We start from the raw sequence: 71842 nt of genomic DNA, 5'->3' as shown, positions 1-71842 counted from the left end.
ATCCAGGTGAACACATCTTTAAAATACTTTAAATCTTTAAGGACTTTAAAATACGAGAGAAAAGGACGCAGCTTTGCACGCTGTGGATAAAACACTTTTTAATAAAGTTATGTAGACATAAAAGCGCTTTGAAAGTTTTCAACTGGCCGGTAAAGCAAACATGAGACGTGGTGGCCATCATACCACGGGGTTCTCAACTAGATGAAAGAGTAGCGAGTGCATGTGGAGCAGTGTCTCAGGTGAATAAAGCACTTCGACACTTAATATATTTTTCGGCTCTAAAAAAAGAAACTGGACTATGACAGCACTCTGTAATTTTGTTAACCCGATGACAGTCAGTAAAGCTGCAAATAAGCCTGGTTGCTTCTTGATGTTTAACTTAATTGTGTGCTACTCGTGCGTACGAACAACACCGGACGCAAAAACCACATATACTGACAGGGCGCAGACTGCCAACTGATTTTAGCAAGCGGCAAATTATATTTCATGTGAATGGTTAAAAAGAGAAAAAGGATAAACGCAACCGAAACTGTGGCGTCAGGGTGCTTGCGGTAGAATCTCCTCGTCTGCTGTTGATGGGCTTCGCGGAGGGTTCAGGTTTTCCACTTCCTTAAGATTTCGATTTCCCGCTTCGTCAACGTGACTGACGGGTTACTTCAGCGCGTGCCTTCGCTCCCTGAAGGCATTCACAGACGCATTATATGCGTTTATAGATTCTGTTTATAGATATATACGCGGTCTCACAGTCCTATGGTTCCGGATACTGTGTTGTTTTCTCTCGTTGTATTTTATCTTCCTCGCGCACTGTACAGCGACACCCTTTGTCATTACTCTCTGAGTCCAACCATAACATTTGGTCTATTGTACCCACTATTACTGTAATACTAAACTTACGTTAAAGCATGTTAGTTATCACTGCTTTTGTACAGTACGTAAATAGAATTGATTTGGATATAAAAAAATTGGCTGCAGTTCACCGACACGCATGTGGATGACAGCCGGCAGAAGTAACCGTCTTGTCACGTACAGCGTTTACACTGCTTTTATCAGTATACCCTGTTACAAATTGACCATCGCCAAACAGCCTAGAAAAAGCCGCTACAAATTCAGTCCACTGCGGAAAGTATGACGTTTAAGAAGCGCTTCGTTGTTTGAATGATTCAATGCAATACGAATCGTTAGCAGAGCAGCTCATGTAAACCTCGTACGACCTCTGCCTTTCTTCATATGGGAGCCAGCTACACTCACAACCTCCGTCCTTCCTTGTCGTGCCGGTCGACTTGGCGTTGGCGCGCTGCCAATTCTTCCGAAATGAGGGCGACGGAGAAAGTGCATGTCCACCCTCTCCTGTTCGATCTATATTACCGGTTTAAATTACGCTCGAGTCGCTTGCGTTGCTCGTCCGGGGGTGTAGCTCAGATGGTAGAGCGCTCGCTTAGCATGCGAGAGGTACTGGGATCGATACCCAGGACCTCCATTTTTTTTTATAGTCATGGTACCTTTCTGGAGGGCCCTGAGATTCATTCTTTTTTAATCACTCAAGTACCGTTTTGCACAAGAGAGTTATATACATATGCAGGCCGGTGTCAGCTGTGGAAGCCAGCAAGGCCCGGTGTTGGGGCCCATGTGTCCAGATTCAGGTGTAATTCCTACGACATGGGGATCTTTAACCTGTGCTGGCTTCACCCAACACTTTGCCGTTTCTTTAGCATTTTGCGATCACTGAAAAGCGAAATTTATGGCTAGCATCCGATCCGGCGACCGTGGGCTCGGCGGCCGAGCTTCAAAACCACCGAGCCATTGTGGCTGTCATGGAAAGAATGTTACATTTAAAAAACGACATTTTACAGAAGATATCAACGAATATCTTATTAACAGTTCCGATTTCACCGTTCCAGCTGTTTTGCCGGGTACTTGGGTGTTGTGGGCTGTGCTCTGAGGCTATTGAGAACCCGCCATGGTCCACTGTTCTTGCTCTCTGTTAAAATCGTAAGGCCTAATGAAATCTGCAAAATCATGGAGCAGAAACGACGCTCTGCTACATTCCTGTTTATGTATTTTTTTTTATAATTTGGTACTGCATTGCTATTAAGCATTAAAGTAGGGAGGTCGCTTTAGCGTACACAAAATAAAAAATCAAGCACTTAACGCGTGAAAGAGAAAAAAAGCTTTGTTTCACACAGAAGTAACAACATGTGGAGGCAAAACTTCCCATTCACTGACTGAGCTGACAAATAACGAATAAATGAGTACATGACCTCTAAAACGGCGTTCGCAAAATTTTCGAAACATTAGACAGGTGTTTAATGTATATTTCTTTATATGTATACTAGTTTTAGGATGATGAATATTGTGCACAATCTTCAATCTGAGATTTCTTATTCGAATTCTAAGATCTGGTCATTGAAGTTCGCGTTCGCTTTCCGAGATTTGCCACGCGTTCCGCATATGTTTCAAGTGTTTCCTTTTTATATTGCTAGGCTGTCCACGAGGACGACCAGTAGTCAGATCACTGACTATCTACACAAGTTCAGTCGTGCGTTCTTTTCGGTCTGTTCTGCTAAGACATAACTAAATAACCTGCTTTAATATGCTACACGCCACATAAGGCAGTGTGCGACGTTTTGTTCATACGGAACAGTTCCTACAAAGTACAGATATTACCTAACGAGATCAAAAAAACCCTCGCCGCAACACCTATGAAACAATCCGCTTCGTGCACATCGACAAAGTAATGTTTTCAGCGCAAACACGAGAACAGTTCCTGATGGATGCTATGCCAACTTCTGTCTGCCCTCTTCACTCTACTACACGCCTAAGCTGGGAACGCACACAACAACCCGCTTTGACTCGCAGCGGCCTGTCGGGCCATAGGGCTCGCTGCCATGTTTTCCGAAACGGTGCCGACGGAGGGAGCGCGCGTTCTTTCACCGTCGCCCATCTGATCTCATTTACCGGTTTAAGTTTGTTCCCATGGCAGAGCGTTCTTCGTCCGGGGGTGTAGCTCAGATGGTAGAGCGCTCGCTTAGCATGCGAGAGGTACTGGGATCGATACCCAGCACCTCCATGGATACCTTTAATATTTTTTTAATGCAGGGTGGTGTGGACAGGCAAAACAGGCATAAAGTTAATTTTTCTTTAGGCGCTCTAATGCGATTCCAAAGAGACGCTGCAAGATACTGGGAATTTTTTTTTTTGTGATACTGCATTGTATCTGCAAAAGGAAAACTGAGAGTATGCGCTTGTCAAAATGGTCAAGCACAAATCGAATACGAATGACGCGCAGAGGGTGTTTATTCGAGAAGGCATCTTTATTTTCACTTGCTGGAGCATTTAACTTTGTTAAAGATTGAACCGGCAATCCTTAACAAGAAAGGCATCGTTCAGATCAGTAAAACTGCTGATTAGAGCACGGTCTTTATTAATGAAAACGACATGATTGTCTCTTTATAGACATAAGAATTCCATGATCGGATGGAGAACAAGAGTTCCTGGGTGTGACCAGACATTTATATTTACAGTAGGAATAAACCCTAATACAGACTAACTACGCTCATTGCAGGACGACGTCCTCTGCCATACCTCTCCAGTCGACCCTGTCATCGAATAATTACAGCCCTGGTATTGAATTGCCATACCTTTCGTACAGCCTGATCTCGGTGACCAGCACCGACAACGCAGCCTATCATCAGAACAGGATTTGGCCACCGCCTCTTGTATGTACGCGCCGATTAATCCTCACATAATGTACTAAAAAAGAAAACAAGAGGGAGGGAGAAGCACGAACACACACACACGAGCGCTCGAGTGTGTGCACAGTATGGTCCACTGTTAAAGGGAACCTCGCGCAGCGTGGCCGCCGCGCTCCGCGAAGCGCCCCTTTTGAGAAGCGGCGAGAATCGGCGACACCAGGCGCAGACGCAGTAACCGCGGAAGGTGGAGCCCGCCCCGCGTCGTCTGCTACGGCGCTCTTTTGGCGCTTGGCTTGCGGAGGCTGAAACTCTGGAACGCGACGGGTGAACTAAGCATAAAAAGAAGATTTTTCTCGCAACTACGCAATGAACGTGTGTTACTGAGATGCCCAGCGGCTGGATTATGTTTATTCGACGGACGCCCAATGTGGCGACGTGTCGAGGCTGTTGGGACTGGATGTCCGAGCCAGGAAACGGTCGAGGCGACGGTGAGTAAAGGACGTTTATGTACAGTATGTACAAGGGCGTTTACATGATACAAGGGCCAAGAGCACCACGGGCTAGCGCAAAGAAGAAGGGCGGCCCCGGCGGCGAGCGTAGCTCCGGCGTGATGGCTCTTCTGCTGCCCGTCTGCTGCTCGGGTTAAGCGCGGCTCCGCTTTTAAAGCCGCTGGTAACGGTTACGGCAGCCAGCCGTTCAAATCCTCCAATCACTGGCCACCGTTCAAATTAGACCAATGGTCGAGAGCCGGCGAGCGTCGGAGGAGTTCGCACCGACGGAGAGGAGGAGAGGAGGAAGGGACCGTGTCGGCGCCGCGAGACGGCATGAGTCACGCTGCATGTTGCGACTTGTCCGAGAAAGTCTGGGCCTGCTTTGAGCGTCGGCGAGCGCGCAGCGCTTGTTTAGAGAGGCCAGCCAGCGAAATGTGGGCTCCGGCACTACAGCACCACCGCCGCCAGACAATGCGCCACGAAGACGAGCTACTTCCGCGTGGCTCGGATGCGGGGCGCGCTCGTACGCCAGGCTCCTCCAAGTTCTCGTCCGGTGTTCAGCCGCAGGTAGCTCCAGGCTCCTTTCCGAGAACGGGTCCCGCTCGTCAGGACAGGATCACTGCTCCGCCGCCTTGTCGCCCAGGTGACTGGATCAGCTTCGCTCGGTCCTTCGGAAGAGCTTGCTTCTCAGCATCGGTCATTGATCGTTCTGCAGGTTGCCAAGAGCCGACCGACAACAGGCAACACCCAACACGAGCAAGTGCCCTCCGTCACCCGTCAAAACGCCAGACTTAAAAGTCATAAAACTCCGCTAGCTATATTTCTGTCAAGAGACACATGTGGGATACAAGAACTCTAAAGCAATAAACTCGAAGTGTCAAACACATGTCACACACAGAATGAAATGAATGCAAAATAAATTCGCTCTCTTGAGATCACTCGGCCAGATGACCACTCAGCTGAGGCCACAAATGAGGACATAAATTTTTCCCCGATCTACGAGCGAACTTAACAGCTGTTCGCGAAAAGACAAAATGTAGGTCACGAGGAGGCGAAGGCAGCCTTGCTTAGAACACACGGCTTAGTGCGTCTACGCCAGCGTTTAACTCGGTTAAACGACACCCGTTACCGCGGAGGCTAACGACTCAGCCTCTTTCGCTGTAGCTGCGCTTTTCTCTCTCTCTCTACTACCGTGGAAGCTAATGTCTCTGCCTCTTTCGCTGTAGCTGCGCTTTTCTTTCTCTCTGTACTTGTCTTTCCAGTTTCTACGGGCGGTACAAAACGAGAAAGATTCGCTTTCACTGACTTGCGACTTGTCCCTTTCTTTGCGCTTCGCGCGCCAGTTGCGGCGTTCGACTGCGATTGCGCAAAGCTTCCGGTTGGACCTTTCTTTCCTTTCCTTTGTTCTTCGTGGCAAGTGAGACATTCCACGAGTCTTTAATTTCTCGCGCACCCGTTTGCCTTTCCGCTCGATGTGCGGTTCGCCTCTACACAGCCTTTTGATTTTGCGCCTACTCAGTGGCGTCATCTCGAACAGCGGCTTTCCATCGCGATACCTATGCTTGGTAGAGCGCTTAGGCGGTTTCTTCTTGCGTCTGCCACTACGGCCTCGTACATTCTTTCGCTCTTTGAGCCGTACTCGCGTTTTCCTTGCGCGCGCGTGCCGCTTTCTGTGGGAGCGCGGTTTCTCCCGTGAATGCAGCGGAAAGCGAGAGTCCGCATGAGAGCACGTGCCTTTGCGCGTTTTGCTCTCTTTGTGCTGGCGGCAAAATTCTCTCTTGTCCCGCTCCTTAATTTTTCGCCTCACGGGCAGCGCCCTCTTGTATCCCGGTTTCCTCCCAAGATACTCTTTCCCGCGCGAATACTTGTACGATTTCTTTTTGCAGTCTATTCTACTGCCCAGATCCATCTGCCTCGGCACACTTATGCGCTTCGCTTTGCGCGATAGCGACGCCTGGGACACTTCTTTAGCTCTGATTCTGACGCTAGTTTCAGGGCTAACCACGTGACTGACTTTACTAGAGTCATTTTGCCGGCGACGTTGGCGCTTCCGATGGTGGCAACCCGTCTCCGCGCGCTTGCCCTTTCTCTCTTTTCGGCAGCGCCCGTCTTTCTTATGCCTGCCTTTCATCTCTCGGCGGCACCACTCTTTCTTTTGCTTGCCTTTCACCGTCTTTCGGTGACAGCTCTCTCTCTCCAGCTTGCCTTTCCTCTCCTTTCGACGGCAGCACTGTTTCTCTTGTTTGACTATCACCTTGTGGCGATAGCTCACATTCCTGAACTGGCGGTTCCTTTTCTTCCGGTCGCAGCTTTCTATCGTGAGCTTTCCTTTCATTTTCGCCTGTGGAAGCACATTCTGCTTCCGTCGCCTAGGTTTCTGCTCTCTGAAAACATCACTTTAATTGTCAGCCAATTCACCTGCGCTACCTGGCTCACGTCGATCTATGGCGCCTTTACTAGCCTCCTCCAAACTGCGTTCTTCCTGCTCAGCGTCTCTGAGTGCACAATCGTGCTCATCTTTCTCGGAAAGAATGGCGTGTATAGCCCCCATGTCGTCTGGAACGTTCTGTTCTCCACTGTCGTCCAGCGCCTTAGCCTTAGTTTCTCCAGGTGCAGACGAACCAGCGTTTTCTACTGACATTAGTGCTGGCGCGCAGTTCTCGTCATGCTCCTGACGGGTTTCAGCAAATTTCGGATGAGGAAGGTCAGTTCTGCACTCAGTCGCGGTGTTCCCGCTAGTGCAGCTGCTTTCTGGAAAGTCGCAAAGCTCAGAGCAGTGCGAAAGCACGGGACTCGTTTCGCATCGCTCGCTGCAAACACTAGCGCACAACTCCGCGTCCGCAAACTCTATAAGCGTCCGCATCCGTTGATCGGAAGTCTCAGGTTTCTGCATTTCTGTTGAATGCGATGCAGAACGCGATGTGTCATCCTCATCTACTTCGCTTGCGTCGGCGCAAGCGTTTTCACTAATGTCCAGACGGACGTCCCCTCTGCCCTGTTCGGCAACTTCTCCTGCTTTGGACACGCTAGGAGATTCGCTTTCCGGTAACTCCGCCACAATCTCAATGGGCGAGACCTCTGTTAGTGCATCGTCCAATGCTGTGACTACCTTATCCGATGGTGTAGAGGTTTTCTCAGTTGGCGAATGCGGGGCAATTCCCACTGTTACAGCAGAAGTTACATCTGCCACGTACTGACTATGTTCCTCTGTGCCGCACTGGCAGCTCTGCTCTACAGCGACGCACTCTACCTCTGTGTCACGATCTTCCGACCCTTCAGCATTTTCGAGCCACTCTAAAATGTCGGCTTTAAACTGGTACTGAAAATCGTTAAACGATGGAGTGCTATTCTCTCGCAGGTACCTTTGGCGAAGGTCCAGCGGTGACACGTTATATCTCTTAAGTAAGAAGCTTCTCAGCTCATCGTAGTCCGCCAAGCCGTCGTCCAACAGGCGACATGTGCACCCTCATTGAAAATGTGCACCCTCATTGCTAAAGCCGAATGAACCGCGAAAGTTTTTCGCATGACATTGCAAGTATTTCTGCATCATTAACCTGTCTCGTTGCCTACAACTGCACCGTTTGTTTGTTTGTTTGTTTGTTTTATCGGGTTTAACGTCCCAAAGCAACTAAGGCTATGAGAGACGCCGTAGTGGAGGGCTCCGGAAATTTCGACCACCTGGGGTTCTTTAACGTGCACTGACATCGCACAGTACACGGGCCTCTAGAATTTCTCCTCCAAAGAAATTCAACCGCCGCGGCCGGGATCGAACCCGCGTCTTTCGGGTCAGCAGCCGAGCACCATAACCGCTGAGCCACCGCGGCGGCTGCACCGTTTGTCGTTCTGGAGTATGAATACCGCACCCATGTCGGCCATTGACGTTGGGCGACGGACCAAATGCACTAATAGCCCGGCCGCAACTACAGGAGGATGCTTTCGTGGGTTCAGAACAGAAAGTAGACGAGAACTAGAGATGTCACTCCTGCGCCACTATTGCATCGCTCAAAAATTGCCTAAGATGAATCGGTAATGAAAAAAATATATTGCAGAAACACACGTTCATTGCGTAGTTGCGAGAAAAATCTTCTTTTTATGCTTAGTTCACCCGTCGCGTTCCAGAGTTTCACCTCCGCAAGCCAAGCACCAAAAGAGCGCCGTAGCAGACGACGCGGGGCGGGCTCCACCTTCCGCGGATACTGCGCCTGCGCCTGGTGTCGCCGATTCTCGCCGCTTCTCAAAAGGGGCGCTTCGCGGAGCGCGGCGGCCACGCTGCGCGAGGTTCCCTTTAACAGTGGACCATACTGTACGTGTTTCTCCCTCGGTCTAGTGTTATTCTGCGCAAAGTATTCTTGAATATTGTCACGTTGTAGTGACGGCAGTCCAGCGGTCAGGAAGACACCAACTAGTCTTGGAAACGAAGCTCTTTATTTGGGCTGACTTGCGCCCGCAAAAGAACTGAATCACTCGGCGGTGGCGTAAGCAACAAACGTGCTCGTCGGTCGTCGAACTACGAGTGCCCACTTCTCGCGGCATCGTTCAATTTAAAGCCGGCAAGGAAACTTCGAGATAACAGGCCGAGATCATCTAGAGTAATCTGGAAACACGTAGATGCAGCTGTTCATGGCTGTGAACAATCGAGATTAGACCGGTCGCTTCTCGCGTCACGAACAAAAATGATAGCACCCCTTTTCTGCGGCCTTGTGCAAACGAACGGATGCTACAAGGATACGTGGCAGTATGTCGGTACACCAACTGGCCCAACGTTCTGCTCTTCTAGTAAGAAAAATGGACACAAGATATCGCATGCTGTCTTCTGAAATTTATCTTGTCGCGTAAAAAACAGTGCGTAAAAATTTCATGCCTACAGAGTGCTGCACGAAGCAGTCATTTAGCAATATTGCATAGCGCTCGTGTGTGCGTCTCTTCCCTGCGTACATGCATCGTTCTCTCTTTTAATAGTGACCTGCGACCAAATCGCCCAAGCTTCTGCAATGGCATAGCATTTCCCGAGCGAAAGACGGACTCGTGTAATTGCGCGTCTGGATGTTCAGTTTGTTTAGTACATACCTGGCCATTTGGAGCTCGAAGTGCATCAGAGAATAAGTGTTAGAACGAAATTCAAGTATCCACTTCGCAATGTTCGATTCGTGTTCCTAACGCTGGAATGTGCGCGCATGTTTGATGGGATACCCCCGGTATTAATAATAGTAACATTGAGGAAAGAGACAATAAAATATTTAGGTTCGTCATTATTAGAAGTTCTGAGGACACCTTACTCATCTAAATGCGTTTATAATCCAGTCAAAACTTTTTTTCTGTTTCACATTTACGTGTAATTTACACGTGATGCCCAATTTTCAGGGTGCAGATAAGTTACGGAGCTGCCAAGCCTATTTTCTTAAAGCATGAAGCGCATGGCTCAAGCTTATGAGAGAGATACAGAGAGGGGGAAAGGCAGGGATGTTAACTAGAAAGGTTTCTGGTTGGCTACCCTGCACTGGGGAAGGGTTAAAGTGCAAAGATAAAGGAGGATCTGGTTGTCATTGGATAAGTCATGGCACAGTCGATCTTCACTTAAGGCGCGAAATAACCACTTTTCCTTGCGTTATCGACCTACTTGGATATAATAGGGAATTTTAGCATAATGCAGTCCGTTATCCGCTACCGCGCCGCGCTTCCGCCCTTCGACGGCACGTGCGCATGCCATCCGCAATGGAGTGATCTGCGCGTGCGCATTCGGCGTGCGCAGGCGGCGCCGAAGGACCAAGTGCGGCAGTATCACTCCAATGTCCCGAAAATGCGGGGAGCCTACTTGACACTGCGCAGGCGCGGCTGTGTCCTCACGTAAACGGATTGCGCTTTGCTAAAACTCTCTAGACTGTCTTATATAGCTTCGACCATGCCCAGAGCAACCAGTAACGCACAGCGGCATACCCTGTGTATAGCCACGACAGATGAGCCAACGTTGGGACTTTGCGCAAACCAGATTTCAAAAGTGGAAGGGTTTTGACTCATGCACGTTTCATTATGTCGCCATAGATTCTCGGTAGAATGAAGGGCAACCATCGGGCCCCAGAAGCGAAGTCGAAGAGGTCCAGATTCTACACGATTAACTCTCTTAAGTATAGAATTTTATTTTCGGGTTTTCTCTTGTGCTGCAATTGCATTTCAGTCGAAGGCGTCAATGCTATACGCTTTTGGGGGTGTGACGATTGTGATTTAGTATAATATTTATACATGCCAAAAATCATTACCATATGCTGGATATTAAACACAAAAAAAGGAAACAGCCTAACCTGCAAATTTATACTGTAGTAGCAATAGAAGACCTTCATTCGGCCATATTTCACAGGCCGAGCATGTCGACCGCCTGGGCGACCACAAGTCGCTGTTCTTCCTCCCCTTCAGAGCCAAGCCAGTCGAGCCAGATGGTGATGGATAAAGAAGGTGGGGGTAGGAACCCGACTGCTGAGCAGCCCGGCAATAGAAGAGGCAATGGGCCAGGTCCGCATAGATACAGAAGCAGCTGGGACAGGATAGCGATAGAGAAAGTGATAGCGATAGAGAGAGAGAGAAAGAGGCGGGAATGGATGATGACTGCATTCATCAGGTTTGGTTTCGTTTGGTTTATGGGGCTTAACGTCCCAAAGCGACTAAGGCTATGTGAGACACCGTAGGGGGCGGCTCCGGAAATTCCGACCACCTGGGGTTCTTTAACGTGCACTGACATCGCACAGTGCACGGGCGTTAGAATTTCTCCTCCAAAGATATTCAACCATTAGAATGTGCCGAACAGGCGAGCCTGCGGCACCGTGAGTGATGGATGAGAGGGAGGGTAAAGACGTTTGTCGAGGCGGGGCTCGAGCTAGACCTCTTTTATGGTGCGGCGAAGGGTGAGTCTCCCGCCGTCCTCTGAGGGTGTTGGCCAGGGGATCAATGGTGCCCGGAAAAGTGTGTCGCGGGCGAGCTTATGGGCCAGCTCATGGTCATCAATCCCTGAATGCCCATGGACCCAGCGGAGGAAAACGATGGAATGCTGCAGTGCGGAGACCGCTCGTTCGACCTCCTGTAGGAGAGAAGGGGTTAGGGTGCGGTTCTATATGTGGTGTATAGCGGCTTGTGAGTCTGAATAGACTGTGTACTCTTGGAGAGGGGGAAGGAGCGCAAATGACTTGGGGGCCTGCGCAATGGTGAGGACCTCGAGGGACAATGCGTCCGGAGGGCGTAGATATGGCCCGCTGGTGTGGGTTTCAGGAGCGGGGAGGTGGGGATGGTACAGGGCATAGCCGCAGGAACCTCGAGGAGCCACGAAGGAAGAATCCGTGTAGTCTACACCCTGGGTATCAAAGAGAGAGGAATGGTGCTGTGCGGCTGCATGACGACGTCCGGCGTGCAGGACGGGGGACATGTTGTTCGGGAGGGGAAGGATACGAAGATTGGGAGCTGGGGTGGGAATTGAAGAGGTAAACGGGGAGAAGTACTTGATGCAGGGCTTGTTGGTTCATGTTACAATATTTTTAACAGCGCAAAAAAGGGCACAACACAGGAAAAGACAGAAAGAAGCGGACAGTAAGAGCGCCAATGGGGAAATTGGAATGATCGAGATACCCGTTTGAGTCAATAACCACTGACCTGGACGAGTAAGGTAAAGCCGGGCAAGCTGCGAGTCACGATGAATAGTGAGAAGAGAACGGAGAGGATGGAAGAGGCCTGTGGCAAAGAGCTTAGCGGTAGAGGCAGTGAGAGGGAAGTTGAGAGCTGCCTTGTTGAGGCCCACAAGGGCAGTCTCGAGAGCGTTGAGTCTAAGTAGAGGAAGTGTACCTTGTCCAGCCAGATAAGCAAACTTTCACTACAATCCAAAGTAAGTGCTGAATTCTTTTTCCTTTCAGGACGTTGTCACCCATAACCGACTAATCCAGTGTTAGGAGCAAGGCAAGATCGATTTAATATTTAATCGGTTGCCCTCATACTATTCAAGGCGAACTGTCTGTTAAAAATATTTTTTTTTCATTTCGCGATAACACACCAAGTGTCTTCGCAAAAGAAGGAACAAAAATACTTCCATGGAGGTGCTGGGTATCGATCCCAGTACCTCTCGCATGCTAAGCGAGCGCTCTACCATCTGAGCTACACCGCCGGACGAGGAACGCAAGCGACTCAAACGTAATTTAAATCGCTAGAGGAGAACGAACAACCGAGTGAGAGCACTCTTTCCCGGTTGGCGAGACCGGCGCGAACGATGCGCGGTTGTGAGCGTAGCCAACTCTTACGTAAGGGCCACTGACATGTCGCTTCTTTTCTGTGCCCAGCATAGCAGTCTTTGCGCTCGGCGTGTTACTGAATCGCTGTCATTTTTCTTCTCTTCGCCGCATTTATTGAATTGTATTAGACATGACATAGAAGTCCGCGCCTTCGTGAGCGGAATATTTGTTGGCTGCGTGCTACATGGTTCGACCTCGAGTGTTCGATTCAGCGCATGTAGTGGAAATTAGAAGAGAGGGAGGGCCGTGGAAGTTTTGTCGCTTTCAGGATGCCTTGATCAAACGGCGACTGCCTGTGTGTATCCGCTGCAAATACACAGGCGCCACAGCGTAGATTATTCACGATCGAGATCACCAACGTTCACAATGACATAGTCACACAATTTATAAACAAAATGCATAGGCTGTCTTCAAGTGTATTATAAGAATTTCTAACTGCGTATCTTAGCACCGGCTGCTTTGCACACTATCCATTAGGGAAACATATGCCACACACGGGGATGTTTCGAGCTCTGAGGAAGTCTTAAACGGCACTATCACATTCTGGAGCGCTCCACCTTAGTGCTCCTACTAGTCAGTAGGGACAGGGTTCGGAAGACCCTCGTACACGCTTCTCGGCAGTGAGGTGCTCTATACCTTATAAATATGATATAACCAAAGTCCAGGCGTATGCATTGTTTCTTTTTCATTATCCGTGTTTATAAAGAATTCTTGTGACGAATAGGACAAGAAGAAGTATATCGCTGTGAAAATAACTACGCTATGTTTCCATGGCTATTCTTGCAATAATTAATCATTGAAGAACAGACTCAAATGAATGCCCTAGCAAGAAACAACTAAAATTTTGCAGTTGTTAAAAGTTAGCAACAACAGGATTCCCTGTAGAAATGTGTAGTACCCTGTTGTAGAGATAGGAGACTACCGCGACAGCAGTCGACTTCGCAACTGTGAAGAAAAATGTGCCGTGACGACAGGGTGGCAAAGCAATTTTGTAGTATTTTGGAAACGTCTTTGTAGCATTTTATGACTAGGGAACGAGAAGACATCACTGATACCGCTGATTCCATGTGAAGTGTTAAAAAATGAAGAAACAGCAGAAAAGAACACATTTGGATGCTGCAAACAGGTCATGAAGTATCGGGTACGTCTTTGTGGTGAAAGAGGGTTTCTGAAATTAGGCAGAATGATTATTCGATCACATTATTAATGTTATCTTGGCGACCGCAATTGCTTTCGGGAGAAATGTACTTTCCAGGGAGATGTGCCGTGACCCTAGATGGTCTCTTGAACTAATAGCTGCGATGAGGAGCTTCAGATCCTCTCCAAATAGGTGTCGTGTCTGAAATCAAGAGGGGGAAATGGACATGGGTAGGGAATGCGATGCGAAGGGATATGGTAACCAACGGTACCTTAGGGTGACCAAGGGGAATGCAAGAGCGGAAATTGAACATAAGAAAGGACAGAAAATCGCTGGGTATAACAAACCAGAAAGTCTATACTAGATGGCGCTGAACAGGATTATTTGAAGAGCATTAAACGACAGGTTAAAAACGCGGAAGTTAAAAACTGGATGAATTCAATGGGAAAGAAACATAGTGTAGAACTATATCGATACTGGAAAAAGCCGATCAGGAAAGAATTTTTTTATGATAACTCAAGAGGCAGTGCCCTGCTTTTTGAAGCTAGGTCAGGGTGCCTTAGAACGCGCAGCTACAAAAAGAAATTTAACGAAGAAGATGACACATGTGCAGTGTGTGGTACATCTGTGGAAACAATTGAACAACTCATACTCAAATGTGATGGTATCCATCCGGATGTCGATGCAGGCACAGTAACTCTTCCTGAGGCATTAGGGTTTAAAGATAACAATGGTCATGCAAATAAATCTGCAATGGAAGTTAGCAAAAAGCGATTAGAGGATTGCTGGCTGAAAACCAGAGATGTGGCATAAGGTTAGGAATCTAGGAAACCGTAGGTAAAGATGATGGCGAATCTTAATGAGAATTTACAACACAGTTAAAAAGAAGAAAGAAAAGCTGAGCATGGCGGCAATTGCCACCACCATGTTTCAAAGGGGGCGCTCCTATCCATCCATCCATCCATCCATCCATGAAGGCCACTAGGGAAAACATCTGTCCAGCAGTGTACGCTATAAGGCTAATAGTAACCGTGATAATGATACAAGGTTCAACGCGTCGAAGCTGTACATGGACTATGACGGATTCTGCAATGGAGGGTTCACGCAGTGCGAAAGACGATGGCAGTGAGGGCAGGGAAGTTGCGGGGCGAGAAAGGGCACCAAGACGTTTGTTGTTTATAATGGGCTCTCGAGTTTCGCCTGAAAGGGTTAACTACACGGAGCCACTATCTGTTCATTTAACAATTAAACACGAATCCCGCACATGTAGGAATCACTACTTTTCAAACATAAGGTCCACCGCCATCAGGAACGCCAGTCCCTCCTCCACCTTGCGAGGGGGGGGGGGGGGGGGGGTTGAGGGCGGGAAGGGGGAGAGCGGCGACAAGACCTAGCTGTGCGTGAAGCCAATCGCGATAGACTTCGTAGGTAGTCCGAGCACCGGCGTCAGCTTGTCGGTGAATTATTCGTGCCATCTGACAATACCTCTGCTGGACTTGCCTGCTTGCCTGCTGTTCTTTAAAAAACCAGCAGCGCCAGACAGAGGGTTGCTTCTGCCGCCTTTAAATGAAATGGCAATCTCAGAAAATGCTGGATTGTTCCCAGTCTATCAGTCAAAGAGCAAAAGTTACGTACATAAGAGGCTCAATAGCTTCCGGTCTAATTGCCTAAACCCGAGCATATTTAGCGGATTTATCGATGGTGCATATTTACTTAGGAGCGCAAACGTTATGTGAGCTGCACTTGATAGTTCATTAGTTTCGGTTGTTAAAAGTTACCTGTAACCACAGAAAGGCGATCCATGAAGGTGTGGTTACTGGTGCCTTGATATCTGTGGTTCGTGCTTTCATGGCGACGCGTTCGTTCGCACAACGAGAAATGAAGAATTTTTTCAATGAAACTGAAAAATATTTCACATAGTTAACCAAAATGGGCCAAATCTGCACACGTTTCGTCAATTTCAGCGGAAGGTATTGAATTATTATGCATGATTTTTTTTTGTGTTTTTCAGAGCGCCAGTACGAAATAACTAACCTTTGGAGCACGAAACTATCCGGCATTTTTTGAGCCTAGCATCTTTTTTTTTAACCGCTGCAGAATGATCTCTCGTTTTAGCGCTGTGAGGTTTTTAAACAGGACGGAAGCGGGCAGGTTGAACAGAAGTAGTCTTTTATTCACTCCGTTTTTTGTTAACTACACTTGTGCTCAAAACAATTGCCACTAGCAGCAAAGCATCCCATGCAAAATTAAATATGTTTGTTGTCTATAGAGCGAAAACTTGTTATTTGTTATAATCATAAGTGGGAGGGCCTCAGCCATCACGCAAACTTTTTGATAATCGACAGCCTTACGGATCTTCACCACTGTCCAATTACCCGACCCACTGCTCATCCACTTTCTTCGTATTTTTTAAATACTTTCGAACTTCTCCTTCCTCGGGCAGGTCTTCTGCAGAAAAAGAAGTGAGAGACACCGCATGCACAAAGTTAGCCACGACTGAGAGGCAATTCCCCATTTCAGCTTCGCCGGTTTTGACATAGCTCGAAATTCAATCTGTCCCAGGACATTCCCTCAAAATTAGGGCTTGTGCATCATAATGGCTGTACCAACTAGCCCTAATCGTCGGTTTACTTTCAAGCAAATGAGTTCTGCGCGATGGATTGGCCGAATGCGCGCAAAAATAAGAAAAGGTAGCGCAGCACATGTATGTATAGTATGTATAGTATTCCAAGATTATTTACAGTTACAAGAAACAAAACGCAGATCTCTGAACAGAATTTCTTCACTGCCACTTAACATTTTGTTTTTGCGATTATTTTTATCTGCTGGCTTGACTTCCGCTCTTGGCTTCGTGCGTTCGACGTTAACCGCCTTCCGATTCCAACGGAGTAGCCCGGGCTGCTCCACAGATCCATCTTGGCTTGGCGACTGCTCCCAGTCTGCCACTGGTACAAGTCATCCGCGATCCAAGTCAGCCAATGGAATAGTCTCTCCCCGAAAGAAGGCAAACATAGAAAAAAAAAGCACGGAAGTGCTGCGCTTCTCAGATTGTAATTCTTCATAAGAAACGCAGTGATGGCAGGGGTCTCTAGCGTTGCAGGGGTTTAGCAAATATTTGTCGCGCCGGGATCCATCGGTACTGCGTTGTAGCGTTGGTGTTGCCGTTGGTGTTGTCGTAGCGTTGGTGTTACAGGGCGCGTGCGCTCCGCTCGTAAGCGTATTAAAGCGGGCGCGCAATATAGCGCGTGTCAATAATTAAGCGATAAATATTATTAACAGCTATCAAGAACTTCATGCGAACCCGCTCACCCTACCACTGTCTGCTCTGACCTTCTCTCCCTGTCTATATACATATATATTGAAACTGGAGAGGGGGATCTCTTGTCTATCACACCTTTTCATGTGAGTGAAGTATTCTAAGCCTTTCCTTGAGAAATGTGTTCTGATATTCAGGGTAACAAGTCTAATGATTGCGGCTGAAAATATTAATAGATCAGGACGCACATGCGTTATCGCTCCGTAAATATTCCTCTTTGCAAAAGAGCTCGCGTTTCTCACATGTGTTAACGTGTCATATTCAGGCTGACAAAATGGGCTGCTGGCGAAAAACCTTTTGAAACTTAACTTTTTGAAAGTTAGCCCCCGTGTTGTTCGTTCCCGTTTGTGTGTCATTTGTATACTCTGTGCTACTGTTTGTTAACCAAGAAGACCAAGAAGCCACGCTACTCTTCTGGAAGCAGCCAATGAGATAAACGGGGGGCTTGCTGTTGCTTTAATTTTTCCTCTATTTTCTAATAGTCCGAGCTATGACGTCTGGCTCAGGTCCAACGGGGCTAGTCAGCCCGCTCACACACCGTCGTTTTAGTCAGGAAAGAGCTTAATTTGAGCACGGCAAGAAGAAGGCTACCGGCGAGTCGGTTCCTGCTGGCCAGACGGGTCGATTGGAGTCCTATACTTGAAGGAAGATCGCAAAGCTGACTTGGAAGTTATCAGAACAGCAAGCGGCCTGAAGTCAAATTATCGATGTGGAGGTTAACACCATGAAGTTGAGTAAACAGCAGACTTTTTTATGCACTAAAATGCATCAGCGAGAAAGTGTCTTACACCAGCTAATCGACGCAAGAGCGCCTGCAAAACGCCGAAGCCCCATCATGTAAAATACGTATTCGTATTTGTCATGAAGTTTGCCCTCTTCCATCTCGTCCACCGCTTGGGCTGCTAGGGAGAGAAAAGAGCGAAAAATGTTTAGCCTGAAGGAGAATTGTTGACTATCATGTAGATTATCGTTCCACAAACAGTAATTTCTTTTACTTCGCACGTCCAACGACATTTATGTCGCTACGTCTCTGAACATGAAGTAGCCTACATGGGTGTAGAAAGGGAATAATCTCTTCTCTTGCGCGCTCTCCTTAAGGACCAACGTATGCTGCCCAAGTCACCGGGGTAGATTTCCGTCACTAAATACTATACGAAATGCTTAATCTTCGCAACGAAGGCATAACCCCATCGCAAAGCGTATGAACTTGTTGCAGTTAGCAATGGGAGTTGGCTTCTGCGCCACCAGAGGTCATTAGTTTCTCAAATAGCGAAAGTTCAAGCCTTCGGTTAAAAACTTCGTAACTTCGAGAACTTCCGTGTTTATTCAAGAGGGATCTTGTTTCCTTCGCGAACCGTAAATATTAAGCATTTCTGATGACGGAGGTCTGCCGCAGTGCTTCGGCAGCATACTCTTGACTCTAAACGGGAATGCGAAAGAGCATAGCTTCCTCCCTTTTATGCGAAGCATACTAGCCGCACAACCGAGCTCTTCCTTGCTGCTCCGCGCGAGGCCGCGTAGCTACCACTTGACCTACATCGGCGCACCGCGTGATATGACGTCACAACAGCTTTGAAAGCTGGGGCTCAACTCGTGCGCTCGCTTGCGGACGCGCAGCCTCCACCGGCGGCCTAACTCCCGCTCCTTCCCCTAGAAGCGCTGACGTCACAACAGCTGTGAAAGCTGGGGCTCAACTCGTGCGCTCGCTTGCGGACGCGCAGCCTCCGCCGGCGGTATGCTTCGCATCCTAGGCTTAACCATAAGCTAAGCCAGGCCATTTTTTTTTGCTACTATGAAGGCTAATTAGTGTTCAGAGTATATACAGAGTTAACGAAACACTCAGAACAACGCAGGGAAAACAGGTGCCAACATTTATTGCTTCGGTGGTGGCAAAAAAAAAAAACACGTGTCCTGCAGAGTATCACAGCGCTTCGATTAAAGCCGTATTGCCAGCTTCCATGAGAATAGCGCACACTTTTCTACGAATTCACACAGCACGCCATTATCTGGGCTTGGCGTGACGAAAGATGACCCATGGTCCTTCGCTAGGTTCAGACATCATAGCATTTGAGGCCAACGTCATTTCTCCCTGAAATAAATAAAAAAACATCAAATACAAACACGTGTGAAAGTGACTTTAACTACCGACCACACCAGAATGTCCTGAATATCAGTACGCTGTTAGGGAAATTCTGTACAATACTTTATAATTGTTGTGGTCCAAAAGTGCGCACTATATGATATTCATATGGCATTAGGAAAATACTGAACAATATTTTATAATTGCTATGGTCAAAAGGCGACCGTATGCATCCCATTCATGGCTTTCAAGTCAACGCATGCGAGATATTTTACTGCAATATTGGCAGTCGAGTGCAACGCTGCAGACGAGTGAGTGTTTTGAGTTCCTCAATTCACGCGAACTGGACACGGTGCACGTTGAACAATTTGTATGGGCCAGTATGGAAGGATACGGTATAGTATGTTGGATTGAACCACCGGTAGTTGAATTTGGAGGAGTTTTACCTCCAACCATATTGGAGGAGTTTTACCACACCGCACAGCACATGGATTTTGTGTATAAAAGCTACGTATTAGGTTGCATTCTAGGCTTCGTATTTCTGATCGCTAGGTTATCTAAGCAAAGAGGAAACAAGAAAAACAATGAGCAAGCTTGCAAAAACTTCATACACAGTGATAAATAGAACAGCTAGATTAATAAATTTCCAATTTTCTTACTAACCGAATTCCCTTGAGAGCGAGACAGTGAAATGGGAATCCGGATCTACCGGTGGCTGAACATAGAAATCTGGTCCTCACCATTTGCGACGGCCCGAGTTCAAAGCAGTACTTTTGCACCAGTTTCGCCAGAGTGAATTTTAAGTACAGCACGGCGAACTTCAGGCCAATGCAGTTGCGCGGTCCAACGCCGAACGCAACGAAGGCCCTCTTGTTGAGCTTGCCTTCGTTCTCAGGGGAGAATCTAGCGGTGAACAAAACAGAGCAGCAGTTACCAACGCACCAGTCTCCCTTTCCTAGTTTTTCGATAAATCAAATCCATACATTGGAAAGCTTCTACTGATTTCTAACAGCACACAGATGGGAATTAGGTATTTCATTCTTTAGTCTTGCTGGTAGGCGACTTTGAACCTAATGTACCGGAAGGAATCCGCTCGATACGAGATATCAATGTAACCAGTTATGCATAAGGAGGCATTCACAAGCTTCATGACTCGAAATCTCAGCATCTTGGAAGTTTTAATAAAGATGTGCTAGTAGTTTCAAAGAGCCAACAATCGCCGGACAGTCATCGGTATGCAAGGGCTGCCAGGATGATGGCGCGACACGACAGACGCTGTCCACCGTGAGAACATAAAGTGATAAAGGCAGTGTCGCAGTTGAGTGCGTACGTGCAGTTTTGCATCGAAAGCCTGCCCTCTCACCGCTCAGGCTTGAAATCCAGAGGCTCAGGCCAGAAGCGTGCGTCCCTCTGTATTTGGAAGATCGGCACCATGAAGCATGTCCCAGCCTTGAATTTTATGCCCTTGTACTCGAAATCTTCCTGGGCCGCCCTAGTGACATACCTGCAGATAGTTCCAGATAGCATCCATCAGTGGCAAATCAGCATCATCAATAGCAAATCAGTTACGTGATCGGAATATAAGCATGAAGAATACTTTCTTCCAAGTTCTGATTTGCAATGCTAAGCTCTTTTAGCATATATCATTCACATTATGAGCTCAAATTTATCGCACAGTCACCTAACAGGATAAGAGTCGGTTCGCGGTAGTTACAATAAATACAATCAGTTCGGCAACAATTCTTCTCTGAGCGCCTATTTCTACACATAGTGGCTATCATCGGTTGACCTTCACACCAAAAGCCTCCATGTCATGCGCCATTTCTGCCCTCAAATAGGTGACGCCCCTATTCCCATCGCCTAAGACTAAATTATTACTGCCCCCCACCCCGCCACCCATTTCCAACTACCCCAAAGAGGTGCAAAAAAATGGCCTGGCTTAGCTTATGGTTAAGCCTAGGATGCGAAGCATACCGCCGGCGGAGGCTGCGCGTCCGCAAGCGAGCGCACGAGTTGAGCCCCAGCTTTCACAGCTGTTGTGACGTCAGCGCCCCTAGCGGAAGGAGCGGGAGTTAGGCCGCCGGTGGAGGCTGCGCGTCCGCAAGCGAGCGCACGAGTTGAGCCCCAGCTGTCACAGCTGTTGTGACGTCATATCACGTGGTGCGCCGATGTAGGTCAAGTGGTAGCTACGCGGCCGCGCGCGGCGCAGCAACGAAGAGCTCGGTAGTGCGGTTAGTATGCTTCGCATAAAAACGGGCGTCCAATCCGGAGTGTATGCTGAATGTGGTAGTACCCTCTGCACTGTTAAATGCAAAGGAGTGCTGGGAACGCGTTCTGACGGAGCATACGCTTGTCCCACATTTCACTTTGTTCAGAATCGCCGCATGCTTAACCAGAGTGTAATTCATACAGCCATGAATACCGCTGTGCGAATATAATTTCTTAAAATAATTATCTATGACGTGTATTGAGTATAGAGGCTACTTGATGCCTGCATTTGCGATCTCCACTGAACGAACTGGATAATAATTAACAGAGCGCTGCGGTGTTACTGTCTGTGCAGCTCATTAAATGATGAAAGAACCCAGACAGTATCTGTCAACGGCAGAAAAACTTAATTCGGAAGCAATTTATTGGCATTCTGAATGTTTAAGCTTTGCAGTAGGAGAACGGAGATCATCAACGTCCTGTTTACATGATTGATTGTACTAAAAAGCTTCACTGGCACTCACGTCGAGTTTTTCATGGGCATAGCAGTACTGCTATATGAAGATGTTTTGCAGCGAACCGTGAAGGCTACGGAGATTTAGCGGAAATGTTTTTCGTGAGTCGAACGATTGGTCGTTTTTGTGAATCATTTTTCTTCAGAAGGTCGCTGCTTCAAAAAAAAATTGCACGAAAGCGTGAATGACACACCCACAGTGCACATCATTCCATTACTTAGCGAAAGAGTTATCATTGTTTTGTAGAAACTGCTACTCTTAGGACAAAGTATTTTTTTTTCGATACTTGAGTACGGAAGTCCATGCCTTCGCTGGATGCTTTTTATCGAGAGCCTTACTGAAGTGGATCACTTTTTTGCTGCCAATAAGAAGACCTCTTTCTTCACATTCAACGGAATCGGCAAAGAAAGATGTTTTGTAATAGTTCTAGCTTACAGGGGGCCATTATAGTTCACGAACGAAGTAATGCTCCTTGAAATGCTTGTTGCACACACGAGAGTGTGTACTCGCTTTTTTGCAGTTCTGAACCATGATTCCCGCAGCTTCTCATCTTCCGGATCAAAATCGAATTTTGCATCGAGTTCTGTCGCGTACGTTTGGCATTGGGGCACTGCAGGCAATTAGGCAGCACGGACAAAAAAGCATAAGTACAGTGCTCCTGTAACCACGACGTCACATCACCACATTATGCAACGCAGGAACTCGCTAACGAGGAAAAGTAACAAAACAATGGCGCCTGGGTCTTTTGAAGCGCACAAATACTTTTCACCGGCTTCTGCTTCCGCAGCAATATGGGTCGCGTGACCTCCACCTACGCTAGCGCCGTTTTCTCCCCTGGTGGAGCTCGCTCCGAATAGAGAGGCAGATGCAGGAAGCTATATCTCAAGTTTGGTTGGTCCCGTGTGTGCCTCATCAGTCTACTTACGTCGTTTTGGCTTTCCGCGAGCCAATGACAGCCCTGAGATCTGACGTCACACTAGCTGTATCACGCAGTAAGCCTGGAGTCGCGCGGGAAATCGGCAGCACGCGTCGCCGGGAGCCGCGGTGATGAGAATTTTTAAAAATTATGTGGAAATTATCGGTTTGGTTTTGCGAACTTGTGCGGTGTATGAACGCCCAATGGTTTTTAGTCTGCATAATACAGTCATTTCGAAGCCACCTTCTAAGCCCTTTCATGGGCCATTTTAGCTCAGTTCCTGTTTTCAGGTATAGCTAGTAATACTCGTCCTTTCTCTTTCGGTATAAAGGCTCCGAAAACTGCGCCGCTCGGACAGCCCTGGATATTTCTGTCAGGTGGCCACCGCGTGCAGCCACACCCACATCTAATACCAGTCTCGAACGGCAGGTCACTGCCTGCCATCTTGTTCATAAAAGGGGATGACGCGCATAAAAAAAAAAGTAGATTGCAAGCTCCGTCCGTGCTGGATAGTCGCTGGTACACTCACGTTAGACTCGGAGGATACAAACGTAGAGTCTCGTTCATGACTTGTTCCAGGTAATTCAGCCTCTTCATCACAGTCTCGTAATCCAGCGTGCCCTACACGACGAATTCTGTATTATACAGCGTGTCGTGCAGTCAACAGTAACGCCACATAAACGTCAATGTGTGATCACGCTTGTAAAACGATAGGAGATGCTGTAATATACACTCGTTATGCCTACACTCAGCTTCACCAATTAGCGTCGCGGCATGAGTCCAGGCTGTGCATACGCCAAATAAAATCCCTAGATGAAGGCTAACTTGACTATCTACGCTTCTGTGAGCAGTAGGCACTAAAACAGGTTATGCAAAAAGAAATGTCTGGTATTGCAGATAGCGGTACGTGCACATTGTCGCTTTGAAGAATGCTTGCTCCAGGCAGTAGGGAGTTCATTTATGCCTCCCGTAAATTCCGTCTGCTTTTCACTTTTCTGCTTTGAATAATGACAATGTAGGCTTTGGGTGCGAACATAGCCGGCCAGATATCAGCATGGTAGCACAGGCAGCGCGGGACGCTAAACGGGGAATAATAGTGGTAGCTCCTTCCGTTCCTCCTGGCGACATTGAACAGCTTGGAGCATTTCGTTATCATTCTGCCAGGGAACGCACTGGAACACACTGTCTCGCTCGCCATGTTGTTTTCCTAAGTTGAATCTAAGGGCCGTGCTCATCTCTGTTGGTTCTAATTTGCGTCCGCGCGGCACTAATGGCGCTTCAATTTTCCGTTCATTATTCAAGGCCCCCTTTTTCCAAAGCCGGTTTGGTTACGGAGATAACTATCCCTAACCTGTTTTGTCAGAATAGACCAGAGTACACGGCAGTGTCCTTCAATTGTTCGCGTCACTGCCTGCCCTGAGCCTTTACCAAACCGTGTGGCTCGTTGCAGCTGGAGCCATCCAGTCTGAGGCCCCATTTCCCAGAGTCTCTCTGGACTGTGTGGCTCCGTGTGGATGCCGATCGTGATAGCTGGCGATACGCCAGGCAATAAGGACCTGTCTGTCACCAACCTTTTCTTGCACACGCAAATACCTTGGTGAATTCCGTTTCTCAATACTTCTTTTCGGCTTCAGCAGTTGCACGGTGGTTTCCCTAATGCGCGCCGACCGCCCTCACCCTTATGCGTCCGTGAGCGCCAGCCGTAGGCGTAGGTGTTTCGGCAAAGCGCACGCGCGCGTTGTCGGCATCATCGACCCGTCTACATGCCCCACGCCGCAGCAAACAGATAGACAGCTATGTATACATATTTACTCAGATGACGGCTCGGGCGCAAACTCCCGACGGACGCTCTATTATGGGCTCACCCTCCAGCGAAGACCAACTTTACCGAATGCGAATCGCAGGATCCCCTAGAGCAGATCGAAATGCAGAACAGGCTTTCTCGAAGCCACGATCTGGCCTATCATTCCTGGCCTACTGGGGCTTTGTGTGTTTTTTAAGTGGCAGTTTAGAGGCAGTGGCAAACGCCGTCAGAGGCAGGCGCACTCATGTGTGGTTTCTCGTATGTGATAATCAATCGGTGAACCCGCTAGCCCAGATCGGTCGTCGCACCCTAAGGGTAAGAAGCCGTAATTTATACCTTAGAATACAGGTCAACCTTCTGTAAGATACCTATTGGCTGAAACAATCACGATTCTCCTTTGACAATCAGCAGGAGTTCTAGGCTCATAATCCTGATCAAAAAGCGCCCTCCGATCGGGGAGAGGGTCGCAACGGGTGCTTCCAAGCAGTCGACCAAGCCCGTATACCAGGCCTCTTCGGCAGTCGTACCACACTGCAAAAGCTGGTGCGTGGCGTCTTTGCTGTGGCGCTTTGCCACGGAGTGAGCATGCGGGAGAGAGAGCAATGGCGCCGCTTGCGCTGCCGGCCTCGCTACGGAAATCTTTGATGCGGCCATACGGGGCTTTGTACCACTTCAGACCTTTTGGACGTAATGTCAATAAGTTCTCCGTGATTAATGCGCTAGACCGGTAAGCTTAGCTGCGCATTTTTTTTTACCGGCATATGGCTCCTTGCTTACGTAGTCAAGCTAAATTCATGACCAGCCTATGTTTGAATGAGTACGGCCACACACAGTTTTGGGAGAGACAATGTATAGTTCTGAAAGCTCACAGTTATTCTACTTGGTTGTCGCGGTGCTGTGAAAAACAAACATTTCTTTATCCTTTTTTTCTGTGAAGCACCTCGCGCTTTGTTCTTCATAATCATCTATCACCGTTTGCTTTTCTGTTAAAGTCAAGAACACTTTCTGCGACTGGATAGGAGCGGCTCTAGCAAAGCAGCAACACCATCGATGTGACGAAATTACGACATGGTGGTAGAAATATTTAAACAATTCTAATTGAGATTTGTTAATTTTCGCCTTTTGTTATTGACTCTAGAGTTATGTTAGGTTTTTCATCTGCCAGACAGCATAATGTATGCCAGCAAGAATAATATAGAGTGGAACAGATGGAAAAGAATTGCTATATGAAAGATTTATTAGTTCGTACCGCAACATGCAGCCCACAGCACATGAAGGTAGACAGCAGAAACGTTTGCCCATATACCTTTATGTGCTGAGTGCTGCGCTATGAAGTAATCCGTGCGTAATCATGAAGAAGAGCGTCACATTGGGTGAACTGGTAATGACTGATAATTGTTCAACAGTGAGAACAAACAGGACAAAACTGTTTTATTACATTTAAGAGAGCTAAGACGGTCTATAAACTTGTGCTAACTCATCCACAGACAAGAACATAAGCTCGAACACTGAGCTTTAAATCTTACCTCATCGCGGACAGCCTCTTTGACTTCTTGGCGCACCATCTCTTGAACATCCGGGTGCTTGGCGAGCGTAAATGTGAGGTAACAAAGCGCGGATGCCATTGTCCCAAACCTGTGTTAGGAGATGCCTTCGAGTAGAGTTTACTATACATGGATTATTTTATATAACAATTAATAAGCGCTTTTTTCATATACCTCTACAAACTGCGATTCGCAATATACCGTCAATCGCGGCTTTCTACTTAAGTGCGTGGTGGCATCACTATTATCACCTTTCTTCTTACCGTAACGTTTGAAATGGACAAAGAGCTTTCGAGCCCAATAGGCCAAGGCTAATGATATGCCAACAATAACACATTGGAGTGGACACTTATTTCTACGTGCTCAGTTAAATACAGCGGAAGACCACGAGACAGAGGAGAGATACAAGATACAGACACGAGCCCCGACTAACAAATGGAGAAGTTTGGTGGGTGGTGGTGAAAACATTTATTTCGAATGAACTGGAGGTATGTTTGGATCAGCCCGTAAGGGACCGATCCTTACAAACACTAGGTGGAGGTCCCTAGTATGGGACCCCAGTGGCGGTTGCCGCCGCCCGGGCGCGCCCGACTAAGGCTTGTTGGGCCTGTAAGTCGTGGCAGCCGAGCAGGGTCGCCTCCCAGTCCTCCCGGGTTGGGTTGGGGATGGGGGGAATAGCGGGGTTGGAGGGGCAGGCCCACACCATGTGATAGGTGTCAGAAGACACTGCACTACAGTGTGGGCAGCTGCCGCTAAAGGAGGGGTCAAAATGTTTTAACGCTGCCGGGCACAGCAAAGTATTGGTGAGAAGGCGGAGAAGGAGCCGCTCATCCGCCTTCTTTAGGCCTTTACATGGGCTAGGGTAAAGGCGATGACAATTTTGATAATATGTTGTAATATCTTTGAATGTATAGACCGGATTAAAATCGGGTTCCTGATCGGATGGGGAGGAGAAAACAGCCCGGTGAGAGAGCGCGCGGGCGGCTGCGTCTGCTGCCTCGTTTCCTGCCAACCCCTGATGAGCAGGGGCCCATATGAGGTAACGGTGTGCGGGGTCCGTATCCCGTATGCAATTTTGATATATTCGATAGGCTAGGAAGGGAGTGCAGCCTTGTTCGACGTTCCGACAGGCCCCTCGCGAGTCGGTGATTATGTATTTTGAATTGGAATGTGAGGCCGCGAGAGCAATCGCGACCTCTTCTGCTTGTGTTGCACTGCGAGCTCTAAAAGTTAGGCCGTTAACTGTGTTGCTGTTGTGAACTACCGCGGCCGTGTACCATCCCCCATGGTGAGGGCCGGAGGCGTCCACGTAGTATACACCTGTTTTGTTGCCATAATATCGGGCTAGCGCTTCCGCTCGTGCCAGGCGCCGACCATTATGGTCTTCATGTGACATGTAACGGCAGCGCGGTCCGACTCCCGCCTTATTTTTTTTTTTTAAATTCTCCCCGTACGGGGGGCGGAGTCGACCAACGCGTGGAGTGCCTTTCAGCCAGCTCCGTGGAGGCTTGCCGCTCTGCTATCGGCGGAGTAATACGTAATAATCCGTAGAAGCAAATAGTCCGCGCGTATTTTTACTTTTGCGGGCTTATTTTGGGGCTATATTATCTGCGAATGAAACTATTTATTCACGGAAACCTAAAAAACAAAATAAAAGGAAAGCAAAGCCTCCACGGAGCTGGCTGAAAGGCACTCCACGCGTTGGTCGACTCCACCCACCGTACGGGGAGAATTAAAAAAAATAAAGGCGGGAGCCGGACGTTAATTCGATTTAATTAAGAAAATCGGCCACACAGGGCAATAAGTCGCCGTTTCTAGGAATGCTCGGAACGTTTAGATCGAGTTCCCGCGGCAAAAAGACGAGTTCAGATTCCTCTTCAGTGCACCTTTAAGGGCATGAAGTGATAGCGTTAACAGATCCCTTCGGCGGCATGGGGAACTCTGAAAATCACAACAAGCATTAGCTGTAACGAAAATAAGGTACGAAAACAATAAAGCATGAAGACATTCGTGGGTTTGCTGCATCTTTCCTGAGAAGAGCAAATGCTTTCAAGGCGAATACAAAAATTGTTGACTTTTTGCATTTGCGCGTCTTAGTACTGCCCACATTCTGCACTGCAGTGCACTAAAGCGGGAAAAGATTTCATCGTAAATCCTCTGACAACCTTCAACACATGCCCGTACTCGACTACTTAGTCACCGAAATGCATGGTTCGTTTGCTCGTTATTATGCGAAGTTCGCGGCAACATTAGTAACGAAAAAAAAATTAAAGACACCTAATTGAATTACGTATTGACAATGCGGTTGCATTAAAAGCTGTTGATGCCTTTACTTCAATTTGCTCCCATTCTTTGATGGTTTTGGTAGCAGAACCCTAGATATATGTTTGCACACGACCAGACATCTCTTCGAAACATCCAGCAGGCGGCTATATATCTCCGCGAAGGTGTCCAGAAGTGCCGACGCAGCCGCAGTGAACATAGATCGCAGCGTAATTTCTCGCTCCCGGTCCCGTGAAGTCACCTTTTTCAGCCAATCGGAATTATCCGGTCTAGTGACGTCCGTTCCCTCCAGCCAATGGATAAATTTTGTTACCGGCATTCATTCTTTTTTTCCCAATGAGGATTCCAACCATGCCGCATTTGAAACCAAGAGGGAGAAGGAAGAGAGGCGAGATTAATCAGGGGTGGGTTTGGCTGGTTACTCTGCGCTGGGAAAGAAGGGATGGCGGAGGGGAAATCACGATGGCCGGATGGTTAATTCAAATGTGACTCAGGCGGTGTGGGACGCCGTATTGAAGGGGTTGGAATAATTTTTACCAACTGCAGTTATTTAACGCGCACTGACATCGCACAGTACATGTTTCTATAGAATTTCGTTTCCATCAAAATGCGACCTCCGCGGCTAGGATCGGACCCGCGTTTTTCGGGTCAGCAGCCGAGCACCGTAAACACTGAGCCACCGATGCAGCTGGGAGGAGGGGAACGATGTAGGGAAGAAGGACTTTAGTTGAGAGCGTGTGCAAGGATACGAAGTAGTAAATTATCTCAAAAAAAGAAGAGGCACAAAGAGCACGAAAGTGTTGATTCAATTCCGTGTCTTTGTTTTCTTTCTCCTCGACTTTATGATTTCTTCAGATCAATGCAAAAACGGTGTAACTTTCTCCGCTTCTTGAACACAAACGAATAAAGTACCTGGCGAACGCGCTACTCATAGTCTATATCAGTCTATATCACCACATTGTTGCCATATTTACTGGCCCCGCCATGCGATGCTGGAGCACCCCCCCCCCCCCCCCCCCCCCCCGGTGTTCCTCTGTGTCTGTTGTGCTAGTTCTGGTGTGACGTTTCTGCTAACGGTCTACCGGCTCTCGGTCACAATCTTAAGGCATTCCAGAATCACAAGAACATCGCCTTCACCCTAAATATGACTGCGCATCATTCGAACCATCACTCAAAAAAAAAAGTTGCCCAGGCTTAGCTTGGTTATAGCCAAGAATGCGTTGCATATTGCGCGGTCTTTTTGCGCGAGGTATTGCTTGGCGGCACTCGATTTTCTCAGCAGCTTTTCCTCCGTGACGTATGGATGGATGGATGGATGGATGGATGAATAGGAGCGCCCCCTTTGAAACGGGGCGGTGGCACCCGCCACCATGCTCAGCCGTCCTTTTCTTTCTTTTACTTTTTTATTGTCTTTTTCTTTCTTTTCTTTTGTTTTTTTTTTCTCTTTTTGAAGTTTTTGCTTTTTTTCTCCTTTTTTTACGTAGTATCGTGACGCGTGACGTCACGAAACCACGTCACGTCACGTGGTTTGGTGGCTGCCCGGCCGCGCCCAAGGGCTGAACTGAGTGATTGCAATATGCTACGCATAAAAAAAGAAAACGGGATGCTACGCATTAAGTTCGCTTTTGGGGACAGCCACTGGTGGCTATGCCTACATTTTCTTCTTTCTATGTGATATCATTAGAAGCCTCATGTGGAAGAAAATGTGTTGTCGGAAGATAAATTTCCTGATTGGCTGGAAAAAAGTGACGTAACTTCCGGAAAAAGAATACTGCCAATACTTTCGCATTGCCAACACATAATAGAATTAGGTGTCCATTTCAATTGTTTTTTTTTTGTATTCCCTGGCTCATAAGACCTCTGCCTTCCGTGAAAGTAACCTCTTTTCTAAGAGAGGATCGGAATCAATCAATACAGGCGGATTTCCATTCACCCTCAGCCGACTTCTTTTCTCGCGCACCTTACCCAGCGAGGGTGAGCGACGCCGCACTGATCATCACTTCGTCGATGGTCAACGCCCTCGACTTGAGGACACCTGGAGGGGGAAAAACAAGAAGAGATAAAAAACTGGATGAGACACTTCAGCTCCGCTTTGAGGGTATGACGCGATAACGTAAAGGGTTAATTCCCACAAACGCAGAAGGCATTCTCTGCCTTCACAGATCCCCGAGAGTCCTCATACCTCTTCTGGCGCAAGGGTGCAGCGATTAAAAAAGTATAGACACCTAATTCCGGCGGCGTGTTTTCTTCCCTACAATGATGAGGAAGACACTAGTATGAATGGATCAATCACGACGTAGTATTGGCCGACGACCGCTAATTAAGTTTTAATAAAATATATCTCTCATGATGTTCCTGTTTCGGTTTCAACAGCCGAACGGTGGCTGTGACGTCAAAACGTGGTTATATGTCACGTGATTCATGAAAAACTGCGATATCATCGCTGCTTCTTTGTTTTAATTGACTACAAGGCTGAAGCCAGCCTCCCTCTAGAGCTCGAATAACAATGAGTGTAGAAGTAGCGATTATATTGCTGTTTTCTCGTGCTTCACGTGACATATAACCACTCTTTGGTTCGGTTTATTGGGGTTTAACGTCCCAACGCAACTCATTCTATGAGAGACGCCGTAGGGAAGGGCTCCGGAAATTTCGACCACCTGAGGTTCCTTAACGTGCACTGACATCGCACAGTACACGGGCCTCTAGAATTTCGCCTTCATCGAAATTCCACCGCCGCGGCCGGGATCGAACCCGCGTCTTTCGGGTCAGCAGCCGAGCGCCGTAACCACTGAGCCACCGCGACGGGGGATATAACCACTCTTTGAAATTTCACCAGCGCTGCGACTGGGAACAAGAACAGAGAAGGAACCACTCTTTGGCGTCAGAGTCATCGTTCGGCTGTTGAAACCAAAACCGAAACAGCACGAGAAATAAATTCCATTATAATTTATTCAGCGGTCGTAGGAGAATACCACATCGTAATGCATTATAATAATGCCTTACGAATCATTACAAATAAGAAAGCGCGCATAAAGAAAGTTTGGTGTCTATACTCCTTCAAGCGATGCACCACTGCCCTGCGATTGCAGATGCTTCCAGCGGTGGGCCTTGTGCAAGCCAGGTTTGCTCTTCTCCACAGACCAGTTATTGACTTCACTGGCACCTCCCAGGATGGGTAAGTTTGCTCACGACTCGGTGTCCAGGTTGTGATGACGATGCAAGGTCGCGTGACCTAAGTTGCGTGACCTTTTGCGTGCCAGGTCACCTGACCTAAGGCACCACCGGGCGTAGACATGCACGTGATTTTTCGCTTTAATTAAAGAATGAGTGGACGTCGTAGAATTCTTATTGCAGCCACAAATTATCACCCGCAAAGGAAAACAGTGAACGACTGACATTTTCCCGAAATGTAGAATTAAATCCTGGCGGCTAACAGATCACACGACAAAGCTATGCAGGCCGCGTGTTGAGACTTCTGCCCTAAGGGCTAGTCGGTTATCTTCACTCCCCATATATACCCCTATCATTTTCTAATGATCTATTTATCGCCCGTTAAAAGAATCATTCTTGCCAGCAGCTTCGCAGAAATCAAGCTTTGAACAGACAGTTCGTCCTAAAGTTTTGATACGCGTTCTTCGTATAATTTAGTGCAACATTCCTCTCAGTTCGGTTCTTCGAGGCTTCAGGCGCGGATGTGCATGGTACAACACATGCGGGTACACATGGTTGTAATACTTAATGAATTAATGCTCGCGCCAGTCGTCCTCGAGATATCTGTGTTCAGCTGCATCCTGGGCAGCAACATTCTTGAACGTTGCTTGAATCTTGCGCAGCACTCTGATAATGGTTGTTTCCCACATATTGCTAATGTGAGCGTAGGCCAGCATCGCTGTAGCTTTTCAGTCAGTCGTTGCGCAGGATGCCTTTAATTCTTATTCGTTATATAATGAATGAAGGAAGCCTGTTTAAAGTTGATAGGAACAAATAGATTCAGAATCAGAAGCAAATTTGGCATCCCATTGTTACATACAGTAGTCAAACTCTCTACTGTCAATGGTAAGAGAACAGATGCTGTGGAACTACGGAAGCGCAACGGGGACGCTGTAATCTGACGGAGTGATAAGGCTCAGAAATTTGCTGGCAAAGATTGAACGCTGCGGGCAATTGAAGACCATGAGGCTTCTGATATCCAACGTACCTAACTTAAGTTCATCAATTGACTATGATGACATAGAATTAAACCACAAAGTATTGCAGAACGAGGTCCCGAGGTGCACGGCTGCAACGGGGCCTCTTTAAACCTAGTGGGGCTGATGTGCGGCCCGACAGAGGGCGCGGCTCACCGTTTTCTTCCAACTTTGCTTCAGAGTCGGTTCCGCGCTCGATATATCTCGCCTCAAGCAGGTTCTGAAGAATGTCTGGCTTTCGGGACTGTGCAAGAAACAAACAAACAGATACATAACGTTACTGCATCAGCGGCTCAGTCATGCATACTCCTCACTTCAAGCCCTTATAATTCCCAGGCAACTAAGGCTTGCTTGTGTATCATGCAGTTCAGCTATTGTTGCGCACTCATCCAGCGCTCAATATCTGTAGTCCTGTGTTCGGTTTCCACCGGTGGCATGTGGTTTTTTTCTGCTTTTCTAATCAATTATCTTTAAGCGATAAATTACCTATTAATGTTCTCCATTGAGCAACAGCACAAAATAAATAAATATAAAAAATCTCCTGTGTTCCTTGGTTTCCGTGGCTGTTGGCTTCTCTCATATATATATATATATATATATATATATATATATTGTTACGTGGCAGCCAGCCGAAGACTGAGGCGTGAAGAACCATGAACAAGAGATGATTTAATGGCCGCTGTCCTAGCGCGAGAGCTCCGTCCCGCGCCACTGCCAGCTTCGTCTTCGTCACACTACCCGGGGCCTCCGAGCGATCGTCCCGATCGGTGACGAACAGACGGCGAAATGGCGATGGTCTCGAGAAGGGGGGGGGGGGGGGGGGGGGGGGGGGGGGTGAACTGTATGTAGAAGATGGTGCAGTGCTGGCCGCCACGATGGGAAAGATGAGAGAATGAGTCCCGGTCCATGAAGCTTCTGGGCCGCAGGTCGCCAGGAGCCGACCGCCACGGCCCTAAGACGCGCCGAACGGCCGAGGCAGGGGAACGATGTCTTCATGTGTGTGCAGCGTCTTTGGTCGGTGGGGTCGGCAGGTCGCGTCGGTCAAGGGTCGCTTCCAGTTCGTCGTGTCGGGTGGTCAGGGCAAAGGATGGGGCGGGGGAGCAACGGCGAGGTCTGTTCAGGTCGGAGAGGCTGGGGCAAGCCGGTCGACGCAGGCCAAGGACTCACGGCTGACAACCACGGCTGACACAGGACGCCCAAGCTCCCGGACCAGGATACCGATGATTACCCCAGCACCTCACACCAAATATTACATGGCGGCCAGCCGAAGAATGAGGCGTGATGAACCATGAACAAGAGATGATTTAATGGCCGCTGGCCTAGCGCGAGCGCTCCGTCCCGCGCCACTGCCAGCTTCGTCTTCGTCACAATATATATATATATATATATATATATATATATATATATATATATATATATATATATATATATATATATATATATATATATATATATATATTCCTGCACATAATCATATAGAATATATACCATGATATACAAAGTGGTCTGTGTAGCATAGTGCAGAAAGAGAGACCACAGAACATGTCTTCCTCGAGTGTTGGGATGCCATATTCCTGTGGTACATCGTTCAAAGAACCCTGAAAAAAGACCTCCCGTTGTCGCCTCGCGGCATCCGGTTTCTACATGTCCAAAATATTTGCAGCGTACCCCTAGATTTGGTCATGCTACTGGGCCTGCACAGTCTGTGGAAAGTGCGTATGGCAGTCTGCAATGCAGACATCGATACTCGCCCTGCGAGGCAGCACTTTAATGAGAGCATTTTATATGTCAGAGATGCACTGAAGTCCCAAAATGACCCCCCAGAATGGATGGGTATAATGGATGAACTTGCACACTTGAAACACTTTTAATGAACGATGCACCCAATGTCGGAGGACGTATTTTAAAATTTCGCGTACAGTGATCTTGTTTTTCACCAAGCCGGTGATAAAAAAGGAAAAAAAAAGTCTGTGTAGCATAGTGGTTAGCACGCTCGGCTATGGAACGGAATGATGGTGGCTCGATTCTAGATTTGCACAAGATTTTTCGGTTCTTTTTTTCTGGACTTTCACTTCAGATGTAACGGACGGACAGATTCATGGCCGCGAGCATGGCACTTAATTGCTTTCGCCTTAAAACGATGGACCCTTGTGGCGCCCCTCTGTACTCCGATTCAAAAATGACGTTCTTCCCGTCCGTCCATCCGTCAATCTATAAAACGCATCAATGCATCAATCAAATCTATCCAGCCGTCCATCAAATCTGTCCATCCGTCTATCAAATCCACCACCCATTCGTTCATCAAATTCATCCAGCCATCCTGTATCTGTCTGTCCAACCATCCATCCAAACGTCCGTCCGTCCATTCATCCATCCATCCATCGAGTACATGCATCCATGCTCAATAATAGAGGTGAGGAGGGCGAATTAGTGGCATAGGGAGAGATAACTGAAGCCGCTTGGACATAGCTTCAGAAATTACTAGTGCGGGGGTTCTAAATGTTGCCGAAGTGTAAAATTCTCGAAGTCTCGACTTACAGAAGGATCCTTTATTCTTGTTTCGATTGTCTTCTCCAGCAACTTCTTCCTGTGACGGAAGCTTAGCTGTAAGAGCGAAAGGAAGCAGAGCGGCCTCATCAATGGCCCTAAACTTCCGACGCATTCTGGAAAGAAGAAAAAAAACTATTAACTGCAGATGATCGTGACGACAGCGGTGCTTCTTGAGTAGGAACCATAGAGTTTCTCTATATTACGTAGAGGGAAAGCTGGCGCCGTCTACACGAATTTCTTAAAGAATAGTTCAGGCATCGCGGGAATGCCACGAAGACGAGGTTTCTTATTAGCCTGAGCGACTGTTCGGCCGAAAACATGAATTCTGCCTTGGAATCCATAGCTGCGCTGCAAGTCTCTCGCCTGCGCGCAGATGAAATTATTTTTTGATAGTGTGGTTTTCACTTTAATAAATTAAACATGTGCTACGAAGGTATGAAAACTTTCTCAGCAATTCTTAGAGGTTTCCCGCGAGAACAGTCGAGTTGGTATGGCTCAATCCACATTTCGTGCACAACAATAACCAAGCCAAATACGAAATCTCTTCTCGACATTACCGCGTCTCTGCACTGTGGATGATGTGCAGCTCTGCCAGTTTTCCATCTAGGTGATATTGTTACGTAAATGTAGGCACACAAGAAGTAGTCACTGAGGGATGCTGACAGCAGCTCACAGCAGCTCAATCGAACCACTGCCGGCCAACGGCGCACAGATCACACTTCGTCCTCTTCGCGCTCATTGCACGAGCACAGCACTGTCTTCTTCGTTGTCCACTGACACAACTCCCGGCGGCGAAAGCATCGCCCCGATGCTAAGTGGAAGACGGAGCAGGTGCACGGTATGGCTTGAGGCGAACCACGTGAACAACGTCAGTGGCAGGGCGGGTGGATGACGACGGAGGGTCGAGGGGGGCAATCTCATAAGTCACGTCGGTCACCTGACGGAGCACGCGATAAGGGCCCTTATACTGATGTAGGAGTTTTTCTGAAAGGCCGACACGGCGAGAGGGATACCAAACGAGGACGAGTGATCCTGGCGTGTAGTGCACTGGGCGAGGTCGGCGGTCGTAAACTGACTTCTGGTAGGCCTGGGAGGCGGTGAGACGGTCGCGGGCGGTTTCGCGGGCCGAGGTTGCTTGAGCGATGGCGTCACGTGAGTACTCCGTGGTCGAGGCCGAAGAAGGCGGCAGGAGTGTATCCAGTGGCAACGCAGGATGCCGGCCATACAAAAGATAGAAAGGCGAATAGCCCGTGGTGTCATGCCGCGATGAATTGTAAGCAAATGTTACATAGGGCAAGGCAATGTCCCAATCACGATGGTCGGGTGCGACGTACATGGATAGCATGTCAGTGAGGGTCCTATTCAGGCGCTCGGTAAGCCCGTTCGTTTGAGGATGGTACGCTGTAGTGAGTTTATGCTGCGTGGAACAGGACCGGAGTATGTCGTCAACTACCCGGGACAAAAAGTAGCGGCCGCGGTCCGTCAGCAATTGGCGTGGGGCACCGTGATGAAGGATGACATTTTGCAACAGGAAATCGGCGACATCGGTGGCGCAACTGGTTGGTAAGGCACGCGTGATAGCGTACCGAGTGGCGTAGTCAGTCGCGACGGCGATCCAACGGTTGCCGGAACTGGACGTAGGAAAAGGTCCGAGGAGGTCTAGTCCGACACGATGAAAGGGTTCCAGAGGTACGTCGATAGGCTGCAGAAGGCCGGCAGGCAAAGTGGAGGGCCGCTTCCTTCGTTGACAGAGGTCACAGCTGGCAACGTAACGGCGAACACTACGGTAAAGGCCGGGCCAAAAGAAGCGGCGTCGGACCCGATCGTACGTGCGAGAGACACCGAGGTGTCCCGCGGTGGGCAGGTCGTGTAGTTCCGCGAGGACAGACGAGCGGAGACGCTGAGGAACGACGAGCAGGAGCGGAGGGCCGTCAGGGCGAAGGTTGCGGCGGTAGAGGATGTCATCCTGAAGGACAAAGAGTTGGAGCGAAGGATCGGGGTTGGCACAGGTGAGGCGGTCAATAAGGGGACGCAAGGAGGAATCTTGCCGTTGCTCGGCCGCGATGTTAAGCAGATCAGAGATAGCGAATAAGCACGGGCCGAGGTCATTGTCTCCAGGATCTGGCGGCTCCACAGGGTGACGAGACAGGCAGTCTGCGTCTTGATGTAGGCGCCCGGACTTGTAAACAACGGTGTAAGAGTACTCTTGCAGGCGCAATGCCCAACGACCAAGCCGGCCTGTGGGGTCCTTCAGCGAAGAAAGCCAGCAAAGAGCGTGGTGGTCCGTCACAACTGAGAAAAGGCGGCCAAACAGGTAGGGTCGAAATTTAGCGACCGCCCAAACAAGGGCGAGGCACTCGCGCTCCGTTATGGAGTAATAGCGCTCGGCGGTGGAAAGAAGACGGCTGGCGTACGCAATGACACGGTCTTGACCTTGGTGACGTTGGGCGAGCACAGCGCCGATACCATATCCGCTGGTGTCTGAGCGAACTTCAGTTGATGCCGACGGGTCGAAATGGGCCAATATAGGAGGGGAAGTGAGCAATTGGATTAAGGAAGAAAAGGCCTCTCCTTGGGCAGGGCCCCAGGTAAAAGGGCTGTCTTTCTTAAGGAGGTCGGTGAGGGGACGTGCGATGCCAGCAAAATTTTTGATGAAACGTCGGAAATAAGAGCACAGGCTTACAAAGCTGCGTACGTCCCTGGACGATTGCGGAAGAGGGAAGTCTTTGACAGCTTGAACTTTAGCAGGGTCCGGGCGGACACCCGACGCATCGACCAGATGTCCAAGGATGGTCAGTTGGCGACGAGCGAATTGGCATTTCGACAAGTTGAGCTGCAGCCCGGCTTTACGGAAGACAGAAAGAATGCTCGTCAGTCGTTCGAGGTGCGTGGAAAATTAGGGCGAAAAAACCACGACGTCGTCTAGGTAACAAAGGCATGTAACCCATTTAAATCCTCGAAGCAAGGAGTCCATCATTCTCTCGAAGGTAGCTGGCGCATTGCAGAGACCGAACGGCATAACTTTGAACTGATATAAGCCGTCTGGTGTGACGAATGCAGTCTTTTCACGGTCTTGGTCATCCACAGCAATTTGCCAATAGCCGGATCGAAGGTAGGTGGAAGAGAAAAATTTGGCTCCGTGAAGGCAATCCAAAGCGTCGTCAATTCTGGGGAGAGGATACACGTCCTTTTTCGTGATGCGGTTAAGGTGCCGGTAATCAACGCAAAAGCGCCAGCTTCCGTCTTTCTTTTTAACTAGGACAACTGGTGAGGCCCAAGGACTCGACGAGGGCTCTATAATGTCTTTGGTAAGCATTTTGTCCACCTCCTGCTGAATGATGTTCCGTTCTGTACTGGAGATGCTATACAGACGTCTGTGGATAGGAGCGGCGTCACCGGTGTTAATGCGATGCGTAACCACAGAGGTCCGAGCCAAAGGGCGGTTGTCGAAGTCCAAGATGTCGTGAAATGAGGAAAGAAGACACCTGAGGTCGTGAGTTTGTGCTGGTAAGAGGTCAGGGGCAATCATTTTTGCGTATTGGTCAGATGGTAGGACATCGGACTCGGGGCATTTCGGCGAGGGAGGTACACAGCCGGTTACAGCTGATACAACGCAGTCGGAAGCAGGGCACAGCGTGGCGAGCGACATGCCTTGGGGAAGCGGCTGAACGTGCGATGAAAAGTTGAGGATCGGAAGGGACGCTCGATTGGCAAACATAGTGACCACTGTATGTGCAAGGGCAACACTCTGTGTGAGAGGCATATCAAGGGCTAGAGTAACGATGTATTGGCCATCGGGAACTGGTGGGACGGAAGAGAATGATACGTAAGTGACGGCTTCGGGGTTCAGGCGGACAAAATCCACGGTACATAGGCGATGGACAACTGGAGCCGGTGGCTCCTCGTTAAAAGGTAGGGCGAGCTGAACGACACTTGTGGCGCAATCAATGAGGGCAGAATGTTCGGAAAGAAAGTCAAGGCCAAGGATGAGGTCATGAGGGCAGTGTTCGAGGACAGTGAAGAGAACCGAAGTATGGCGGCCGGCGATTGACGCACGGGCTGTGCACATTCCAACGACAGCGGAAGTACCGCCATCGGCGAGACGAACAACAGCGGAGTGGGCAGGAGTGAGCACTTTCCTTAGGCGACGGCGTAGAGAGGCATTCATAACGGAGACGTGCGCTCCCGTGTCGATGAGAGCGGTAACAGGGATCCCGTCCACGTCTACGCTAAGTATATTCCGTCGGGCTTGTAGAGTCAAAGGAGGATTTCCAAGGTCGGTCGTCGGAGAAGCACCACCTCCAGACGCTGCAGCCATCAGTTTTCCGAACGGGATCGAGCATACGGGCCAGGAGATGATGGGCGTCGAGTTTGGGGCGACGGAGATCGACGACGGTAAGGAGACGACGAGCGGTTAGTTGGAGGGGCCTGAGCGTCGGAGCTTGCGAGCGGTGGTTCATGGGGCGACGAAGAGCGGCGGAGATAGAAAGAATCAGGATAGCGGCGGTAGGTCGATGACGGACGGCTTCGGCAGTGTCGGGAGATGTGACCAACCCGGGAGCAGTTAAAACAGATGGGCCTGTCGTCAGGTGTTCTCCACTCATCCGGGTTGCGGCTGCGGCGAGTGTGATATGGATGTCGGACACCGAGCACGGGAGACACATTACGAGCATCTGGGCAACTAATGGAGCATACGGGTCGGATCCCGAGAATGGCGAATTCTTGTCGGACAACAGCCTGTATAAGGGATACTGCAGGGGCACTGTCCGGTACTGATAATTGGGAAATTGTGGGAGACACTGCTTCTAGTTCTCGGCGTAGAAGTCGTGTCAGGCTGTCGGATGTTGGCAGGGAGCACGGTTGGGATGAGTCTACGCAAGACGACGTTGCCGCCGTGTTCGGCAACCGCGTGAACTGAGGGGAAATACGGCGGCTTTTCGCTTGTTCAAAGCGGCGGTATTCTTTTAAGATGGCGTCAACCGTTCCACAGTCCTTGTACACCAGCAAGTTGAAGGCGTCGTCTGCAATTCCTTTGAGAACGTGACCTACTTTGTCACTCTCTGACATGGCGGAATCAACTTTCATGCAGAGGGCTAAAATGTCCTGAATGTAAGACACATATGACTCTGTGGACGATTGTGCGCGGCATGCAAGCTCCTTCTTCGCAGCCAGCTGACGTCCGAATGGCTTACCGAACAATTCGGTAAGCTTCTGCTTGCACAGGTCCCAACTGGTTAGTTCTTCCTCGTGTGTCTCGAACCAGACCCTTGCAGTGCCCGTCAAGTAGAAAATGACGTTGGCCAACTTCATTGTGGGGTCCCACCGGTTGTGTGTGCTCACACGCTCGTACAGCGAGAGCCAGTCTTCGACGTGCACGCCATCGGTACCGCAGAATGTGCCCGGGTCTCGAGGGTGGGCTAGGACGACAGTTGGCGTGGCAGGCACGTCGGTAGCTATCTCGACGGATCGGCTCGTCGGCTCGTCGGCTCGTCGGGTCAGCGGCATGGCGGCTCGTACCCAGCACCTCCACCAAGAGATGTTACGTAAATGTAGGCACACAAGAAGTAGTCACTGAGGGATGCTGACAGCAGCTCACAGCAGCTCAATCGAACCACTGCCGGCCAACGGCGCACAGATCACACTTCGTCCTCTTCGCGCTCATTGCACGAGCACAGCACTGTCTTCTTCGTTGTCCACTGACAATATTAAGAAACTCTACGGTAGGAACCACTATTGAAGATATTGCTTAGGATGTTTCACAATATTTTTGCCACACCTCCACCATGCAAACGAATGACAGGCTGTTGCGTGTGGGTGCGCACTGCAAAATACCAGGTGCTTCAGTGAAGACTTTCAATGATTCCCGAAGGTAGGTGTTCTGAGGTAAAAATATTTGTTTTAAGGCGAAAGCCTTTAATGTCTCATCGTTGTAAGCAGCAGTTGTCGACAGAAATGTCACGCTTTTCAATTGGTCGAAACGGTCGTGACGTCACAGTGCGCGAATTTCAAACGGGGCCAATTGTACTTTGGCTAGTAAGCATGCAACCAATTGAAGGGATCGTATAGTGATGCTGCAAGTAAGTGGGTCTGAACTTAGTTAATTACTTAATTTCCCAATTAGCCTAATTAGCTTTTCTAGTCAGGCCATATAAATAAATAAAACCAAGTAGGATATTGGTCGAGCTCGGGATTCGAACCCCGGTCTTCGGAGTGCGAGACGAGCATGCTATCCACTCAGCCATGCCAGCTTTCTTTTCTGTATGCCAGCTCGATGGTTTAGAATGAACAAAGGCGCCTCTAGTGAATACGGTGTCTTCGCTCACTCCCCCCATCCTCCCTTCCCTTCCGGCGAGGTTTAGGTGTCCACCGAGATATGAGAGACAGATACATTTCCTTTCCTCAAAAACTAATTTACCGACGAGCGAGGCGTAGAATCGAATGGGCGATGGCATTCTATGGACTCCCTGGCAGCGTTGCAAGGCGCTGTCGCCTTCCACTTAGAGGCGAAGCTTAACATCTTAACCACACATTACTGACCGCACTATCGGTCAAAGAAGTGCCCCCCTGAATTTTGACGGGTGTCCACCGAGATATGTTAGACCGTTACTGCGTAATTTCCTTTCCTCAAATACAATTTTCATTTTCTTCATCAGGCCCCTCTTTCTTCTTTCACTCCCACTTCCTCCCTTCCTCTACGGTGCGGTTCAGGTGCACACCGAGATGACAGAGAATTACTGCGCCATTTCCTTTCCTCAAAAAGCGTTGCGTTGAAAGGGAAACGCATCGCACCGAACGGGTAGTGGTGTTCCGTGGACTCCCTGGCAGCGATCCAAACATACCTCCTGCTCATTCGTAATAAATGTTTTCACCACCACCACTCCCTGGCAGCGCTACAACACGCTGTCGCATTCCACTCCTAAAGGCGAAGCTTAAGCGTCATAAATTAACAGTTAATTAGTATTCAGGCATTACTCAGTAATTAACCATTAATTGATGATTTGACGTCATTTAGTATTTAGTACTCAATTACATGTGACGCCACCAGTGCCACAGAAGCAGTCAAAGTGGTGAGGAAAACGCTTTCGCCTCTACGCACTTCAGACAGTCAAAGTGCCCCCTGAATTTTTTCATTAAAGTATTACCGAAAAACGGCAAACGAATGAATCTGTAATCAGCTGCACCAGGTTTGAGCTCATGCACTCATTAACTAGCCAAATCGGCGGCAGCCTAAAAATAACAGTTTCTTGGAGTTCAGCTAGTTCCTACTAGGATTCAAGGTCTTTTTCTCCTGTCACCAATGCCGGTTGTTGCACGACTGCTCCAATTGGTCATTTGTCGTTAATTCAGGTTTAAGTATGGTTAAGGTTAGGTTAAACCGGCTTGGTGCCACCACCTGCTCTATCAAAGACGGTAAGACTGCAAAGCACTTATAACCACATCTGAGATAAAGCCAACAAACAGCCAGCCGTGGGTCAGAATCAGTCAAAATTTAACGCCCCTATATTTTCTCGTAAAAAAAGGCAGGAGCGGGACCACCAGCACGAGGTTCCCCTTCCTACGTTTGATCCTGGGGACCTTCTGCTGTGGAATAACCTCATGGCCGTTATATTTACCGAATTTAGAAAATAAAATAAACATCAAGCTGTTGACCCACTCAGGCCAGCGTCAGCAGTAAAGAGAGACTGAAGCGAATCCTGAACAACGGATTCCCGACTTTTTAGAGCCGGTGCGATTCCTTCATACTTGAACACGTAATCTTTGGTCGTCAAGGAGACGTGCATTCGCTCCCTGATATGTAGACAACCGTCTACGTGATATCAAGGCGGTCACTTCAGGCTTAACCTCTTCTGATTAAAGTTATCCTAAACGCCATTGAAGTGTGTAAGTGCCTTCTTCATCATGAAAGAAATATAAGCGTTTAGATCGCCAAATGGTTGCTCCATATCAGGCACCGTTGTTTCGTTGCAGAGCCAGCAACCGTCCCTCCAGGTTGAATTCATTACTTCATTTTCACCGGAAGGAACGCGATAACTTTCGAATCGTCTGCGACAGGGGCCGTATTTTGTAAAGAATCCTTTTCTTTTCGTTGCATTTTTCCGCGAAGTAAATGGCGACCAAATAAACCGGAAGTGGGGAGCAAGCGACCAATCTTAAGGTCGACTGGTCTGGTCACAGCGCCGCCGCAAGGCGCCTGCCCCCACATCCAGTACTACCGAGAGACAGGGCCAGCGGTCCGCCAGTCAGTTTCCACCCAGGCGAATAAAGGCGATAATACTCGACAAAAGTTTCAATCACATCTTTGGGCTTCATCACTCGTAGTCGTTGGCGCAGATTTACATGCGCAGCATTGGCGTGGGGCGCGTTTATACAAGTGCGACGTGTTTCTGCCCCGACCAGCGAAACGTCTTCTCACATGGCTTACGTCACTGAGAGCCGCGAGGAATGAAAGAGTACTAAACGATATGACTCACGGCCCACCAGGTGGAGTGCACCGGTCATTCCGCTACACGCGGTTTTTTTGGCGAGGCAGATCAACGGGTGGTCAGGGTCGTCCTGGTATCGCTCGTCAGTCCCAAAGCAGCGTTTTCCGGTCAAGTCCATGGCCAGGGACTCGCACATTCGCATCATGTTCACCTCTTTACCCGTGTTGGCGTACTGCTCCAGCAAGCGCAGGAAAATGTTGACGTCTTCTTCGAGAACTGGCATCGTCTGGGCCCCGTGGAACGGAAAGGGTATATTGTTAATCAGAAACATCTTTAAAGAAGACTGCACAAAAAGACTTTGACACGCACCCTCAATTCGTATCACCATTGACGTAGAGCGCAAAAAAGTGAATAGTTTTCGTTTGTAATCGCAGAACTACGTTAATTACGCAGTGATTTGCACTGAATTTCTCAATGAAACGGTAAAATGCCAGCTTCCACAAATGCAGGAGACCTACTGAAAGATTACTGAAATCAAATGCGAACCTTAACTCTAATGCTGCGTTTACAGGTGATGGAGAAGTTCTTAATATTCCTTTCGGGCCACTGCTTTTAAGCTTGCGCTTTTGCCCGTACACTTAGCGCCTTGAGAAAATAAAAAATTACCAGAATTAGCTAACTTGAACTATGCGTTAATGTTGTGCAGTGACGACAAGCATACGAAAGCAGGACGACATGACGGATGACGGTGGGATGAATAAATGGCAGCAGGCCTAGCGCGACCGCTCCGTGCCGTGCCATTGCCCACTTCGTAGTCCTGTTGTCAGTCACAATATTCTAACGCTTAACAAATATCTCAGTTTTTTTAAGGAAAGTATATACAGCGCAAAAAACAGGGCCAGCAGAGAAGACACAAACAACAGGACTGGCGCTGAACTAACGACTGAAATTTTATTGAAAACGGCAGAGCTTTAATTACGTACAGGCCGTCACATGCAAGAAGATAATGAACCGCCATAAGATTGCAATACCAGCATCAAAACCACTCCAACGGTTATCACACAGCCCTAAAATCATGGGAAGGTATGTGCAGCTATTTAAAAATCGGATGAATCATGAAAAACAAGAGAACAGGAAGTCATATCGTATCACAGGCTGAGACACGGAAGTCACGGCTGGTGTTACAATCTTATGGGGATTCATTATCGTCTTGGGCATGTGATGGACTGTCTGTATTTAAAGACCAGCCGTTTTAAATAAAATTTGGTTGGTTGGTTTATGGGGTTTAACGTCCCAAAGCGACTAAGGCTATGAGAGACGCCTCCGGAAATTTCGACCACCTGGGGTTCTTTAACGTGCACTGACATCGCACAGTACACGGGCCTCGAATTTCTCCTCCAAAGAAATTCAGCCGCCGCGGCCGGGATCGAACCCGCGTCTTTCGGGCCAGCAGCCGAGCACCATAGGCACTGAGCCACCGCGGCGGCAAATAAAATTTCGGTCGTTAGTTCAGCGCCAGTCCTGTTGTTTGTGTCTTCTCTGCAGTCCCTGTTTTTTGCGCCCGCATATACTTTCCTTAAGATGAGCCACCGACTAGCCCATACCAAAATTTTGATCCCAGTTTTGCACATTATTCAAATTAACGGGTCATCAATAATGATATACTAGAAGTTCATTAGATTACAGGTCTCAGTACATGTTTGTTGGATCACCACTGACTGAGAGCATAGTAAATGGCGTCGAGCTTAAACACACGACCACATAGAATATCACGCGCCTCAGTAATTACCGTGAGACTGAGGTCTTTCGGTCTCTGAGCCCAACTACCTCACGCAAACTTAATAGTGGGAATTATTAGCTTCGTTACTCTTTCAATGTTTCAGACGCTTTCGTAATAGTGCGAGAACACTGATCGCTCACGAACACCGACCAAGAATCTTGTCATCTTCGGATCTCGTGCCGTTGCCTAGCAACAGTGACACCATGATGGATTAAAAAAGAAATCGAATCAATATTCATGACTGGGAGTCGAACCCGCGGCGAAGCGAACAGATCAGCTTCGCAGGCCGCTGCGCTAGAGTACTAGGCTATCGGCGCATTTTTTTTACTTTGTTGTATAGAAATCAATCCTGCTGAGATATCAAATGCTTAGCGCACACATATACTATTCCGCAATGCAGACATACATTCTCATGTCTTCGTACACTGAAATTCACATGCACATCAAAACTGCGGGACACGCACACATGTGTCAAGAGCCGGCAACCATTTAGGCAGCCGGTCCTGCGCAGCCTAAATCCCAAACACCAAGGCGCACTGTTCATTGAACACAGACTTATATGAGCGAGGAGGTTCTGCGTGTGGAATAATCATGCAGCTCATCAACAGGCTAAACAGTCCAATCGGAATTAGCAGATCGCGCAGAATCCCGGAGTTCTTCAGTACAGGCAAGCACCTTATAGCGTACGGCGATATCTCAATCTCTTCTTTGATTCCGCTGAAGTATGTCCCAGAGAAACACGAAGCAATGATCGATCATCTCTCGTTGGCCGCCCATCGCCGCAGCCGAACACTCCTCTTATTAAGGCGAAAGCCTTTAACGCCTCATACTGTCGTTAGCAGACGCGTCGGCAGCGGGGTCGACAGACGCGTCGGCAGGAGTGTCGACAGACGCGTCGGCTGCCGTGTCGACAGACGCGTCGGCAGAAGTGTCGAAAAACGCGTCGGCAGGAGTGTCGACAGACGCGTCGGCAGCCGTGTCAACAGACGCGTTGGCAGGAGTGTCGACAAACGCGTCGGCAGCCGTGTCGACAGACGCGTCGGCAGATTCGTCAGCCTTTCGGCTTCACGGCTTAAAAGGCTGAAGGTTCCAGCATGAATAAAGGCGCATCTAGTGAATGCATGGGCTTCATAAATAAAATAAAAGGAGTAAAGTCAAGAAAGGAAAATAAAAAATAAAAAAAGAAAATAGACCAAAACAAAAACAAAATAAAAATAAGATGTGAAAATAAAACTAAAAAACCATAAAATTAAGAAAAGGAGCAAAAAATAAATAAACAAAATATGAAAAATAAAAAATAAATAAAAACAAACTGTGGCCAGGAAACGCTTTCGCCTTGCAGCACTTTAGAGAGCCAAAGTGCCCCTTGAATCTTTAACCGGCAACCCACATTCTCGTCTTTTTCGTCCGCTAATACTGCCTGTGCTTTCGCACCATAATCGATTTCAACGAATTAAAACCCTGAAGGAAGGAAGGGAAAACTTTATTTAAACTAATGGTTTTTCCTGCGGTTTGGGGGAATCTTCAGAGACGTCTTGGTTCTACCCCCAGGAGCCTTCTCTGTCGAAGTCGTCCGCCTCTATTCAGTGGTCGGTTGCCCTCAGTCCAGGGCTCCGCTGGCCACTGCCGCCCATTGAGCTCGCTGTACGAGACCTTGTTGGTCTTCACAACGGTCGCTGGACAGCAGAGTCTCCCACTGCTCCGCACTCGGGTTTTGTATATTGGGGACCACGTGTATATTTTGGCAGGCCCATGTGATGTGGTATAGAGTAGGTTTTTCGTCGCACCAGGGACATTTGTCCGTGTATATCGTAGGGTGCATTTTGTTTAGTATATGTAGGTTTGGGAAAGAGCCGGTTTGTAATTGTCTCCAAGTGACAGCTTCCTCTCTGCTGAGAGATTTGTGCGGTGGGGGATATCGCATTCTTCTGCCTCTATAGTTTTGTAGCATCGCCGAGTATTCCCTGGGAGAGAGAGAGAGAGAAACAACTTTATTTGCTCGAGCTAAATACGACTTCTGCTTAGACGCCGTCGATGGGAGTGGTTCCCCCTTCACGGGACCCATATGCATCCCTGGCTGCCTGGCCCCTGGAGATCAGGACGAGCTGGTCTTCCGCGGCGGGGCTGGTTAGCAAGGTCTCCCATCGCTCGGTAAGGGAGGATGAGGGATGGGGTGGGGTAGTGGGGCAGGTAAGAGGTGGGGGGATTTCCTTGATGAAGTTGCATAGTCCAATGACATGTTGGAGCGTGCCTAACTCAGTCTTGCAGAAATCACATTCCTTCTGGTACGTTTCCGGATAAATCTTGTGTTGAAGGTAAGGGTGCGGGAAGGATCCTGCCTGTATCTGCCTGTAGATCGCTTGCTGTTCTCTGGTAAGCGATTTGTGAGGATCGGGATAACGTCGCCTCTCCGTCTTGTAATACTTCGTAATTTCCTTATAACTAATAATGGACTGTGGCTCACCTTCCTCTGCCCGGTGTTCCATCTCTCGGGCGAACTGGTGGGCAAGCTCGTTGCCATCCAGCCCAGAGTGAGTCGGTGTCCATATCAACTCAACTTTCCTTTCAGGAAAGTTGTGTTTACTTTTGAGAATTCCTAGTGCCGCAAGAGACACCCACCCCTTTCTGTAACTGTTATACGCCTTTTGCGAGTCGGTGACAATTCTTCCCACTTTGGGCTGCGCGAGTGCAAGCGCTATCGCGGCCTCTTCTGCCACCACTGGAAAAGACGTCTCAATAGAGGCGCAGGTTACGAGCATATCCCGCGTCGTAACTGCCAGCGTGGCTTTCGATGAAAACATGGGTAACGAAGCGTCTGTGAAGAGAGTGACACCCTGTTCCTCTTCTTCTATTTTCTCTAATGTATCCGTCAAGGCCGCTATACGAGCCGCTCTGCGGCCGTCGTTACGACCCGGCCTCATGTTTCGAGGCAGCGGTTTACTCCCGATTTAAGCGCCCACAACCTGGGTAACGGTCCCGTTTCCTTCCGGTCTGCCTCTTGCCAGCCCAACCTGGCAAGAACGCGACGTCCCGCCGAAGTTTGACTGAGCCGGACTGTTTGATTAGACAGATGAGGTTCTATTAACTCTTCAACGTCGTTGTGCTTGGCCATGCCGAGAAGCTTGTCGGTCGAAGAATACGTCGGTATGCCCAGCGCCATCTTGGTTGCCTTGCGTATAATGATGTTCAACTGGTCCCTGTCTTTCTTGAGTAACTTCAGGTATTCCCTGGGTGCTGGCGCGAGTTCCGCGGTCTCGTCGGATGCTCGGTAAGTAATGTATCCTCGAGCTATCCTGTCGGCGTCTTGGTTCCCTGCCACCCCCGTGTGCCCCGGTACCAAAACAATTTTGTGTGGGATCTTGTCGTTTTGTTCTTCCTGGTATTTAATTTTGTCGCTCGATCGCTGCGAGGAGTATACGGAGCGCGTGACGACCTATCCTGCCATTCATCTAATTTCGGCAGGCTGTTTGAGAGTCCGTGAGTATTGTTAGTGACCGCCCGGTTCTATAGCCCTCCGCCACCGCTAGAGCAACGGCTACTTCCTCGGACTCTGCAGCTGTGCAGCCTCGGAGAGACGCGCTGCTCATTTCGCGTAAAGACGAATCGACCACCGCCGCTACAGCGATTTTGGTATCTCCTCCTCTCCAAGACGCGTCTGTATACACGGTCGTGGCTTGAGGAGCGTATGCTTTCTCAATGAATTCGGCCCTCGCTTCTCTTCTGCCTCGATGGAGGTTGGGATCCATGTTTTTTGGTATTGGAGCTACCTTGAGGGTCTTGCGAAGCTCGTCGGGGATCGTTGCCGTCCTCGACATTTCTCGCATCTGCTCGCGGTATCCGAGCCTCTGCAGGAGCGCTCTTCCAGTCGTTGTTTGCAACAGCCTGAGTTTTTGCGACTCAAGCTGCGCCTCTCGTAGCTCCTCAAAGGTGTTATGTAATCCCAGGGCCATGAGTTTTTCTGTAGACGTGTTGCGTGGTAGTCTGAGCGCTGTCTTATACGCTTTGCGTAGCAGGGCATCCGCTTGTTGTATTTCGTTTTTGTTGAGGCACTGATAGGGTAGGCTGTAAGTGATTCGACTAACTACTAGGCCCTGAAACTTTTTTTGTATCCAGAATTCTAATGAAAAGAACAGGAGAGGAAAAAGATCACGCCTCCTCGTCCTATTCGTCCTCGTCATACGGGTTCCTTTGTTTGCCCATGTTTTTGTGAGCGCTGCAGATTTTGCAACTCGCCCAAATAACTCTTCTTGTCCAGAAGTCTCGGTCTTTCTTCTCTCCTGTAGAGAGTCTGCTCCAAGATTTTGATTTCAGTTCATATGAATTTATTTTCCTAGTAATACACTGGAACGTTATCCGGCCTAAAAGGTCCGACTGAGGCCTTGACTGAGTGCCAGAGACGTTACTGAGCAGCGAAAGTCAGTACATACAGCGAAATGTTAAATATAAAAAAAGAAGACGCTTGTTCATATATGGCATATATTCTTATACGAGAAACAGAACGAAATCATACAATGTTTAGACAAGATATATACTGAAATACAAAGCATTTGAAATAAAAAACTTATATATCGGCATTTAACCCGACTAAAAAATACAGGTGCAAAACAAGACAACGTGTACTAGATACAATGAAATTCCTGTTGAATGAAATATTTATTCAGAGTTACTTGCGCGAAAGATTACTCTTTTTGTACCTATTGAGAATGACAAGAATTTTTGTAGTTTAAATAGAACTTGTAATTTGTGAGAAAATGATGAATAAACGAATCGTCGGCATTACGGGTACCAGCAGAATTCCGATTCGCTCTGACTTCGGTCCCATTCCCTCTCACTACCTAAACAAAGAAGGCGGGCGCCATGTACTTTTTTACAATATTTGAACCACGTCAATGCGCGCTCACCTGTTTCAATTTGGATGAAGTGAGGACACTGGCCACCGAGCTTCGGATGTTTTTCCAGTAGGGAGCAGGAGCGACCAATAATGATTTTCCCAGGAATAGATGCTGCTCCATCGTTGCCATGGTTACCTGGATGCGGACAGGAGCTAATTAGCACACAAATGCATAACACAACAAGGGAGCTAGTTACCTTTGCATATTTCACCGCATGAGTGATATTCAGAACCAAATAAAGCATTGATTGCGTCGCTGTGCCAGTGTTTTATTCCGCCCAGAAACCTGGTGATATGCGCGATCTTATTCAGAACTTTAACACTCTAACGCGCGAACTTTAACACTGCAACAGTCACCTTAATTATTAGATAAGATAAGACAAGAAGTTAATTTAGACAGGTACAAGTGTCTGGGAGAACGGCGAAAAGGCAGTGAGATGCCTGACAAAGCGCCATCCCCCCATCCCCCCACCTCCCAGAAGTTGACACTTGTTCAAACAATGCAGTACGAGCACCGGCACAGCACACAGAGAAAGATTCAGAGGCAACTTTAACATCTTATTTAAAGAGCACATTATACAAGTAAAAAGGCATTCTGAAAAAAAAAAGAAACATTCTTTGACATGTTTCTTAAAACGGCATAAAGCACAAGTCTAAGAACTCTAAAGACAAGCAAATATGCACAGCAAAATTTAAATCCTTCAAATAGCTACGACGCAATAGCTTATGTAATTAAGTACTAGCTGTCAAAACTCTTAATACTGAATTCCTTTAGGGGGAACGAACACTAAGTGAGTTGATTAAACCTTTTCTAGCGCACCGGGATATGCAAATAAATCCAGCTTTTTGATCTACAGTTAGGATGAACTAGGCAGCTCCTGGGTTGTGATGATACAAGTTTTATTTTTGTCTTTTGGCATTTTTGAGACAATGTACTAACCCCATGATGAAGTTTCAGCAATGATCGAGTGGTACGCATTATCCATCATCTCAACTTATTTTTAGTTGCCATTTCCGGTGAAAGACCTTTCTGACCGCTAACCTCTGATGCAGTCGTACTTGGAAGTGATATTTTAGGTAACAAAGAAATCCTGATCACCTTCTTAAGCAAGCATGTGTTCTGTACCACTACCGTCGTTTCAGAACTCTACAGAAAAGATTAAGAAAACCTGGTCTTGTAATGAAGAAGCGTAGCTTGTTGCGATAGTTGGTGCATGGCAAGTAGAAGACCAGCGGAAAGGACGCGTTCACAAGGAGGAGAAGTACACAGGACAACGCTGGAAGAGCTTTGCAGGAGAGGTAGGCGATGGCGCTGACGCAGAAGGCAGCTTCTCTTCCTTGTGAACGCGTCCTTTCCGCTGCTTTTCTACTTACTGGTCTTGTAAGTTCTTTTGAGCTGCGTAGCAACACAATCGACTCTGCCGCTATTCTGCATGGCTAGGCCAGAGGTAGGCCACTTGCGCTCGCTGACTTTCGCAGTTTTGATCCCGACTGTAAAAGCACTAAAGTATTTTTTTTTTACTTCGCATATTTCTACTGTCGCTGATGGGACTCCGGTACTTACACCTCGATTCATGAAGTTCTTAAAGTTCCGCACGAACAGGTGCTCGATCATGTCCAAGTCAGTGGTGACGACAAATGGCACGTCCCCGATGTAGAAACTGCGTGTGAAAACGTCGCCGTAAGTTAGGGGCCAGAACTGCGAGAAAGAAAAAAACTCTTGCTCAAACCCTTTCCCCAATGGGCAAAAGATCAACAGCGGCAGCTTTGACCCATCCTCCTCCTCCCTCACCTTCTTCCAGCTCCCCCTGTGGCCACAGAAAGAGGCACCTAAAGGGACCCTGAAATGATTTTGATTGTCATATCCTAAAGCAGCAAATATGCACAGGCGGTCTTTGTGAGTGCTGAAGTCAAACTTAAAAACTCCGAGTGGACCCTGTTTCTATAAACAATTTAAAAAATTGGTGACGGCAACTGATTAGGCGACACCTCGCCGCGTGTTCTTACCTGCCCCTACCGCAATGACGTAAATTGGGTAATCTGAGCTAGTCTGCTCATTGGGCGTGGCCAAGATACGCAAATGGGATGGGGGGGGGGGGGGGGGGGTTCAGCCTGGCGCGTCGCAGTGCGTGATGTGATTGGGGAGCGGAGATTAGCGTCAATTTTATACGCCAGTATTTTCGGTGTTAAGCTCCTCTCAAGAGCTGTCCCTTCTTTAGAAGACGAGATACGGGTGCCTCAGAACAAGGCATTATTTGAAGTATGCACGAGCAGGAAAATGATACTTGTTTAGCCAGTGGGATGAACGCTGAGGATATTAAACTTGTTCCGGCAGACTGTAAGCGCACACATACATATATGAAGGAGGGTGTGGTTAACGCTCCAGGAGCACTGGGTTTTATGGGTAGTGGGAGCAAGATTAACACATCAGCAGCAAAAGCGAGCAAGAGGAGACTGAAGTACTGCGAGCGTGAAAGCAGAATATAAAACTTGCCCGAGCCATCACAGAAACTCAATATAACTTGGAACATAGAAAGGAAATAGCTTGGAGCAAAAACCCACAATAGGACTGAAAGTTAAAAAAATACCAAAATGAACAAAATCGGATATAGCGCTGAATTGAGAAAGAAATGAGGCCGAAGAGCCGTTAGAATTCAGCACGCTACTTTACGCCAAGCAGAGAAGTCAGGAGGAGGATGAGAAATAAATTTTTATCGAAAGAGAGGAAGAGCGGGTTTGGAGCAAAGCAAGTGGGGGCTTCAGTCCTAGACCCCAGTGGTTGTGGCCACGTTGTGTAGATGGCGGTGAGCGCCCCCTGGGCTTCCAGTGTGGCGCTGGTCAGCCGCACCTCTCACTGCTCTAAGATGTATTTGGCGGCTTTAGCGTATGTGGTTTATGGGTGCATGTTCATGTGATGCGAAGAAAGTAGACGCGACACCACATCATTGGCACGCATTCATATAGAGTGTTGGGTGGAGGTGATGTAGGTGGTAGAGATTGGGGAATGTGAGAGTCTGCATTCAGCGGATCGTGTACGCATCCGGCGAACAGAGGTGTTTGTGAGGAGTGGGTTCGATGCGTCGATTGAGTAGAAAGTCTCACGGCATGTAGAGTAGTGGGTCGAAAGGCGGTACGTGTCTTGTTGCAGCGCTCTATACTCTTGCGTCCTATCCCGTGCCTTTTTTTCTGCATGCGCTGCCACTGAAGTCACGCTTTAGCTGTCAGTCCCCTCTCGGTTGGTGTAGTCGCGAGCTAAGGTGTCACATTTGACTTTTCCATCTAGACCTTTGTGTTCGGGGCCCCATATGATGACATTATCTTGGTAGAGGCTGCCGCCAAAAATGCGCAGGGCAACTTTAAGGTCTCGGCTGTTCATCAAGGCCTGACACGCAGCCTGCGATTCGGTGATAATGTGTCAGCGGCGTTTTTGTTTATCCTGTGCTTTGATAGTAAGGTCGATGGCAATGAGCCCCACCGCAGTTGAGTCAGTGACGTCAAAGGATGCAGCGAGGTAGGGAGAGAAGGAGTAATTAACTAGCGCAAGACCGTATTTGGAGGGGAGACGGTATAGGAGGCCGCGTCCACGTACACCAACGTAGCGTCGTTGCAGTACGGTTTGCAGAGTTAAAGTTCGGTAGTCAGACGGTCTGGTGCATGTGGCGCGGGAGGGGCTCAAGCTGGAGGATGCTGTAATGGCCAGGGTGCGAGAAACTTGGGGGTAGCAGTGTTGTGTAGAATGCCTCTGCCTGCGGTAGTAGCGAGGAGGCGAGTACGTTGGGAGGTGAGGGCAGCTTTCTGAATCTGTTCGAAAGGGTTGTGGATGGCAAGGGCAAGGAGGCATGTTGTAAAGGTGCAAAGAGGGAAGCCCAGGGCAGTCCTATAGAGGATGCATAGAAGAACGTTCACCTTGTTTAGGTCTCCATGAGCTAGGTGGGGGCAGGGCAGGCATTATTGGATGTGTATTACAGCGAGAGATGTGACTATGCGGTGGCTGTTGTTCTTGAGCACAGGAAAGCTCGAACCCGGGCTCCATTTGGTAGCGTGTTGAGTCGTCGGGCTGAGGAAAGTCTGAGCTTCGAAGATTGGGGATATCAAAAACAAGCAGGTTTAATGGCAAGAAACTAAGAAACTTATTTACATAAATTTACAAAAGAAGAGCAAGGAATCAAAATTTAAGAGTTCATGACGTCGATCGACTAGATGAGCCTTTTTCCCAGGGCCCAGAGCGTTCGTGCTCACTTTGGCCGCAGGTTAAATAGCCCAAGGCTCCGCCCTTTCACCAGGCGGCAATTCATCGTGACACAAAAGATCGGCACCACACGTCACAGCCAACGAAGACACCTGTTGAGCCCTTTCACCAGGCGGCAATTCAACGTGACACAAAAGATCGGCACCACACGACACAACCAACGAAGACACCTGTTGAGAGCCCACACTTGGGAACTGGCGAGGAGGAAGCGCAAGTTCGCATCCCTGTCGCACTGTGTTGGCAGCTGGCGTCCATCGAACACAGGTGTGGCATGATGACGTCACAGCTGCAGCTGCGCAGGCTTCCTCTGATTCGTTCCGGGGTTTTTTTTAAGACGAGGGACACCCTTTTTTCCCCGGTCGTCGGTCCTTCTAGAAGGTTGTTGGCACCGAGCCGTGGGGTCATCTTGGGGGTCAAACGACCCGTCGAAATTGCCGCTACTGTTGAATCCACCACCGTTTAATCGCGGGTCTCAAGATGGGTCGTAACACTGTCCTCTTAACGCATGCAGTTTCGATAACAGGTGATCCGTCGCATCGTGCGGTCGGCGTTGAGGGCGGTGGTCCGAAGAGTAGTAATGGTATGAATAGAGCACTCACCGTGTTGCAATCGAAGGCTAAAGACGCGTATTAGTGGGCGTTCCGTGATGGGGCGGTTATGGATTTGTACATGGAGGATGGAAGGCTCAGGAGAGACACTCGCTACCCGAGCTGCACAAAAGTGCGGCGGAAGTCACGCGCTTTCGCAAGTACTACTGGGAGTCCTTGTCCAATTGCGCAACCAATAGCAACGCTGGGCACAGCGGCGTCGTCTGCTGCACTGCCTGCTTCGCATGCACAAGCGCGCTAAGACGGCGGCCAAGTAGGGAGGAGGAGAAGGGGGAGACGGCTGCAAAAAATGTGACGTAACCGCATCTCCTGAGTTATTTCCTTCCTCTATATATTTGTAGGTCAATGTGTCCCGGCGATGTGTAGCGGCGGCCATGGATGGGGATTACTTCCAATTTCTCGGGTGCACATTGCATGCTCTTAATTAACCTGACAAAGGCTTCGACTTTATACCAGGTGTCCCAGCTAAATGTAACCAAGCTTTTAAAAAACACGGAGTGTCCTAGCCGTCTGAAACCAAATGAGGGTGGTTTAGAGTCGCGTGACCTAGTCTGCAGTATTTTTTCGTTCTTCAAGGTTGACTAATTAGTTAAGCTTAATTAACTAACTTTTTAGTTATTGACTTGAGGAACAAAGTGCCAATAGAAAAGTTGTAGATCGCTTTGAGAAACAGCTTACTGAGACATTTGCAGCAAAGTAATATTTACGTAAAGTAGTTTTTTTACCGGCCTTTAACCATAGCCCGCACAATAACAAAAAGCTTCCACATGACAACTGTGCCACTTCAACGTCCCAAGACGCACCTTACAGAATAAAATCCGTTCTTTCTGAAGTCCTCTCCTCGATGAGACTTTGGGTGCACATTGGAGCAGAGAAGTGAGAGAGCAGCTGGTCACGTGACAACTTTCTTTTAAGGCCAATAAATGAAGCTACGTAAATCGTAACTTCACGGAAACAGCACTACTAGCGGTTTTTCAAGGTGATGTAAAACTTTTGCACTGACACTTTCTTCCTGAAGTGAATAATTAAAAAGTTAGCTAATTAAACTTAATGAATTAATTAACTTTGAAGAGCGAAAAAATACTCAAGACTAGGCCACGCGACTATGAACAACCCTGAGTTGGTTTCACTACACTAGGACACTTCGCCTTTCTTTAAAGTTTGGTTACATTTAGCTGGGACACCCGGTATATGGTGGATTGGACAGCTGCCTCTTTGCAGGCCAAGGAACCATGGGTGGACCAGATGGTAATTTCATCAGCATAAAGTGCGCAACCACCTAAAAGAGTGCTGAAAATTTGAGAAGTAGAGCGGAATTGCGTTGTTTGAAAGGAGTAGGGAGATGAGTGCGCCTTGAGGAATGCCTTTGTTTATGCGGAGAAAGGGGGTGAACGTGGAGAGCTGATGCCGATGGTGACGGTATGGTTCGACAAGAAAGCAGTGCCGTATAAAAGGTGCGGGGGCCGCAGTTGATAAGTGTTGAGTCCCTCGAGTATGGCGTCATGGAAGATGTCGAATGTGCCATTAATGCGAAGAGTGAGATGTTCCCTTCCTGGATGGATGCTCTCGATGGCATTGTGCTGGATGCAGGTCAGCAGGCAAGTATTTGAGACCCTCACTTACTGGATAATACAGATGTTGGATGAGCGCTTTTCTTCTCGGCTGGTATGCCGCGTGGAAATAGATATTAACTCAGTATTTCGGCCTTTAACTTTGCTGGACACGGTACACAACTCGAAACCCCGCCTTCATTCACAGGGGATGCCCCCTAAAATTATTTCATTTATTCATAGAATTACAGCCTGAGGTACCCATTGGGCTTGAACTAGCCTGAACCATATTTTCTTCGCCCACCTGATGAATGGCGGACTTTCGGCCATAACATACTAAGACGCCGAAGGTAACATGGTTGCGTCCCGCAGGAAATTACACTTATAACTATCGGTATCATTATTTACGAATATTAAAAGAACATAACGCATCGGCTTTTGCTTTGCTCAGTTCCATTAAAGGGTCACTGATGAAGACTTATTAATTTTTCTTCTCATAAAAGTCCATTGGTTGGCTTTCTCTCCGTAGTGCTGACCATTGTTTAGCAGTAAAGAGTGCATTTATTGGTGAGAAAGTGAATTTTAATAATGTACGTCTGCACTGCCAATTCTATTATAAGTGATGTCAATACCGAAAAAGACTCCGCGAAAACAGTTCGGACGTGAAGAGCCGCGTGTCGTAGCCTCAGAGATCCGCTGTGAGTAGTACCGGTGACATCGCAGCTTGCTTGCCAAAACAGATGGTGGGTGCGATACTTGTATTTCAATTTTGAGCCTTTCCTAAGTCATATTTTTAAAAAAAGCGGCTTTGGTGGTGATATACCAAATATAGGCTGGCTTCAGTTTTCAAGAAATTAAAAATAAATGACTTTTGAATAGCGCTTACCCGTAGATGTCGCCATATTTTTTTATCCACCGGCCAATCACCTTGTAGAGGTCCTGTTCAGAAAAAAAAAGGTTACTGCGGGTATTAGGCTTCATTGGCTACAGAAGTCTCACGAAAGCTTAAGCTCTTTCAGACACCTAAAGTAGACACCAGACCTCTCTGCAGGTGTCCGCATTTTTACATAATTTTAACCTGTCGAAATCAAGGTCAATGGCAGTTTTTTTCCTTTTCCTTCGCAATTATCTCGCCGTGGACTGTAGTAAAAACTCTAGTCTTATCACGTATTCTGTTGCTGCATTAGTTAATCACTGAAATCTGTGTGATGAAGTAAGACGAACTCTTGGCCGAGTTGGTCAGAATTCTGGAATACGACTTTGACGTCAAAAGAAGGCATTCCCAGGTAAGCCCGCATCATAAGAATGCAGACGCTGCACTCACAATAGGCACTGGGGCACCGTCCGTCGTTCTAGTATAGGTGTGCATCTTCTGAACATGTCTTTGTACCCTGTTGTTGCGCCCGAAAGTTTTGTGCTTCTTGCAGTGCTTCAGTCTCTCCAGCAAATACAAGGCGGATTTCTAACACCTGCGCTGAGCTCTTGTGTAGACTTAAAGAGTGCAACGTAAAGACCAATTCGAGCCGCCTAGTGTGCAAACAAACCAATGAGCACTCAGAGGTAAAATGCAGTTTTACCATTTCTAATATTTTATATAAATTTTTATAGTTTCGATTTTTGCAGTTTTGTTGCTTTCCGGTAACCCAATGACCCCACATTGAGAACGTCCTCCCCGTTAATTGCTCTTGGTAAATTCGTCACCACTTTGCCTACAATGTTAAGCTCGTTTCTTCTACGCTAACTTTTATAGCCCTTGAATTCATATCCCGAGATATCATTCTCACCGTGGAATAGTACTCCATCAGGTTTCCCCATAGAAGGTTCGGCCGAGGACCGGGAATACCGAGTCTTCTGAAATACGAAAACTGTCGCCGTCGCCACCTGAAAAGAAAAAGGAAGCCCTTTGTCACTGCGCATGTTCTCCCCATCTTACATTCGCGTAAAACTTATACAGCGGCTCGGAGAACAACTATACTTGGCGGCCACTTTTCATGGCAACGAAGGGAAGGCTACGGGGGCCAGGAGACCTTAACTGCCTCATTCCGCCAAATAGTTAAGCCATATACGATGGTACACCTGGCCGCCTGGTGGGTTGTTTTCTCCAATGAAAGCTTCACTCCGTTGCCGGTGTAGCTGGCGCAGTCTGTGAAAACTTCTTGTGACATAAGATACCGGCAAATTTGTTTTAATCATGCATTCTGCTTTTTTATTCAGTCTTTATCATGGAACGTTGGCAGTTGTGTTAGGAATGTGTCCGATATAGCGAATGTTGACAATATGCTATATTTTAAGAGAAAACTAACAACTGCAAGTGGAAAGCAACATTTGGCTGTCTAGGAAGAGGGCATATTTCAACGCCGTAGTTTCCTATCCATTGCCAAAAAAGGTAGTCGAGGGGTATGAGCGTCAGACCCACCGCGGCGCCTCGGCGACTTTGTTCTTACGCTGCCGAGCCAGAGGTCGTAGGAAAGAATGCAGTCTACATTGATTACAAAAATTCAAAACGAAAGAAAAGAATGTTGCTGGTCTCGCCAGTTGCAAAAATGACATCCGTGCGCATTGTCATGCCAAAGGACGTTAAAGAAAGCCAAACGGTTGAAATTAATGCGGAGCCCTCTATTAAGGTGTCGGCCCCTCACATTCCAGGTACCGCTACGGCCCGTTAAACTCCAGGCATTCAGGCAGAGAGTTAAAAATGTTTCTGGTTTGCCAAAGCCTCCGCTGTATAGTACATCCGGCAGCAAGTGTGACTTGAGTCACCTTGGGAACCAATATACCAGCCCAAAAGAAAGAACACGTGAGAAAAACTGGCAGGACAATAGCTGGCGCCCCCTCTGCTCCAGAGTTCGGATCAGCGATTGTCCTGTCTGGCCTTTTTCTGGTTGCTTTCATTGCTCTGGTGCGACGTTTCACAAGCTCACCTGGGCTATCTTGATTGTCGAATGCTTTTCTAAGTCGCGGATAATTCATGTGCCGAATCACCATCTATTCCTCCTGTCTGCTTTTGCCGAATTCAAAGGCGTGAGGTAATCACGAACCGTTCTTTCGGTGCAGGTGTTATGACTACTTAGCATGTGACTAATTGGCGCCAAATGTAGCCGCAGTGACACGCCACTTGCGCCACCTGTCTGGTGGCGCATGAGACGTGCCAGCGCAGCGGCAGATCAACACACTGTTCGGTGCGGTTACGAACACAGCGTGTTGTAACCGCAGCGCCGCGCCAGCTGCTCGGTGCGATTTCGTCGCTCCGATGGCGTCACTTGGGGCATTATTTTACGCGAGACTTTGAGATTCTAGTTCTGCATAAAATCGGCAGCCGTCGTCGTATATGTCAGCGGCGTGAGCGAAATTTTCTGCGTTAGCGAAAATTCCGAGTTTGGTTTGAAAAGGTGGCTAAGTCAGACGTGAAGCGGCAGATTTGAAATGTGAATGAAACTCCAAAAAACTGCTCACTAGAAGTTTACAGCAGGACCCAAACAGCATTAGGGAGTGTAGGTCATCGTCACCATTAGGCCGACTACGGTTGCTGCAGAACAAATGTCTCTATTCTTCTTCTCTTGAGGGCTAATGCTATACTGCCATTCATGATGTGAGAGAACCTGCCATATGCGCTCCACCCCATTCTAATTCTTCTAGGCATTTTACTCTCGTGATCCTGATGTGCGGCAAGAGCCTGCCTTAAGTAGACCTATTCCATTGCCCCTTCCAGCACGTTGCTTGCAATTTTAGACTGCTCTTTCATCCCGAGACATTTGAACACTACTTTCGTTTTCTGCATATTAATTTTGCGACCCACAGCACTGCTGTGCCTGTCTAACTCACTGAACATGTTTTGCAGTGCATCCCCTGAGTCACTTACCAAGAGAATGCGACCAGCGAACCGCAGATTACTCTAACATGTCGGTATAAAAGGTAGTTGCACTGCGCCTAAAAATAAATCCTGGTAACTGGCCTCGAATCGAACTCGTAACCATTCGGTTCCGAGCCAGACACACTACAGCTAGGCTTCGCAGACACGTTCGTACGGCCTGAGTAAAGCGGGGCCTTAACCAAAACTCAAAAAGCCTATATTTAAAAATTGCACGTTTTCGGTGAATCTGCCGGTACGTGATATACGAAAACGTCGGCACTGTCACTACATAGTGGATACTGGATACTGCAGGTAGCAGTCCGAATATGGCGGTTGAGTGACCGAAAATTGCAAAGAAGCTGACGCAAAAACACACAGAAGTGGCAACAGAAGCTGCAACACATGTGAAATGTTATGCTGTCACATTCAACTCAAGTTACATAAATGTCCTTGTAGTTTTTTCTATCTGCAGCCAACAAATTTATAGCTTTATTTCCTGTAAGCGATAGTAATAATGTTAACAAAAATAAATTTACTGACAAACTAACCTCTCAAAACAAAACTACTGTCGACTAGGCCAAACGGCTCTCGACACTATTCATTTGGTTTCACTTGCATAGAGTAAAGTAGCCCTTTCGAAAACTCAGTTTAATTTTGGCTTTAGGTTAAAGCTAGGTTACATTTGGAAACGCAGTATACATGTTCTGGAGCATCCGTCTCTAGGCATCGTGCTTCAATATAGAGTTCATATCTGCCTTCAAAGCTTACGAAGTTTACAGATTGCTGTGTTGAATATCTATTTATTTATTTCACGGAACTGCTCACGAGAAGTTGAACAGCAATGTTAGAATGTTAGCACCGGTATAGTTGGTACTTTCTACGACTTGTATACTTGCAGGTAATATTGATCAAAAACTATTACTCCAATCATTTTCATTCTCTTTTATTTTGTTACCTTAAAGGGTACAAAAGGGGCATTTCATACGAGGTGAAACATCAGTTCAAACATCAAGAGAAGATACTCAAGTCAGTGAGTTACATAACAAATTACAAGGTTCCTTAAGCTCACGCAAAGAATAGAAAACGAAAGCAATTTTTAGTCTTTTTATTTTTATTTTTGCATAATTTCTTTCTTTCTTTATTGGGGTTTAACGTCCCAAAGCAACTGAGGCTATGAGAGACGCCGTAGTGAGGGGCTCCGGAAATTTCGACCACCTGGGGTTCTTTAACGTGCAGTGACATCGCACAGCACACGGGCCTCTAGAATTTCGCCTTCAAGAAATTCAGTCGCCGGAACCGGGTTCGAACCCGCGTCTTTCGGGTCAGCAGCCGAGCGCCGTAACCACTGAGCCACCACGGCGGGTATTTTTGCACAATGTAATGAACTTTATATTTTTAATATTTCAGCCCACTACCTGCAGATATGCTGTGGCTTGATTCAATTCACCCTGCAAAACGTGCATTGGGAGTTAGGTAAATGAATCACCCTGAAAGAATGTTTCGTAGTCTCTTGTAGCTTGTATGTTGTATTCTGGTTATCTACCAATGAGGGTTTTTATTTTGGTCTTGCATTTGTTGAGATCTTTGCTTTTTTTAAAGAATTTGAATTATACACATTATTTTTCATTGACTAAGGACTGTCATTACCATTTGGTTGTTGACTGCCACTGCCTGCGCAATATTGTAGTGTCATGTCTCGTATGCGGCTGCATGCTGTTTTCTCTGTAAATAAATTTTATGGGTGCCTGTATTTATAAATTTTAGTTGTAAAACACAGAGGCATTATTTGCTTGCAGCCAAACTTTTTGTTCGAGCATCTTTCGAAAATGTTCATGACCACCAAGCAGCGCTTCTGCTGCCGTCACGGAAATCGCAAAATTTTCGACAGCTTCCATGATTAGAAAGTTCTTGCAATTGAAAAGTCCTGAAAAAAAATGGTTTATAGTAGTTTGCAACTTGCCCTCAATTTCTTGGAATAATATTTTCAAGTGCTGTAAGCCCGCATTAGTTCGCATACTAGAAGCAACAGAGTATGATGTGCTTCGCCATCAGAGACTGGTGGAAGCAGTCGCGACCTCAGGTCAAGTTCACACCAAATCACGAACAAGTAATACTTATGTCACTCATTCTATTCTTTTTCGCCGTAGTTATCTCACCATGCGAAAGTAAGATATATTATTACCCATTCTATTCTTTGTCGCAGTAGTTAGCTCACCACGCAAGGGTAAGGTATATGTGATGTAGACTGAACCTTTGTGTGTAACCAGCATAAGAGCGGAATAAGCCTAATCGTTATCTGGAATGTAAACGATTTTAACTAATAGGATTTTGTTAGGTGCGGTCTATCACAGCTATAACTAGTTAAAATGGTTCAGACAGTTTACTGCAAAAATTTTCAACAGGGAGCTAAAAGTTGTTCAACGGGGCCGGCTTCACATTTCTTCTGGTTTCACAAAATAACGATATTGTCCTAACCCTTAGGATCTACTGGCTGGATAATTTCTCAACTCTTTTTGCGTTCAGCTTGAAAAGCAAACTGTTCTCTTGCTCAATATAGCTTCAGCAGGCCGAGGCGATTTGCTTCATTCAAACTTATAGTCATACAGAACCTCCAGAAGTAGCCTTGGAAACAAATTTTGGCTGTCCAGACCTTGCAGCAGTGATCTTGGAAACAAACAACTGAACTCTAATTGAAATAAAGCATCAAATTTATGATCACGAAACAGGTTCCGGACCGTCCAGATAGTGATAATTCGCGGGACACATGAAAGGCATCTTTGCACCTCTTCTTGTGCCCCACAGCAATATCACGTGCTCGACCAACGCCGACTTAAATGAGCTCCAACGAGTACTTACATGAACAGCAGTGTCGTGAGAACTATGACAAGGAACAGCAGACCCGCTGTCGCCGACATCCTTGTTTCAATTTTTCGTGTCCAACCTTGAGATCCGAAAAAATCTGAAAAAAAAATTACACGACAATAACACACCTGATGCGAAAATTCTGCGAAAGCAGTTAGAATTACTTTCGATGATTACATTAATGTTTCGACCCTAATGCATGATTTGACTCTAAACCAAGGCTTTACACGCGAGAGAATTTTTCTGGACGGTGATGGCGGGTGACGGCCTTCTACCAGAGGTGTAGGGGGGGGGGGGGGGGTGACTGGTTGATGGCACTTACGGAGGGTATACTTGGTTGGGTGGGAGGTGGATAGCGCCCATGCAGAGTAAATGTGGGTGGGTGTCGGGTGAGGAGAGGTATCACAAATGGTGGCTGGTAGGCAAAAGGTGATAAATCGCTTGGGTTGGAAACTTCATTACTACACACAAAAAATTCATGTGGGAATAGAAAGGGCGGGGGGGGGGGGGGGGGGGGCGTGTTGGTGGAACATTAGCACTGATTTCGCGGTAAACTGCCTGTCTCTCAGGAGGACTGAAACTTCGCGCTTTTGAAGCAACACGTAAAAGATCATACAAGAAGCAGCGTTCGTTCACTTGAGCCAGAAAAATTTAAAAAAAACATTACCTGTGCGCGTCTTATTAGTAACACGTACACGGTAATGAATTATGGTGGCTGATTGATTGCAGAGATTATTGTACTCTACACGTACCTGGCAGGTTGAGTTTGAATCACACCGCCCGTGGCGGAGTTCTGAGTGTTGGTGCAATACCCACATCTCAGTTCAGTTTGGTTTATGGGGGATCAACATCCTAAAGCGACTCAGTCAATGAGGGCCGCCGTAGTGCACGGCTCCAGAAATTTCGAGCACTTGGGTTTCATCAACGTGCGCTGACATACACGGGCCTCTACAATTTTGCCTCCATCAAAATTCGATCGATGTGACCGGGAACGAACCTGTGTCTGTCGGGTCAGCAGCCGAGCGCCATGACCACTGAGCCACCGCGGCGGCAATACCTACATTAAGAAAAAATTTCATAATTCTTCCAGCGTTTTTAATCAGATTAATCAGAACATTCTACTTACCTAAGCTTTATAAGACAAAAAATATGTATGTTTTATACTAAAATTCTAAATTTTTTCTCGAAGGCGGTGACGTACCTTAAGTCTTGGTATTTGTAACCTGGCTAATTTCTGACAGTTTTATTCTCCTAACTATACGTACTACATTTTTTTCCATTTCATTGTTAGGTTGACATGAACACACTTGATGATGCTTAAAAATAAAGAATTTTCCGGGCAGCGCTTTTCTATATTGTATATATCACCCTGAAGCCCTGTATAACCCGTCCCATTTCTGACAACGCAGTACAACACACAACCTTTCGCATACATTCACATTTTAGAGGTTATGCTATTTGGGGTGTCGTAAATAAAAATAAGGGTCCAGAATCGAACCCTAGAGGACGCCAGATTTAAGAGAGACCGAAATCTAACAAGTGTCATTTAATATTACCTTCTGTTTCCGTAAAGTTAGTCTGCAGTGCAAGCGGTAATAGTTTCAACAATGCTAAGGTGTCGAAGATCTTGCATTAACTCCGAATTGAAGACAGTATCGAAAGCCCTCTGGAAATCTAAAAACAGTCACTATTGCCCTAACCGTCACTCAATACAGCTGTATCATGATACAAGTCTATTAATTTAGTAGTGAATCATGCGATACAAAGGCCACCTCGTTGCACGAAACATAGAGACGATCGTCTTGTGCGCGGTCGCCCGTAAACACCTGCGTACAACGCAGATTTCTCCACTCTGCATTCAACGCACCAGCGAAAAGCTCTAATCGCCGCGACTGCTTATACCGAGCAGCGAAAACAAACAGGCAAAACAAAAAAGAAGAGAGGAAAAATCCAAACAAGCGCAATGAAAAAGAAGCGAAGATATTTCGTTTATGTATATTCAGTTTAATTTATGACCAGGCACCGACTCCGCAACAGCTATACACGCTTGCCTCATTAAATGTGCACAGCACGGCAGAAGCTCGAGCTGCTGCCAGTAAATCATATTCGCCAGAGGTGTTTGCCCTTGGAAACACTCGTGTTACATGTGATGGGTATTGCAATTGGCGATGTGGAGCAAGTTTATAGTTTAGTTTATAGTTTATGGGGTTTAACGTCCCAAAGCGACTCAGGCTATGAGAGACGCCGTAGTGGAGGGCTCCGGAACATTCGACCACCTGGGGTTCTTTAACGTGCACTGACATCGCACAGTACACGGGCCTCTAGAATTTCTCCTCCAAAGCGATTCCAGCCGCCGCGGCCGGGATCGAACCCGCGCCTTTCGGGTCAGCAGCCGAGCACCATAACCACTGAGCCACCGCGGCGGCCGGAGCAAGTTTCCGTTGCTTCGCAAAACCGAAGAGCTTGTTTCTATGGGCGATTAGGATTGACATCCTGAGCTCTGAAAAGACCGCGACGAATACGGTTCTTCACCGCGGATTCAGGGAGACTCTCGAATAACCTTTGGAATACCCCGTAATAAGCGATATGCGTGTTCGTTTATGTATCAATGAACGCGTGACTATTTATTTCATCTTTTTGTCGCACGTAAGCCGTGGGGAACGAAATAAAAAGCGGTTCACAATGGCCGTTTAACAGGCTTCATCACCCGTAGATGTTGACAAATCCAGCAGCGACAGTTCATGCATTATACAAAAATGCCAATTATATTACAGGAAGCCGATGCGCCAGTAAAGCGCGCCGTCAGCTGTCGCGGGCATTTGTCTAAGCACCAGAAGCAACGCGAAGGTCTGTCGCGGGCAGCACAGGAGGCGGTAATCTGACAGTGCTTTGCCTAGACGCGGATGAAATCGCCGTAATTGAGGCGAGTTCTAGCGCGCCCAGCCGCTGTAACGTGGTAATGTTAAAATTCGCGGGCTTTTTTTTTTGCTTGCAAAATAAAAATGGCTAAGCTAAGGATACCGCGTTGGAAGCATATTGGTAAGACCATTTCCATGGCCTCTAGAACTATCGTATTCACATAGTGTTTAAACCCAGATTTAAAAAGTTTATTCATTATTGTCGGCGAACTGACAAAAATTAAAATCTAGCCGCTAATTTAATTACTGACAAAATTAACTTGATTTTTATTCATTAAGCATTGCACTTCTATAAGTAAGACATACTTTATTGATTGGCTTTGTACATTGCAAGAGTCTAAGCTTATCGCGCCCTTCAGTATCTTTTTAGAGAAGAGTACACCTCATTTTCATCGGTCGGGTGAAAGGAGAGGAATTTTGAAACTCTCTGAGGCAAAAATTTCGACAAGAACTGTCTTTGAGGGCGACTGCCAACTGCAGTTAAAAAAAGGTATTTAATTTAAAAGCATTGGTCAAACAGCGTCGGCTTGGCTGAGTACCTTCAAAGGTCCAATTTGTAACATTGTATGGACGTGTAACATTATTTAAAAGCAGATTAAGGCGGTTCTATTTTCGTTAAAGATTACAGTAGAGTTCTCTATCAAATAGTTTAAGGCGGTAAGCTCAGCTAATTTCATTGTTCAAATGGTAGCGCTATAAGTTAAAAGGGGCTAACAGTACAGTATCCTAATTTCTATTTTTTTTAGCTAACATCCTGTGCTACTTACTTAGAAGTAGTATAAGTGGCTAGTACATTCAGTGTTTCGTTGCGAGTGTTTTTGGCACTTTTACTTCAACAGTAGAAAATATTTCTGGTAGACAGTTAAAAAGAGCCTTCAAAATGCACTGTAACAAGTATCCGAGTCAGAAAAAGTTACAATAGATTCCCAATCTACTAAATTTATGCAACACCAGAATGCTTCGAGATTCGTTTGCCAGATCAACTGAATACGACGGTTAAAATAATGTGCTAGATGCGATTGTTTCTTTGTGAGCAGAAAAATAGGGAGGTAGTCACTAATGTCTATCGCCAAGCGCCCTGCGTTCAGATGCACATAGTTTTTGATAGAAAGGTTTTCATAAAAAAAAGATTTAGGAGTTATGCGTGTAGGGCTATTAACCACGTTTGAGAAGCTGGCCGGTTGAATCATTATCGTTATTTCTTGTTGAGCAGATTTGTTAGCGCTCATGTATATATTGAAATCATCCCTTAAACAGAATGCGGATATGTGGCCAAATGCGGATATTTGCCCTAGCATAATATCAATTGTCGGTTGGACATACTACCTATTAGGTAGTAGCGGGCTATCACAAAATTACCACCCCAAATTCTTCTCCTGTTTAGCTCCTACGCAAGCATCATACGAATCAGGTTGTCCTATTAACCGCTGTTGCTCACTTTGCTTAGCTCGGTGCCGCCTTATTAGCGCCCCAGGTGCTCGCCTGGTTACCACCGGCTGTACCTTTGCTAGTAAACCACACGGTTGGCAGGTGACCAGTGGCGCAGTGGCAGAAGGCAGGTGCTATGGCAAGTGTTGGCATCGGTGGGACTTGTGCTGCTTGGGTTGTGTTGCGACCCGCGTTGCTCTTCTCGAGCAGCATCTCTAAATTAAATAAATTTCCGCCTGACATGGTAGGCAGATTTCCCACCACCCAGTGGGCACGTGAGCAGCCTGCCCCACAAGACCGGCTTCAGACAGACAGACGGACGGACGGACGGACGGGCGGGCGGGCGGGCGGACGGACGGACGGGCGGGCGGGCGGACGGACGGACGGACGGGCGGGCGGGCGGGCGGGCGGACGGACGGGCGGGCGGGCGGGCGGGCGGACGGACGGACGGACGGACGGACGGACGGACGGACGGACGGACGGACGGACGGACGGGCGGACGGACGGGCGGGCGGACGGACGGGCGGGCGGGCGGACGGACGGACGGACGGACGGACGGACGGACGGGCGGGCGGACGGACGGGCGGACGGACGGGCGGGCGGACGGACGGGCGGGCGGGCGGGCGGACGGGCGGACGGACGGACGGGCAGACGTACGGACGGGCAGACGGACGGGCGGGCAGACGGACGGACGGGCAGACGGACGGACGGACGGGCGGGCGGGCGGACGGACGGACGGGCGGACGGACGGACGGACGGACGGGCGGACGGACGGGCGGACGGGCGGGCGGGCGGGCGGGCGGGCGGACGGACGGGCGGGCGGGCGGACGGACGGACGGACGGGCGGACGGACGGACGGACGGACGGACGGACGGACGGACGGGCGGACGGACGGGCGGGCGGACGGACGGACGGACGGGCGGACGGACGGACGGGCGGGCGGGCGGACGGACGGACGGACGGACGGACGGACGGACGGACGGACGGGCGGGCGGACGGACGGGCGGGCGGACGGACGGGCGGGCGGGCGGACGGACGGGCAGACGGACGGGCGGGCAGACGGACGGACGGGCAGACGGACGGACGGACGGGCGGACGGACGGACGGACGGACGGACGGGCGGACGGACGGACGGGCGGACGGACGGACGGGCAGACGGACGGGCGGGCGGGCGGACGGACGGGCAGACGGACGGACGGGCAGACAGACAGACAGACGTGGACGGACGGACGATGCCCAAATGCGAGAAATGGCCACTATAAGCGGTAACGCCCTTAAAATAGTTGGCCATTTAGCACTTCTAAGCTCGAAATATTGTGCGAAAGCAGTTTTTTGCAGGTGGACATCGCAACCACGTACTCGAAAGTGGCATTGAGGTGTCCCCTAACCTAGGGAGCCAGTTATGCGTCTCTTCAACTTTTAATAATCTATGACAAATACCAAGTACGCCAAGTACGCCGGCAACCTTTGCTCCAGTGTTGCGTATCTGCAGCAACGTTGTCAACGGCAACGCGTATTGCTCCAGTGCCGTGCTTCTGTCACAGCGTTGTCCGCGCCAATGCATGAAGCCCAGATCTATCTGCCAATGCCTGCCACATAGCTCGAAGCGCGAATATTAGTTTGATAGTTATTATTAGTTGATGAAGGAGGCGATGCACAGTGCACAGCGCGTGTGTGTTTCAGTTTAACACAACGCGTAATCGGCTCCGGCGATCGCCTAGTGCTCTCGAGCAGTGGCCAGCAAAGCTGATCCGTTCGCGCTTCCGTGGTTTTGAATCCCAGTCGTAGATATTCATTAGGCTTGTTTCTTATTTATTTAATTTACTTGGTGAAAACCTGAAACACCGCAAGATCTTACTCGGGGATTACCGATCGGAATAGTGTAAATCAGTTTCACTGTAAACTGCACGAGAGCACTATGCAAACGCCGCAGCCGATCACGCCTCTTCTTGTTGCCTCTGAAGCAATGCCACATACCAACGGTAACCGCAACACACTCCTGCTCTGTCCATTGCACGTTGTAGTCTTAATCAGCTGTCATCTGTGCGCAAAAGCCACGAAATTAAAATAAACGTTCTTAAACTACCTTTCAGGGTCAGTGTACACCTCAGTCGCACTTTCAGGTACGTGGCGTTTGTGTCCACCTGAAAAAAGCCTGCTTTCGCACAATATTTTGGGCTTAGCAGTGCTAAGCCGTCAGCAAATTTTTTTCGATTTCCAGCGCATGTCGAAGTTTTGTTTTGGAGTCGTATCTAACCACGGTGTTAGATTTGCCACAGTTGCGAGTGGATACACGGTGGCAGACTTTAAGATCCAGGTCCTTAATAGGTTCCTGAACTGTATCCCCGCGCTCTGGAAGAATCCCTGCGGCATTGTCATCCCCTTTTTCTACGCTTTTGAATTTGAATGTTTAAGTTCTTATAAAATTGTTCCTTTTCAATAAGCTGCATCTAAGGATCCCGAGATCTGTGTTCCAAGGTTGACCATCGAGAAATAGGCTCCTATTTTAGGTTCGCTAGCTTCAAATTTTTGGCTATTTTAACCTTAAACTTCCTGATTCCTCACTGTTCTTCTTTCAATCAGTTTCCTTTGCTCATTTGAAAATCTTGCGGATTTCATTCCTTAGGCCTCGTTCGATATACACTCTTAGAAAAAAGGTAGTAGCACTTACTAACTTTTGGGGTAGTAACTGGTTGTCACATATGTTACTACCCAGTTAGTAACTGCAGTTAGTAACGAGAATGTAGTAACGACTGCTACCTGCAGTTAGTAAAGGGAAGCTAGTAGTATTTACTAAGAAAATGTATAGAAGTCGCATATGCTGCTAAATTCATCATATGGTGTGCTGGCGTGGCTTGTCAAATTTATGCGTACTCGAAAAATAAAAAAAGCTTCACAGTCGACTTGACTAATTCCGGAATCCAGACAGAGCTATCAGAGCGTGCTGGCCGTAAATGGCACACTTAGGTTTAAGCTTATCGCGCATTACATGTACAAATTATGCGAGGTGGTGTCATCAACAACCTTAAAGTGCGCACACAAAGGTTCAGAATGCAGGAAAAGCACAAATCAGAAATAGTCACACTCACGCGCTGCGCGTGCACATGTACGGAAATCTCTCTCAGTCTTATATACTCCGTAAATCAGACTCTTATTTACGGGCTAGTGGCTCTTACCGGTTGAGGTAAGATACTAGCGTTAATTATGAAGTAGAGATTGTAGAAACAGCTTAGTCTAACCAACCATATACCCTTGCAGAAATTTTTAGTTACAAAACCAATTGTAAGCACGACAATCTGTGTCAGCTTATATTCTTTGAATTTATTTTAGGGTTAAAGGAACGGTTACTATCTAGGTAGTAACTAGCGACCATAGTTAGTAAAAAGGTAGCAAGGGCTATTTTTACTAAGTATACCTTGAAAAAGGTAGTAAACAGCTGATAAAAGGTAGTAAAACGAAATCAGAGTTCGTAACTGCTGCACTTCCTACTTTTTCACTGACTTTTTTTTTAAGAGTGCAGAACAAAGTAGGCTCTTTACTTTTCTTCGAAATTCTTCCTTAAACTTCAGTACCACGTCGCGGAATTCCTCTGGAAATTGTGTAATGTCCTAAGCCAGCCCAGCACACAAAAAATAAGACACTTAAACCTTGCAGAAGCAACAACAAAAAAAATTTAAAAAATTTGCGTTTACCAATACTAACCTGCAGAAGGAAGGGGGCGAGCGCGTTAGACGTGTCTTGCAAGCTGTTATCTAGGCGGCGAAGTGGCGAGACCGGCTGCCGAGTGCTCCTTATATTCGAACCTTTCCCGGCCTAAAGGGGGCAGCACTGTAATTTCAATATGGCTGCCCGAGCGATGATCCCGCGGCCACGCTAGCCTTGCATTGCACTGGTTGAGAAGCTGCATTAAAACGTTCTGGCGAGTATGCTGCCTTTGGCGGCCCTGTTATGCGCTGTGGCTCAAAGATATGAACGGCATCATGTGTCATCGCACTAGCGGTCTGTGCGCAGGCATTGCAGGCGCGATAAAAATCGCGCAACACATGTGACTCGTTTGTTTTGCTAGACATTCGGCTGAAGATAGAGTGGTCCTTCAAATGCGGCATTGCCGAAGCGGCTTGGAAACGCTCGCTACCCGCACGACGAGTAAACACGAATAGCGATAATATTAGGCTCTACTCTGATTAATGTTACCCGTGGACTAGCATTTCAAGACGTCTCAGTGCGCGTCAACGCCCGTAGGTGCATGTGGACTTCTCCGCCATAAGCCTCGTAATTCACCTCACGTCTGCGAGTAC

At 47.9% G+C, this 71842-nt stretch overlaps 1 protein-coding gene and 3 non-coding genes across 4 annotated transcripts; 2 read left to right on the top strand and 2 right to left on the bottom strand.

The window, feature by feature from the left end:
• Window positions 1-1404: 1404 nt before the first annotated feature.
• TRNAA-AGC (transfer RNA alanine (anticodon AGC)) lies at window positions 1405-1477 on the top strand. The gene has a single exon. It is a non-coding gene; the product is annotated as a tRNA-Ala (tRNA).
• A 1517-nt stretch (window positions 1478-2994) lies between these two features.
• Window positions 2995-3067, top strand: TRNAA-AGC (transfer RNA alanine (anticodon AGC)). The gene has a single exon. It is a non-coding gene; the product is annotated as a tRNA-Ala (tRNA).
• Window positions 3068-12247: 9180 nt separating this feature from the next.
• TRNAA-AGC (transfer RNA alanine (anticodon AGC)) lies at window positions 12248-12320 on the bottom strand. Its single transcript has one exon. It is a non-coding gene; the product is annotated as a tRNA-Ala (tRNA).
• Window positions 12321-18900: 6580 nt separating this feature from the next.
• On the bottom strand, window positions 18901-63292 carry LOC149333195 (cytochrome P450 3A1-like). Its single transcript, XM_089557675.1, has 14 exons — window positions 63193-63292; window positions 58271-58367; window positions 57373-57425; window positions 51644-51740; window positions 50090-50215; window positions 43457-43694; window positions 34974-35098; window positions 32592-32679; window positions 30214-30283; window positions 25948-26056; window positions 23147-23238; window positions 20342-20482; window positions 19719-19881; window positions 18901-18987 (listed from the first exon to the last, which is right to left on the bottom strand). Exons 1-14 carry the CDS (start codon window positions 63249-63251, stop codon window positions 18901-18903), a joined length of 1545 nt encoding a protein of 514 aa, XP_089413801.1. The 5' UTR covers window positions 63252-63292.
• Between the last annotated feature and the right edge of the window lie 8550 nt (window positions 63293-71842).

This window comes from Amblyomma mixtum, chromosome 8, assembly GCF_055824585.1.
Source record: "Amblyomma mixtum isolate Tamu chromosome 8, ASM5582458v1, whole genome shotgun sequence".
Taxonomy (NCBI): domain Eukaryota; kingdom Metazoa; phylum Arthropoda; class Arachnida; order Ixodida; family Ixodidae; genus Amblyomma; species Amblyomma mixtum.
Note: the sequence above shows the minus strand (reverse complement) of the source record. Positions and strands in the feature narration are given on the sequence as shown.

Excerpts from the sequence above, each read along its gene's own strand:
- LOC149333195 (XM_089557675.1), bottom strand. The coding sequence starts at position 63,251 with ATGTCGGCGACAGCGGGTCTGCTGTTCCTTGTCATAGTTCTCACGACA. Across the intron at positions 35,099-43,456 it reads TGCACTCCACCTGGTGGGCC|AATGCGTCGGAAGTTTAGGG; the intron begins GTGAGTCATATC and ends TCTTCTTTCCAG. Across the intron at positions 19,882-20,341 it reads CTGGATTTCAAGCCTGAGCG|ATTCTCCCCTGAGAACGAAG; the intron begins GTGAGAGGGCAG and ends GTTCACCGCTAG.